General features: G+C 41.0%; 2 protein-coding genes across 2 annotated transcripts; both read left to right on the forward strand.

The window, feature by feature from the left end:
• Nucleotides 1–2,061: 2,061 nt before the first annotated feature.
• On the forward strand, nucleotides 2,062–7,755 carry rom1b (retinal outer segment membrane protein 1b; the record flags this gene model as incomplete). The annotated part of the gene is made up of 5 exons (XM_080036053.1): nucleotides 2,062–2,211; nucleotides 3,469–3,711; nucleotides 4,192–4,379; nucleotides 5,602–5,848; nucleotides 7,522–7,755. 5 exons carry the CDS (start codon nucleotides 2,062–2,064, stop codon nucleotides 7,753–7,755), a joined length of 1,062 nt encoding a protein of 353 aa, XP_079892179.1.
• Nucleotides 7,756–11,542: 3,787 nt separating this feature from the next.
• Nucleotides 11,543–55,301, forward strand: ccdc88b (coiled-coil domain containing 88B). The gene is made up of 27 exons (XM_080034966.1): nucleotides 11,543–11,655; nucleotides 12,842–12,950; nucleotides 20,640–20,709; nucleotides 20,916–20,974; nucleotides 22,799–22,882; nucleotides 23,836–23,976; nucleotides 25,432–25,577; nucleotides 26,029–26,110; nucleotides 27,142–27,300; nucleotides 29,081–29,227; nucleotides 29,454–29,604; nucleotides 29,848–29,966; nucleotides 30,447–30,515; nucleotides 31,464–32,171; nucleotides 32,912–33,094; nucleotides 35,269–35,609; nucleotides 35,821–35,980; nucleotides 36,898–37,296; nucleotides 39,741–39,902; nucleotides 40,260–40,537; nucleotides 41,554–41,697; nucleotides 43,339–43,525; nucleotides 46,177–46,322; nucleotides 49,998–50,105; nucleotides 51,833–51,984; nucleotides 54,428–54,778; nucleotides 55,180–55,301. The coding sequence occupies exons 1-27, from the start codon at nucleotides 11,567–11,569 to the stop codon at nucleotides 55,218–55,220; spliced, it is 4,785 nt and encodes a 1,594-aa protein (XP_079891092.1). The 5' UTR covers nucleotides 11,543–11,566; the 3' UTR covers nucleotides 55,221–55,301.
• Nucleotides 55,302–72,089: the final 16,788 nt, after the last annotated feature.

Here is a 72,089-nt window from a genome sequence, read left to right on the forward strand (position 1 = left end):
CAATACTGTTATAACATTGAGTTGCAACCTATTTTGGTTAAAAATAAATTAATTTTTTTTTTTAAATTTAAAATATTTGTTATACATTTGATGATAAATCATTAAACCAAAAAATAAACATTATTTTGATGGTAGTTTTTTATGCTTTTCACACTTGATGCTATGTATGTGATATTCACATGACAGCTGTGTTTGTTGTTTTGGTGGAATGAATCATTACATTACAAAATACCCTGGAGTTATTCGCTGAGGACCCTGAATATCAATTTATTTGGAATTGTTAAGGTATCTTACCTGAATGTTGGATGAACCAAGATTGCCTTCTCTACCACTAGAGGGCTAAATAAGTTTACTCAGAGCTTCAATTAAAGCAAATCTCTCAAATTATGCACTGTGTAAAGAAATAAGTGGAATTGTGATTTATGCGGATGTGGTCGAGGAACATGAACATGAGGTTAGCTTTTGTAGCAGCTGCTAACGCAAGACTGGCTTCAACGTAGTTGTAGCTCTGACTCAAGCTGCCATAAATACTTATAATAGCACTTTAATCCTATTGATCCAGACCTACCAACCTCCCTCCCTATTGCACTGTATTTATAATCCAATATTACCATTACTCTCCTCTCCACTGTCCCACTTTCACCTTACATGAACTAGCCTCCAGCTAACCCCCATCCATAAAATCCATGAAATATCATTTTAGGGACATTAACCTAATTTCTGTACATGAACATGGTGGCCTTGAACAAAGCAATAATGATGTTTAAACTTCTCAGACTGTCATTCAATATATGTTCAAGGCATTAAGAGACAAAATTATCACACAAAACTAACAACGAAAGTTAAAAATAAATCGATGAAGGCCTAGATTTTGTTTTTCCTTTTGCCTGTCCCATTACTATCACAATCCTTCCGATTTATTTGGTTAAGCTCTGGAGGGGCCCGTCCCCCTAGGTTGTAAACAACTGCACTAAACTGTAAATAAAGTAGCTAAAACTATAGCTCCACCAGTTAAAGGCTGCTTTGTTTAATGCATTAGTATTTACAATCAAACCAAGGGGGAATTTTTGCTGCAGAAAACATTTTGATTTTCATTGCAGGACTTTTTTTACCGTGCATATTTTGACACTGTGGTATTGGTAATTTCATACTTCTTTTATCACGTAACATTTTCCAGTGTATGAAGTTCCTCTATGACCTTTTTCTGTTCATCCCTCTCACATCTTACCTTGTCATTGCTTCTTTACCGTACAAACTACAGTTCTGCTCACTTTCAGCAAGTTTAGCTTGCTCTGTGATATCTGTTGTGTCTCACAGGCATCCATAGTGCCCAGCCTGTGCTGATGGTGTCAGGTAAGTCCACCTGTCATAACAGTCCAATAGTCCCTCCCATAGTCTATCAGAACAAGTTTGCTGATCAGACACTGGCCTGCTTTCCAATTGGCCCCTGGGCTTTAATAGGATCCCAGGGACTCTGTCGGGTGGATTACAATTCCAAACTCTCCACTTTGGCCAGTGTCCTCTAACTATGGGTTCAGCGGTTTAGGGGGGCGCTGCTGCTGACACAGACCCAAAGGGAAACCATCAAAGGACAACATCACGTGGAGGGGAAGAAATCGTGGGTTTCACCTTGAAAGGGGGGACTACGACGGTGGGAATAATAAACTTGAGGAGAAAATCTGTTAAAAGAAATACGTATTTTCTTCCAAACTTCAATATAGGATTTTCTCTATTGTTTTGCTGGAGTGATTTGGATTATACTTGATCATTTTGGGACAATATCAGCATCCAAGTGAAAGCCTTTGGATTATCTTCTGAGGTCGACAGTGCCCTTTACCATTGAAGGGATCTACCTGCTTATCCCCTCTACCTGGAACAACTTAGATGAGCTCAACCTGTTAAAAACTAACCAAACAACAAGTGTGAGGCCTGGACAAGTGTGAGGACTGGATCGGCTTTGTCTCTTTACATGCAGCTGGCCTCCTCTGGATTGAGAAACTTTCGACCAGATTTAACTGAACTCCTTCCTCTTCTCTCCTGCTTGGTGCACGGTAGTGAGCCATGGTGCTGTTGAAGATGAAGTTCACCCAGCAGAGGCGGGTGCACCTGGCCCAGGGCCTGTGGCTGATGTCCTGGCTGGCGGTGATGTGTGGGACAGTCGTCTTTTTTCTTGGGGTTTTCCTTAAGACAGAGCTGCTCCGTAGGGCCGAGGTAGGGAGATAGGGAAATATATACACAACCACACACACTCACACACTCACACCCGCCCGCCCGCACGCACGCACACACACACACACAACCACAAATAAGTGCAAAGTCAACAACTACACCAGAGGGACAAGTCCAAACATGCCCAACTGCCTTCATATATTTCAGTGTTTGCCTTTGGTCGAGGATGTTTACAGAGTTGTGGACTGACTTTTATTAAAACTCAGCCCTACAGTTTAATATGCAAATACAAACAGGCAACCACATAATACTAATGTAAAAAAACACACAGTGATGCTCAGGTACATCATGCATGTTAAGTCATGTGGATGTAGTGTGCTAAAATCTATTAAATCGTCAGTTATCTGGGTTCAGTGTGTGTATTGAACTTAGGGGACGTGAGCAACAGGTGAAGGTCACAACCTTTGTTTACTGTAAACCAACTGCTCATTGGCCTACATTGATCACTGATTGATTTTGATAGGTTGGATCCATTGGTCCTCACAGGAAACCTGCGGGCCATGAACACATGCCTCCAGATATTTATTGATCTCCTATGAGAGAAACAGATTCCATAACCTCTCTAGTTGTGTAGCAAAGAGTCATTGCATTGGGGTGCAGATGGCCTGGATGAGATGAAATATAGAAACACTTGTGGCCAACATTATAGTGTCAGGAAACTTGAGGATCTTTCAGTATCATTTGTAAGAACTGAAACCTTTTTTTAATGCACTTGTTAGAACAACATGTTATTCAGGCAGTATGTGTTGCACTTAAATTTTTACACATCATTGATCAAACTAATTATTCCACACGTTATGAAATACTGCTATTCCAAATGAGCATCTAGAGGCCACGATTATTATTAAACCACAGCGTGCTGGGTGATAATGCTCAGAGTTTTTTTTTATGGTAACTTAAAAACAACAATGGGGCAAAGGTGCTTTTATGGCTGACAGACTTTTTAAAATTCAGGCAATAATAAACTCAGTCCATAATTACCCTTTGCTAAAACCAGGGCAACTCATTTGTCATCATATTGCCTGGGTAGCTTTTGCATCCAGTATATCAGCAGCTAATTGAATCACTTGGCTGCTTAGGTCATTTTTAGATTAGATAAAGCTAATTGAATGTGGGGTTATTAACTGCTTAAGTGGGTACAGGAAATGTCAAAGAGGCCTGCAGTTGGCTGTAGCAATACACTCTAGGCTTCCCTTGCGGCTGCTATTACTAATGTGACTGTTCTCTTCCATTCTTGAGGTGATGGACAACACAGAGATCCACGTGGTGCCCAACATCCTGATCATAGTGGGCCTGGCCTCCATCGGCACCAACTGGGTGGCCAGTCGTGTGTGTCAGGACTCCCTGGACGCAGGCCGCTTCCCGCGTTGGAAAGTTCTCCTGCTGGCTTGGTTTGCTGCAGCCGCGCTCATCTGTTTTCTGCTCATCGCTGTTGTGGTTCTCAGCTACGCCCTGCAGGGACAGTTGGAAGAATCCCTGAAGGTAGGTGGTCAATATGCTGACTCATGATTGGGAGGGGGAAAATGGTCAAGGTATAGAGTCGGTAAGGCTTTGCTGTAAAAGCTATAGTGCGTGACTTTTTCATTTAAATGAATGTCAGTTACATTCAAGCCATCGCCCAAACGAGTTGACAGAAAGTTGATTGAGCCTATCAGGTGCACAAAACTCTGTATTTCTCGGTAGGGCGGCGTTAACAAACTGGTGTCACCCCTTGAAACTGGCGCAAGAGCTCAGAAAAATCCCAAGAAGCGGTAGCCTATAGTGAAGATTTAGAGCTTTCACCTTGTTTAAAAAAGAGATTTTGTCAATGATTTCATTTAAAATGCAGAAGAATTCAACTGACAAAATAGACATAATTAATAATTAATAGAAAATAAGTTTCAATGTCATTTGTGACATGTGATGCGGAGCAATATAAAAGGCCCTTTCCCGTCTCGTTCACTTGTCTGTCTCTGCTGTCAGGTGGGCCTGAGGAACGGCATTCGCTACTACAAGGACACAGACGTGCCTGGCCGCTGTTTTCAGAAAGAGACCATCGATCGTCTGCAGATGGAGTTTCGCTGTTGTGGAAACAACAACTTCAAGGATTGGTTTGAAATCCAGTGGGTGAGCAGCAGATACCTGGACATGACCTCCAAGGACGTCAAGGAGTGAGTGAATCACAATATACACAGATGTGAAAAAAAGAGAAGTGAAATGGAAGTTAAATTATGAACAATGCCGAAAATTGGACTGGAGTGATGAAGGGGTATACAGGGAAAAGAAGAGAAGGAACTCGGAAGCCTTCAGGAATGACATATAAGCAGACTTCAAATCCGAAAAGGTCGACCATATGTCATATAGGGAGATAAAGAATGTAGTGAAGGTGGAGGAAGAGTGTATTAAAAATAGATATGGCCTTTACTTTTGAGGTAAATGATAGAAAATGGATGGAAAAGGTTAGTCATAAAACAAGCAGAGAAGGGTCGGTCAAAGATGAAGTAAGTGAAAAGGAGTGAGTAAACAAAAAGGTCATACCATGATGACACCTGATGACACACGCTGCTCATTTCTCACTCAGGTCAAGTATTTGTTCAGCTAAAAGTCAGACCTTTAACTGTCTGAATCTCACTTTTGCTGTGCTTCACCTTGCTTTTGAATGCACCTTCTCTTTCCCTCATTTCTTTTTATGTCTTTCTACTCTTCCACCATTTCTCTTTTTTTTCTTTGTTTTTTTATTGAAGGTTCTGGCAATAATCACATAAGGTTCTTAATATATTTTCACTTGCTTTAACAAAACCCTAACAAAAACAGCAGGGGACATGTTATACAAAATCAAGATACAAGACAAACAAAATAATGAGAATAAAAAGCAACGAAAAACAAACAAAAAACACATCGACACCATATGGACATGTACATTAAAGGAGAAGTAAGCGATATGGTGCTTGGTGACTGGCGGACCTGTATTATGAACTTCGCATACTGTTTAAGTGATTGGTGTATGAATATACGTACACTGATTTGGCACTTATATTAACAAACAAATATCACTTACTTCACCTTAACATTGCATTAATCTCCAATATGACAGGGCAAAGCTCAAACCAGAGGGTTCCACAACACAAGACAGGCTGCCATATGTCAATAAATCCCTCTACATTTTTATGAAGGGTGTACGTGCATTTTTCCAGATGGAGTAGATCTACTCTCAATACCTCTTTATACCAATCGACGAGTCCAGGCGCGTCTTTGAAATCCAGAATTTGAGAATAGTATTTCTTGCTATGTATGGTAGTTTTCCAATCATTTTAGCGTTTTTTCCTTGCATTGTATTTCTCTTAAAAAAATATATCTATTTCAATAATTTCTTTCCTTCCCCCACCCCCCCAGTCGTATCCGTAGTAATGTGGACGGCCGTTACCTGTTGGATGGAGTTCCTTTCAGTTGTTGCAACCCGGCCTCCCCTCGCCCCTGCCTGCGGTACCAACTGACAGATAACAGAGCCCACCACAGCTACGACTACCAAGCAGAGGAACTCAACCTGTACAACCGCGGCTGCAGGCAGGCTCTGGTCGACTACTACATGGGCTTGATGAATTCAACTGGCCCTGGGGTGCTGTCAATCATCTTAATACAGGTAAGAAATGCATCATAGCATAGGCGACAACACTTCAGCAATACTTTAACTGTTGTAAAGAAAGAGGAAATTATTCAAGGCACAGAATGGCCAGTGATGTGATATTGTGTTCAATTGAATATTTAAAAAAATGTCTGTGATGCTTAATTTCTCCCAAACTTACAGACAAAACCCTGAGAACTTTAATTCATTGTTGTCTACTGGTGCACAGACTGCCATTCCAACCACCAGAAAGGAAACCTGCTGTCACCCATTGATTCCTGTCAAACATCATGCACTTTAAATCGTTTGTCGAATGACAGTATTGATGGCAAATTCTCTTCAAATTACAAACAAGGCCTCGAGCTGGAACAGGCCGTTCGTACACGTGTTTAACAGTGCGTCATTAAGCAATGCCTGCAGCCGTTCGAACAATCTATACTTAAACGCAGCAGCTTTTTTTCTGGTCCACCGTTGTGGCGATAAATAGATAGGCCTACTGCAGATACATAGGGTTAATAAGGCCTTGAGCAGAGCTGCAGATAACATCTGATTTTCAAGCGAAATCCAAAGCTGCTTTGAATCACGTAGCCTGAGATTATTTTTTGGATCTCAAAGTCTGGACATTTGTCCAAGTGACTGTATGAAAATTATTGGGGGTGGGGTAAAGAAGAGTAATTAATTATATGTGAATCCTTTATAGCTTTGATTTAATAATAAGAAAAACATTCATTTTTTGAATATAATGTTGCCACTGGCCAAAAGTGACCACAAGAAAAAATTCAGTGTTAATAAATCTATGATATACAGTCATATGAAAAAGTTTGGGAACCCCTCTCAGCCGGCATTATAATTGACTCTGCTTTCACAAAAAAGATATAAAAGTGGTATGTCTTTAATTTACCAGGAACAGCTAAGTACTGGGATGTTTTCCAAACAAAGATTTTTTGAAAAGCAGTATTTGGTTGTATGAAATAAAATAAAATGTGAAAAACTGGCTGTGCAAAAATATGGGTACCCTTGTGGTTTTGTTGATTTTAATGCCTGTAACAGCATGTAAAACTGAGGACTTTAAACACAAAATTGGTTGGATTATGTTGTTAAGCCTTGAACCTCATAGAAATGTCTGTTTAATCATGATAAAAGGTATTTTAGGTGCCTAAATGCAAGTTGCACTTCTCTTTGACTCTCTGCTGAAGTGAGACAGAATGGGATCATCAAAACTGCTCCCAAAAGATCTTAAAAACAAAGATTATTCATTGTCATGGTTTAGGGGAAGGCTACAAGAAGCTTTCCCAAAGGTTTCAATTGTCAATTTCTACTGTAAGGAACGTTGTCAGGGAATGGAAGGACACAGGCACAGTTGCAGTTAAACCCAGGTCTAGCAGACCAAGAAAAGTACAAGAGCGGCATATGCGGCGGATTGTGAGAATGGTTGCACACAACCCAAAGATCACCTCCAAAGACCTGCAAGAACATCTGGCTGCAGATTGTGTATCTGTACATGGTTCAACAATTCAGTGCAATGTTGCCGGCTGAGAGGGGTTCCCAAACTTTTTCATATGACTGTAAAAAGGACTAGTTTTGTGTGCCAATAAAGTTATATTTGGCCATATCACTTGGTGACACTTGGTGACACAGATTCTGAGATGCAGTTTTATAGCATATTCTTTATTGCTTCTTCTCTGTTCCAGATGTCTGTGCTTTTGAGTCTGCGCTTCCTGCAGACGGCCGTGGAAGGGGCCATGGCTCTGGAGGACCCGCAGGGCGACAGTGAGGGTTATATTCTGGAGAAGGGTGTGAAGGAAACCTTTGAGGAGCTCAAGGCATATGCTCTTGTTGTTCTGAAGTCCGGGCAGGTTAACCCCACCGCCGACGCCACCGAAGAGACCCCTGAGGCTGCAGACGTCGAGAAGGCCGCCGAATAAACAGCGGAGAAGGCTGCTCGCCCTTCTCCTGACAGCTAAAAATGATTTAAATATGAGCTGAGGAGGAGGAAGGGATGCAGGAAGGGAGGCTGGGAGAGGCTGTGTGTGTATCTGAGGTTTCTCGGTCATGTGAGTTGGCTGGTGGCGGGTAGAACAACTGTTGATGTTAGTCCTGATTTAAGCTCAACCAATGCAGCAGCCGCCGCCAAACCATGGCAACAAATAGGGGAATATTATCAGGCCCTGCACAGACACCAAAGCAAACATCTCCTCTGTGCAGGACCCCGAGAATGTGTCACTTTTTGTGTGATGTTCATGTGTAGTAATAGTTTGATTTTTCGTAGAAGAGAGAACATTCCGTTTTAAATCAGTGGCGTGCACAAGGGCAGGGGTGAAAAATTAAAAAAAGGGCAACAGCCCTCAAATATTGGGGTGAATATTAGTTTTGGACACACACACACACACACACACACACACACACACACACACACACACACACACACACACACACACACACACACACACACACACACACACACACACACACACACACACACACACACACACACACTGAAACACACCCTCAGATGTGACATTAGGGGCCAACAACGGGTGTGGAAGTGTCAAACCAAATATGCATATTTATAAGATTGCAGGTGTTATTGCCTCCCATGCACCCCCTGTGCACGCCCCTGGTTTAAATGTGTGTAGGGTTCACACACACACACACACACACACACACACACACACACACACACACACACACACACACACACACACACACACACACACACACACACACACACACACACACACACACACACAATGAGTTCATTACCATGCGAACTGTATTATTTATTCTCCAAGCTGTAGAGCTGTAGAAAACTGCAATGAAATGTTTTAGGAACCTGTTAAAATGGCAGCGCACATGAATTATATATTAAAGGTAGATGTTTTTAACTGCTTTGTAGTGTCTGCTTCCTTTTGTGCATGTGACATAATAGAGGTGCGAATTCCCTGAGTATGGTTTTATCTGAGTTGAGCAAGGAGAGTTGGATTAAGTGTGTGTGTGTGTGTGTGTGTGTGTGTGTGTGTGTGTGTGTGTGTGTGTGTGTGTGTGTGTGTGTGTGTGTGTATGTGTGGTGTCCTATACGAAACTGTCACCTCGTCCATTCTGGTAGCTCTGAAACAATCTGATAATCCTGGTGGAATTAATCCTGGAACTGCTGCAGCAGTAGCAGCAGTGGCATCATCTCACACTGACAACACACTCACTCACACAGAGACAGAAGCAGCACATGCACTGATACAACTTGCTGGAAGTACATTTTGTAAAGCAAAACAGTTTTTTAATGCTTTTTTTATTTGCTAAGAATATATATATCCCAGCAACACTACAGTGAGTGTCATCTGTGTGCTTGTTCTTGTTTTTTAAAACTATATCACAAATTGGTTTCAAGCTTAGTCACTTCCTAAAAAAACATTACCTATAATAATTATAGAATTAATATTACAGCAATGTGAGGTAGAAAGTTAGCTACAAACCCATATTAAAACTAGAAACTGTCCCTACAAAACAACAAACATTGTGCAACTGATATATAGATCATTTCTTAAAATAGTGTTCCCTGAACAGGAAGTGTCGCACCAAAATAAAAGTAGGGCTGCTTGGTTACACTTCCCATTGTTATGGTAATAATGTTATTCTTTATATATAAAAATAGGAACTTTGATTTGAAACCACCAGAGGTCACTATTGCACAGTGCTTGAACATCTTTTAACGAGCAACACTACAGCTCTGATAACCTGGTGGCAGCAACAGTCAAAAGATTTGTCATTTGCACAGGAAAACCTATTAGTTATTTAATAACTTTTTGTTGAAGACTGGAAGCAATCTGTTCCGTTAAAAAAGAAAATAAATAGGCCTAGTAAGGCATGCAGCAACATGTTTTTATATTTTTGTCGTAAAACAAATACATACATTTCAGAGCAGCCATTTGTATAGGCCCTGTAGCATATACATGGCATTAATAAAATAAAATAAAAATAGGCCCGTTTTGATATTGTAAACAGACAATGAGGCCCATATTGAGTCATGTAGCGTATGTTAAGCTTCCTGTGTGGGCTGGCCAATGAATGGAGGGCGTCTGAAGATGTCAGCGTTAAAAAAAAATCATGTGCGTTTAGAAAATTCCGGTGTGGTTTTGCAATGAAACTAACTGACAGTCAGAGAGGAAGAGCCAGAGAGGTGGGGGGGAGGAGGCGAGCGGGCCGCAGAAAATGTCAAACTACTTCACTTGACGCTTGATGGATTCTCCCGCTTTGATTCATTACATACACAGCCTTGATAATATTTTTTAATTTGCCGTCTTCTACAAAAGTGTTTCACAGCTCTCGTGACACAACCATGGACTCCAGCATAATGGAGATAATAGAGGAATTCATGGGAAGCGCGTTGGCGCAATGGGTACGTCATTTATCATTTATCACTTTCTCTTAAAGGAAAGGTCATCACTTTTCTAAAGAGGCAAAGAGAGAGGAGAGTTAAACAGGCGGGCTGGGGAGATGGGCCTACTAGGTACAAATCCGCTTTACAGGGACTTGTTGTTCCACTGTAAACAGTGACAGTGACAGGCTGTAAACCCTACATTATTACCAGTCACAAATAGGCCTACATAGGTATCTTTTAGAGCAGTCTGCTTTCCAGTTCTATTCACCCAATTAAATGTAAAAGTAGGATAGCAATGAATAAAAAATAGCCTAGATACTGCTTTCGTACTATTGTGTACAGCAAAACAAACACCCTACTTCTCCTTTTGGCAGCTTCCCTTGCCTCTTAATGACCAGGGTTTTTTTCTTCTTCTTCTCCTTGCCTTGAAACTTCCGTGTCCCTGGGCTGTTTCTCATTTGAAGATAATACAATGTTATCTACTACTGTGTATTCAAGATAATATAGTATGACTAAAAAGCTGTTGAGGATTTGTTGCGTTTGCAACAGACTGAATTTCCAGCTGGGTTTTCCACATGGGAAACCAATCAACCCGAGGGGATTTATTTCCCCTTCTGGTCAATGAACAGTATTTACGATATAATGCGTTCACTGTCCTCCTAAGCCTTGAAGGGATATTCTGTTTATGGTTGCCCTCATCCAAAGCGGGGGTCAGAGGTCAGGTTCAGCAGGATGCCCGCAGCCAGAGCAGGTATAGTGTTTGTTCAAGGGCACTTCAGCATGGCATATTCACTGACATGAGAGCTCTACACTGTGCTTCACACACGCTGAAGGACACCCACTGTTTCCATTCTGGCACCTTACTTAGCATGACGCACAGGGTCTCGAGATGCCCTGCCTCACCTTATCAGCTGAACCAACTCCTGCTTGTTAGTCTGTTTACAGACAGAGCAGTTTTGAGAAGGTGCAGGTGGGAATAAACCTCGTTATATTGTAGTTTGCTTTGGCACAACTCATCCTAGCATAGAGTGAGGAGTTGGCTGCGGTCCTGCTTGGCTGCCTGTCACTATGAGGTGCTTCCCAGTGTGAGAGCACAGATCCCACCTGTCCAGACAGGTGCACACACTCAAGTGGCTTTCTACACTGTGAAAATGTTTTCACCTCTCCATCTCCCTCCCTCGTCTCTATCTCTTTTCTCTACCTAATTTGGGCTCCTGTCTTCGTCCTTCTTATTGTTTACTTCCAGCTCCTGGTACTAACTCATGATTGCTTTCTCGGTACACACAACATAATCCCTCCAGGTTCAGCTGTTTGAGAAGATGGTGGAGAGGGAGGACGGCATCTCGCTCTACAGCCAGTACATGGAAGTAAACTCCACTTCCCAAAGCACCCGGGAGCGCTACCTGAGATTGACCAATGGGATTTTCCTCAATGAGGTCATGAGGATCATGTAAGATTGATTGAGCTTTGACTTGCATTTCCGTGCCACTAGTGACCACTCGACAAAGGTGAATAATGGGAATTAATAACTAATTTTATGAACATTTCCCAGTCAATCTGTAATGTAAAAATAAAGTAATCATTGGCAGATTCACTTCACACATTAATGCAAAAATTGTCCTTGGCTTTTATTGTTAAGTAAAAAAAAATGTAGGCCCTCAATAAAACTAAAATGCCCATTTTTGATTGACAAAGCATATATACGCACTAAATTGGAAAGAATGGCTTTCTTTTCAGTCATGCTAGTAGGATGCATCTGTCAGTCTGACGAACAGTTTTGTTTGCTTTGGTCAAGATTGATATTTCTCAACAACTATTAGATGATTTTCCATGAAGCTTTGTACAGATATTCATAGTTCCGACAGTGTACCCTGCTGACTTTGGTGATCTCCTGACTTTTAATCTAGCGCTATCATCAGGTCAGCTTTTCTATTGTTTTATGACCAAATACCTCTGAAACTAATAACATTACTTTGTGTTTATTGTGAAAAAGCACATTAGCACGCTTACACGGCTACTTTTAGATGGAAAACATGATAAATATACTTTCTTAGCATCAGCATGCTAGCAGTGTCACTTGACTCTCAGCACTGCTGTACCACATTACCACCTCACAGAACATCTAGCATGGAAGTAGATGCTTTAGTTTTGTCCTTTACTTGCATACGACTGGATGTAACATTCATCACATGTTGTGTCCTCACATTGCTGCAACCTGTGTGAAAGCATGGCATATATGTATGACCCATTCATATTTATAATTTATTTTCCAATGAATCATAAAATGGGCTTACTGCATGTATGCCAGCCGGTTAGTCGTCTCTGCTGAATTCCTGGTCTTCATGTTTGAATTTCAGCATAACAAAACCTCTTTTCTGTTTTAACGGACAAGACAAGCTATCTCTCACTGTTTGCCGAACAGCTGATTAATTTGGCCTCACCTAAACCACATTATTTCAACAAATAATTGCATGTGGATTCCCCCTGCCTGCTTCTCAGGCTCATTATAATTGTATTCACTCCCTGCTTAAATGCACCGTGGCATAAGGATGTTTCATGTGGAGAGACGTGGTGCTGCGATGTTTGATCATGCGGCAGTAAATTCACCGCTGTGTTTTTTTTTGTGTCTGTCCCAGAGACCCGAACCCCAAGGTGGAGCGGCTGTACGACAGCGAGAGAGACGACCACATGCTGAGAGTCCAGAACTTTTCCATTTTAAACCGACACCTCAGAGCCTTCTACCAGGTAGGGGAGGGTCACAGGGGCGAGGGGGGGTTGGGGGGGTTGGAGGTTTTAGATCAGATCATCAGGAGGGAAATCAGCAGTGGTGGTCTGAAAGTCAACAGAGCATGAACAGCTTTTCTCAAGGCATTGCCACTTTCAAATGGATGAGACCAATTGAATGTATAATGAACTTCAAGTCCATTTATTAAAAAAAAAAAATTTATTCGGAAGATGGAATTTGTAAGTCTGACCCCCAATGGAAATGACTACAGATTTTTTGATTTAAACAAATTATTAGTTTAAACTTAAGTAGGCCTAAATTCTTTACATGAAATCACAGCTAGTACAGATGACACTTTTTTTATGCAAAAATGTTTTTACAAAGTAGCCAAATTTTAAGCAAGTCAGAGCTAACTCCACATCCTGCATCTTGTAGTAAATAAAAAGTGGACATTGAACGGAGAGTTCTTTTTAAACAATTTCTGCGGTCAAAAATAATCTTTCCCACCCAACGACGTAGTAGGTATGAAAGCAAATCAAACATTTGCAGTTTCCCTCAGTCCTTTGGTGTTTTTATGTGTTTTTTTCTATTTTGGATTTATCGCCTGCAGCTGTACTGTTTTGGTTCACTCTCTAGGCTCTCATCAACCCATTTCTTGATGTAGCGGGCAACTTTTCAACAGACAATCTTTTGTTAAACCCACTGTTATGTTTGCTACTTACTTTCCCATCACCAAATAGTTTGCATATTGGACTTACCAAAATGCTAATGTTGCTCTTTATCTGCTAGAATGATGTTTTAGCATTTGCTAACACATTCACCTGTCTGTGTTGTTGGTTCTGCTGCCCACAAGAGGCAAATGAAAAAATCAATTAATGACACTTTAAGGAGCCTACATACGTATTGTACTTCTAAAAAAAGTTGACTTATTTTTTAGGCATCTGTATCTCATCAAAAAGTAGCGAAATATCAAGCCATATTTAGCTCAGTGTGCATTAAAGAAATAAGACACTGGCTATAAACTTTGCTCATTATTTTTTGACTGGTATCTTGTTTCTCTAAGAACTTGTATGTACAAGTGAGATTAAGATGAGAAGTTCAAAAGTCTGTCCGCTTACCAGATACAACGCTACAGCCAGCAACTGGCTAGCTAAGCGTAGCTTATTTTAAACTAGGCACAAAGACTGGAAACAGGGAAACACGTTAACCTGACTCTCACACAGTCCATCTACCAGCTCCTTACATGCTCTGTAATTAACAATTTATGTAGTTTCTTTGGAAATAAAAGGTGTAAAAGCAATTTCCTGGAGACTCTGAAGTCTGAGTGCAAGAAATAGCACCCTGTTAAGACACAACTTGTCATGTTTACACCTACGTTTCTACAGGGATAAAGAAAAAGAGATATAACTTGTTAATTAGTGTGCTTAAAGGCCAGGACACACCAGTCCGACTACCCGAAAATGGAGACTGCCGATTCAGGGAGCTCCAGTCTTCCCGTCGCGGCCGAAAAAGTGCAAAGAACATACCAAACCGACTGCTGACTTTCCGTACGCTCTGCGCTTGCGTGGGATGTAATGTCTCCATAACATCAGGCGGCGCCAATCTGTATTGTGGCCCGAAAAAATACGGAATCCGGAAATGATGGGACGGCTCTCTAGACCATAAACATAGATAGAAATACGTATTTATATTTATGGACCATAAAGAGCACCATTTTTAGCAGAGAGTGTCGAGCATGGTGTCGAGCAGTCAACAAGGGTTGATGCATGTGAGTACTCGCTGAACGAAACAAACAAACACGTTAAAACGATGGCTAACTGTTGTTAGCTGTTTGTGCTACCCGCCTCACTTCCGGGCTTCACTGATTCGCTAGCCCTCCACAAATCAAATTGCTCCAACTGAAAGACTGCCCGCTCAAAAGAAGCCCGACGACATCTACGACGACCGATTTCACGGCACACACCAAACAGATTCGTGTCCCCGCCCCCTCCCGACTCTACGACGGCGATTATTGGGCCGGTGTGTCCTGGCCTTTAAATGTGCTGATTTTTTAAACCTGTTTTACTTTTGGACAAAGCCGGACAGAGCTGGACTGGCTAAGTATTTCTGCTATACGACTCTTGGCAAGAAAGGGACTACAGAAAAGTGAACTATTCCTTTGAATCGTTTTGATGGTAGTTTTCTCTCCGTATGAGTAATACCTCCAGAAATGTCATATTTTGCTATTCCAAACTCTGGCAGTAATATTTTAGCAGCAAGGCAGGTCATTACATACATGTGACACAGTGATTCGGGACTGCATAATCATTTGGAAATGGTCTGACTCTGGCTCAAGCTCCATTTGATGTGTTGAATAAAAAATTCTTGAATAGCCCTGTTCATTTTCTCTGGAAATTACAGCCCCCCAAAAAAAGAAAACTGAAAACACACCAATGTAATGCCTTTTTTTGTGGATGGACTGAAATGACTCATCGCAGCTCATTATGAATAGAAATTTCATGTAAAAAACATTGAAATATCCTTCTTAAAACATTTACTCAGGGCCAAATGGCTAGAAGGGAGAGGGGGTTGATGGAGGAGGGCTGGAGAAGCAGTTGTCTAGCTGTGATGTAGTAAAAACCGAGGACACGACGAAGCTCAACCATCAGTCACACAACGTACCAATATTTCGCCAGAGGATATTGTAGGAAGTTGGAAGTGTATGTAGAGGGTGATGGAGCATTTGCACGAAAAAAAAGAAGATTAAACGAAAAAATGTCCAACCTTACACAAGACATGTCGCTGCTTATTATTAACAGGCAAATGGGGTGAGAAATAGTGGAGGAGTGGCGACCTGAATTTTTTCTCAGCTGCAGTCGTGGTTAGGCTTAATAAGAATCTATCAACACAGCGGCACCAGGCATTTCATGAATGCGTTGTGTAGGTGCCTGTGGCATTAGAGGAAATGACACAATGCCCCCCCCCCCCCCCCCGCAGGATGTTTCCGAGGCCTGATGTGTTCTCGGCAAAGAAAGCCTCTCCAAGCACAAGCCGGGCGGACTCAACATGCACCACTTAGTTTGTCACACTACACAGGAACAAGAACCTACAAGGTTTCACTTCCCAATTTTTTTGTGAATCACTAATGTCCCTTTAAAGCTCAGAGCAACAGAAAAATACTGGCGATAATTAGGAAGCTCATATCAGTCTGCTTTACACTGGAATTTCACCAGGTGCACTCAGAACAGGCTTTGACACTTAATATTGCATTAGTTACAGCGTTATTGTTTTGCTTTTGTCTTTGTTTGACACTGTGTTGCTGTGTGTGTGTGTGTGTGTGTAAATATGAGTGTGTGTGTGAGGGAAATAGCAAAACTATGGCAGTGTGTGTGGTGAGTGTAAGCCACAGCAGCACTCTGCAGCCTGAAAAGGCTAAATTTTCTACACTGTGACCTCAGCCACAGTGCTATTTGTGTGTGATATAGAGGGTGAGGGAGAGCGCATTACTAACTGTATACTGCAGGATATACTCATAGTGAAGTGGCATCTAAAGCAATGTGTGACACTTACGATTGCATTCTGCTCTGTTTGTTCTAATCTATTGTTTTAATTTTTGCTCTGTTCTATTAATATTGCTATCTTTTATTGTTGAATCCTGCTTGTTCTATTCTGCTTTTTCTACTCTAGCCTATTCAAATATTTCTTTTCATATTCACTATTTTGTTTTTTGCATTCTATTCTAATCTATTTGGTTATGTTCTATTTTGTGTGTTTAAATCTATTGTATTATATTCTTTTCCACATTATTATCGTATTGCTTTTCCCATTCTATTGTGTCTGTGCTATTCCTTTTATTCTGTCCTCTTCTTATCCCCCTTATTGTTTCCTGTTTGTTCTATCATGTTTTCTCAATGATCGTGTAGTCAGTTTTATTCTGTTTCTTCTATTATATTCTTTTTAATTGTGTTTTATTGTTTGCTCTATTCAATTTGATTCTATTCTTTTTCTATTGTATTATTTTCTATTCTGTTCTGTTCTATTCTATGCCACTCCGTTCTGTTCCATATAAAAGCCGTTAATGGCCTTGAATGGAGACACTTTTCCTTTAATGGGATTTTAAATGTTAATTTCTCCTGCCTACTAATTTATTGACCTTCTACATTTAAAGATCTCTGTCCTCAGTAAACCGTGATATTTTTAAGGCTGCTGAACATCCAGTTAATGATGTTTGAATTAACATAAAAATCTATGGATTAAATCTGCTCTGTGCATTTGCATAAAGGCAAAAAAAAAGGATTTATTGATAGAAATGTTAATGTTGCAGATGGATTTCAATTCTCTTCTTCACTGCAGCCAGATGCTTGATTTCATTTTTTTCTTCAGGATTACTGTACAAACAGTTTCATTTTTTCAGAGACAGATTCACTTACGGATAAAGGCTATTTTTTTTGCTACAATGTTCCTGGAAAAACTTGTACATAGGAATTGAGAGCAACTGCCCTGGAGGTCACAGCAAAGCACAGCTAATCAAACTATCTATTACTCACATCAAAATGATGATGTATGAAATACTGCATACCAGCAAGTATGTATTTGGGCAATAACAACAACAACAACAACAACATCAACCAGCTTTTATATCATTTCTAGTCAGGGTAATCTCTTGCAGTAGACGTTTGGCATCATGAGCCATGAGCTACTTGATAACCAGCAAAGAGCTGCAGTGCCTAATATCCTATACATCCCCTGAAGGAGCAGGAACTTCAGGTTGGCTGCACATGCCCCTGCTGCCAAACTCACTGGCGATGGAGTTGCGGAAGGGAGCGCCTGCCTCTTTTCATATATTCCCCCAGTAAGCAGTAGTGAGAGCTGTACTTGTGACTCGCGTCTGTACTCTGGTGGATTTGCATCGGTGGATTGCGGGAGGATGAGAACAGGCTTTCAGAGCAGTTGGGAAAGGAGTTAGCCAACGTCAGTGAGTGTGTCTCTTTGACAGAATTTTTTTTAATTAACAAGAAGATTGTTCTTGTCTTTTCTGAGTTCAAGACCGAGTAGACTGAGTAAAGTAATAGGTAAAAGATCAGGCGGATTCCTTTGCTGAGACTGAACAAAGTCATCTGCCTGCTATTCTGGTGTTGCACCGATATAGGAGGAGCAAGGTGCGGCAAGTTTTGGCAGTAAAGCCTAGCCAGGTTTCTGGAACTTGTCTGAAGCATCTGCCCAGCTAGCTTGATTCAGCGTCATTCAGAATCTGCCAAAAGATTTGTCCAAGTTTCAAAGCAGAATCTACAACTTGAACTGAAACGAGCTGAACCACAGTGTGTGTGGGCATTCTGCTAGTCTCATTTACTCTTTATTATAAATATTAATACTTTATAGTGCAGGTCACCACTAAAAAATTTCAAGATACAAGAGTTTTTTCGACCGGCTACCCCACAGCAAGGACATTGTTACATCAGGGTACACGTGCCTTCTCATTTCTGACCTTTAAATGAATGGCTTTAGAAAAGGTTTGAAGTCTATTTTCTTACGTTCTGTGTTTAAGTTTAGAAACAAGAATAGTTATTCCATATTTGATACAACCATTGTGTGTGATCATGCAGTGATTACATGATTTATACCCAACAAAAGATCATCAACAACAAGTAAAAAGCTGCATTCATGAAACAATCACACCAAGAGACAACTACAAGAATAGTTTTTGAATGACACCAGATCCTTATCAAATATTTTAATTTTCATCTAAATTCGACTCTAAATAGCATGAGGTGAAACTGCTCATGTGGAGACCAAGCCCCAACCACAGCGAGTTCTACCAGCATCCAATGTGGAAGTGACAAAACTTGCAGTTGCACCCGGTCGCAACTAGGGGCAGGTTTCAAAAGAGCAAGTTTTCATTGACTCCCATGTTAAATATGCCGTTTCACAGCATTATTAAACCTATTTAAGGGCTGGTACAAAAAGCCATTCTAGTCTGTATGTTTAGGTCATATCTCCATGACAACACTGAGGGGGGTGGATTTTTTTCTAGCAGGCTAGTTTTTATTCTATTGGAGGTTCAAATGTAGGAATAATTAGGGGCGCGGTCTCTTGAGTGACAGCTAGCCGCCCGTTCGCCCTCACTTCGCCTCGGAGGTATAGGCTACTTCAGCTAGATGGGTGTATCTCCCTCCCCCCGACGTCACATCAATTCCCTTTTTCAGTAAGAAAATGAGGCGGAGTACAACTCTGACAAGATGGTGACACGCATAGGCCAGGACGATTGGATGCCGTTGGAATAACTGAGGTCAGCCCAGATGCTACATCCATTTCATATACTATCTATGGTGGAGACAGAGTTGTGCCCAGTAAAGCTAGCTCTAATTCAGACCAGGTTTGGCAGTGACAGTGGTTGACCTGCAACAAAAGTGTAAGGCTTCCGGGGGGAGTTTGGGACACAGGTGCGAACCAAGGGGTTTCTAAAAGTTATCCCCGGAGGGATAACCACTAAATCGCAACGCGACACTGGGAGGGGGGAGAAAACAAAAAGCACAAAGTTGTGCAGGGCCACGCAGGCTACCTTTTTAATATTGAAAACTAAAACACGAACAAAACCACCACTGCCAAGCAGCTGAATGGACACACACACAAAACAGAAGACTTAGACCCTGTTTCCACCTGGCATTAATATGTGGTTTTTAGGATCCGATCGCGCTAACTACAGGTGGAAACACGCTCAATGCGCATTGAATGCGCATTGAAATTATCCACATTCGGAGGTGGTTTGAGACCACTTATCCACATACCCATTAACAGTGGAAACGCGTATGCGCATCTCATACACATTAGGCCCCGCCCACTCAACTGCGGTGTACGAGCTGATTTCCATACAGCGCGGAGAATTCGAATCCGGATCGCAAACGCGCATAGAAGACGCATTGTTAAGGCCAGGTGTGAACAAGCATATTACATTTACATATAACGAACGGATTCCTCAGAACCACATATTAATGCCAGGTGGAAACAGGGTCTTAGACACACAGGGAGCACACAGGGAGCACACAGGGAGCACTCAGAGACAACCTCTCACTACCTCTTAAGGTGAGATAATGAGCAGCACAAAGCACTGGGATCTCAGGGCATATATCATCTCCTCACACCTGGGTCCAATCAGCCAATCAGTGCCACACACCAGATTGCAGTGAGGGAATCAGTCACCATTCTCACGGAGAATCTTCCGTTTCCTCACAAAAAGTATATGGTTGGACTTGAACCATGTACATTGCATGCTGAGCATCTTAAACAACTGATACAGATACATTTGTAACAAGCTCAAATCAGCCAATAATTATGGCTGGGATAATGTGACTCTCCACAATGATGCCACATTACCCACATTATGCATATCCTCTAACCATAGGGGCAACAATAAAAACACTTGAGGGATTTTGTTAGAGGATTGTTATTCCATCCTTTTTTATCGTACTGTTACGTGTCGGGAATACTAAGAATAATATTCAAATGTATTGTATCTTATCCGTACAGAGCCTCCTCGATGTGGCAGAACTAAAGTTAAGTTATTGGATGTCTGCTCTTTGTTTACACCACAAACTGCAGGAGCCCGGTGGAAAGTTTCTTCTGCCGTTGTTTATCCAGGTTCTGCTCTATGGGCAGAGAGACAGGACGGGCCAGACATTTTTTTGTTTGTTTTTTGTTCACTTAACTCTTCACATTCTCGTTCTTTTCTTTAGGAAGACCTGCAGCAGTTGATACTGATGCCTCTTCCAAATGTTGCCATACTGGGTCAGGACCCCCTAACAGGTACTGAAAGATAACAACACGATCCTATCAGTGCCATGTCTCTCACAATCAAGAAAGTAATAAGACTTTATATTAAGAGGCCCACATCTCTGCTATCTGTGAAACACATTAAGGTGATAATGATATGGGTGAGGGTGGGGGTCGAGGTGGAGATTATGACGGAAAATGATGATGCCGATAATGAGAGTTATAATTTGTGTCCTCAGAGGCGGCGGTGGAAGAACTCAGGAGACTGTTGCTGCTCTTACTGGGATGTGCTGTGCAGGTGATCATACGCTCACATGACCATTACCTTTTTTCCATAGTTGATAATACCAACTGGTATTTTGTACCAATGTTCACTATTTAACATTTTTAGCGATACCAGTGGTACTTGTCATCTTTCAAATCCAACACTTTAGGCCATAGTAAAATAATTATTGGATATCGGATGGATTATGATCAAATGTGATACAGAAATCCTCAAGATACTAAATTATGAATCCTTTTTGACTCAAACGATCTCTAGACTTTTTATTTATTTAATTTTTTATATAAATCTAGGCCCATTTCTACCCATCCAACACTTCCGTTAATGGCTTCTTGTTATAGCCTCTTTCAGTTTATTCTAATAGCAAAACTATTTGCCTGGAGAAAGATTAGATAATCCCACTGAAAAGGAGTGCAGTGCCTACATAAAGTGTGCGCCCACATTGTTAATTTATTTATTTTCTATTTGGTGTGAAAACATCGAAAATAAGTTCAAAGTAGGTATTTGAAACTGAAAGCAAAAAGAGACCATTTCAGATAAACAAACAAACATGTATCCTACAGTAAGCCTATGTGAAACACTACCTTAAACAGGACACTCCAAAAACCATCTCTAGTGCAGCTGACTGGCCTTTTAATTCACATGATTAGTGAAATGAAAATAACCAGTGAGAAGTTAAGGGTTATCAATTGACAGCTGTATAAACGCACACACATGGTTCAGAAAGGTCCAACTTTTGGTGATTCAGTATCTTAACAAAACGAAGCAATAAAGCCACATTGAACCAACTGTGTTAAATGTTGTCAGAAAATAAAACTGGAAAAACTCTCCATAATAACTATACAATATTGGCAATGGGGGCAAATGTTGAATGTTTTAACATAGTGGCTTTAAACTCATGACCGAATTCCTGTCAGCCTCAGTTTAATGCTAACATGGCTCACATCTTGTGAGGGTATTTTGACCAAAAAGTAGGCCATGGACAGTATGAAGTAATATTAAACTTTTATGCATTAGAATGTCACTCAGGCATGCTCACTTGCTAAATGGTAGCATCCATCATTACCATGTTAACAGTGCGTGTGTTAATTTTTTATGTTTCTCCTATAATATGGTTGAATTACTCTGACTGTCCAGACTCTCCCTGACATTGGCTATAACACACTCTTCACCCAGCTATCATTTAAATCCATCACTGCTAAGCATTGCTGATATCACTGTTGAATGAAATCATCTTCCTGTTTCCTGGACTTTCTGCTTCTTCTTCTCTTTTTATTAAAGAGATACTTTTGTCCATCTGTCAGTTTACTTTAGCCATGATACTCACTTTGTCACTCAATTGTGATCAAATGCCTAATTATTTGAAATAGATAAATCACTTCTGAAAAAGCTGTCTCTTGACTAATCCATTTTAAATAACTTCTCCCTAATATCTAAACTTCCCTCATTGGTTATTGTGTTGTGAAACATATTCCGATTGTTCTTCTTATTGTTATTAACAGGATAAGGAAAGTTGAAATTGAGAAGCTTAGACTGAGATGTGCTAAACTATTCACTGTAAAGATCATTATCCCTGATTCAGTTATAACAATACAGACTTTCCTCTAGCACCATCTTCAGGACACATTTTACTTTGAAGTTGTCCTGAAGTTGTCTACATTTTTCAAGTAATCAAAAATGTTATATATCAAAAATATATTTTTTCTAAGAAGACTAAAAATGAGGCTATAGACTTCTTTTTCACTCCTATCTGGGTGAAAATATCTTGAACATTAAGGCCACACATGTAGAACAAATCAAACTTTTCATAAAAAACATTTCATCCCTCTGTGTCTGCAGTGCGAGAGGAAGGAAACGTTCATTCAGCAGATCCAGTCTCTGGACATTGAGACCCAGGCAGACATTGCCGGTTGTATCCAGCAGGTTCGTTCAATTTATAAAAAAAACATTCATCTATATACTGGCCATCATGAGGAGATATTATCCCACATTTCTATTTCCTTTTTTAAAAAAATTACTCACTGTCTAGCCTGTAGAGAGAGAGAGAGAGAGAGAGAGAGAGAGAGAGAGAGAGAGAGAGAGAGAGAGAGAGAGAGAGAGAGAGAGAGAGAGAGAGAGAGAGAGAGAGAGAGAGAGAGAGAGAGAGAGAGAGAGAGAGAGAGAGAGAGAGAGAGAGAGAGAGAGAGAGAGAGAGATGATATAAGTAGATAAGTAAGTAAGTGTGAAAATGAGCTATTTGTTATTCTGCTGGCAGCCTTCAAATGACCTCTGGGTGCCCCTTTCTGCCACTGTAGGATGGATCCTACACCCCTCTTGTACACGTCTCCACCTCTCCACCTCTGCCTCTGTCACATCATCCCCTCTCTCCTTCATCTTTTCTCTGTCATTCCCCACTTTCCTCTCCAATGAAGTCTAAATGCCAGATTGTACTCCTTTTAAAAAGATACCCGCTGTGAATAATTGCCAGCATTAAAAAAATAACATGTTGTAAAACCAGCGTGTCTGACCGACAGTAACCGCATGTTTCCCACCAGCCTGTTATGTTCCAGGTTCTTAAGCCTCATAAATCATAAAGGTGAGAGTTGCTCTTCCTGCATGCACCCCCTGCCTTGCTGTTCATATGCCTTCCACCCGAGGACATTTCAACTGTGTATACAAGATCATTAGTTTTTCTGCATTTTTTCGGGACTTCCACAACGGAACCATTTCCTTAAGAAATGTGAGTTTCCCCCCTATGTTACACAGATGCCTCTCTGCTCAGCGTTGATGCAGCCTTCCACTGCCTGGATTGTTTGTCCCCAGGTCTGCCATTTTGTCTGACGTTTCACAAACAATTGATATTATTATTAGACCTGAGAAAATTGTCCCTGCTGCAGGTGACTCAGGATCCACGCATGGTGCTGCCCCTGAGGTGGGAAGAGCTGGTGGAGGATGAAGGTGCAGACTTGCAGTTGGCCTTCGGCTCCATGGCCAAACGGATTCAAAGCCTCCTGTCACAGAGAGACACACACTTGGAGGTATTTATATTTCAAATAGTTTTTATTAAGTTTTCAATAGAATACTGCAAAGTAACACTCAATAATGGTGGTTAGCTTAGCTTAGCTTAGCTTTGAGAAGTGTAAACAGACTTAACCCTGCATTTCAATACCCATACTATCTACTATTTAGTATGGTAGAAAAAAGATTTAGGATGTCCTGATTCTTGTGGCCAGATTAAGGATGGTTAGAAAGAACCCGAATGTCTACTACATCCGGCCGAGATTTTTAGTGTTGACAGCATTCTATTTGGGCGATTCTGACCCATAATCCAGTGCGCACCTGAAGTGACGTCACATCAACGGAGCCTCCATATGAAAACAAACGGGTAGGCGACGGATATAAAAGCAAGAGGCAAGATCAAGGCGCAATGTTATGATGAAATAAATAAGTAAAAGTATGTCCCAATTGTATGCCTACTGCATCCTAACTATATTATTTTTATCGTCAGATGTAGTATATAGAATAGGAAAAAAGAAAGAGTATGCAATTCGGAACGCAGGGTAAATTTAAGGTTGTGGAGCAACCATTTACTGTCATAAAACATCATATAATGCGATAATAAGTGAGCTTTTGGGGTGGTTTTATTCTTCTAAATGTAGGCAAGAAAGCATATAAGTGTATTAAGCCAAATACTGAATGTTGAATTGCGTGATAATGTTGACACCAATGTGAGAAATACAGGAAACTGAATAACATATTGAATAATACATCAAAATCTACCATCTAAATCTTAGATGGGGTCAGAACCAGATGGTTGCCCAGTGGTTTAAGACCCGTGCCAGACACTATATTACTGCTGGGGATCTTTGATGCATAAGAATATGTTTGACATTTTTGTATGAGACCTGTATAATGTTTTCCATGACACCAGCATAATAATAAGAACATTCTGAAAAAAACAACAACGGCATGTCAGTGCCCACCTCAACTATGTGAATAAAAAAAGACAGTAAATGTATTTTGAAATATTCCATGAGGTCAAGGAGATTTTTTTTGTCTTTAAAACGGTTAAAACCTGAAGACCTAGACACAATGTTTGCCCCTTATACTGTATGGGTTTCACTGAGACCTGTTAATAGTTTTTTTGGGATTTAAAAAGGTGTAATAAAGGAATTATGTCTGAATTGAATTATGAACAATGTTCCAAACCTTTAGTTTAATATTAGATCAGAACAGAATAAGCTGTAACAATTTGATCAAATAAAATCAAATAAGCTCTAATGAAACAAGGGTTCACCCTGGTCTTTTATTTGAATTGAGTTTTATTTGAACCAAGGAGGTGGACTGTAACTGCAGTGCAAAATGGAAAGGCATTCTATATCAATCTGTTCAAGGGATTAGAGGATGTTCTTTACAATTCTTTCTTTTCCTCCATCTTCTTTAACCCCCCCTGCCCCTCCCACCACGTATTTCATCCCATCTCTCTCTCCCAGAGGATGGCAGAACTGTGTCGGGAGCGGGAGGTCCAGTCTGACTCAAACATGGGGCCCCTGGGTGGTCTCAGTCAGGAGCAACCGCAAGGTCTGGCACTCCAGCTGGCAGACAGCAAGGCCAAACTCCGCCGCCTTAAACAACAACTGTGAGTGTGTGGGGGTGTGAGTGTGTGTGTGTGTGTGTGTGTGTGTGTGAGGGTGATGAAAAACTCAAGGGAACCTTTAGAAAAGTTGCGATAAAGGTCAGCATGAAAAATGTGCAAATGATTTTGTCACACTTTGCAACACAAAACTGAGTTGTTGCTCAGCAACTAGACAGAGGGGCAAATCAGGTACTCACTGCTATAATAGGAGTTCACATAGTGTATTAAATATAAACTTTATCATAAAGGTCACTGTGGCCAATTATAATTAGATATAGTTTTTAAAATATACTTTTTTTTCATTATTCCTAGCAATCATAACATGGTCTAATTTAACTTATCAGCTAATCACAGACAGGGCTCAAATAAAGAAAACATCAGCAAAATACATTTGTAAAAATTGTGCAATTACATTTTCGGTGATGATGGATTTATGTTTGACTTATTTTTTTAGGGAAGATAAAGGTGATCAGATATTGGATTACACGCAGGAGATTCAAACCATGGAGGAACAACTCAAGAAACTTCAGAAAGAGGTACAGACAGCCTGATTGGCAAGATTGGATTCCGGGAGACCTGATGTTCTGTTTTCTTTATTCCTCTGTCAAAGAGAAAGAGACAGCCTTAGCTTTGCATACACAGAAAAACTTAATTACGCATACAACTAAACTAGTTTGGCAATGGCTATAATGGACTGTAGATTAAGTCTAAAAAGCAATTCAGCACAGCCGACAGCGCAAGGCACAGGTGGCTTTTAAAAGCCAATAAGTCGATTCCTTTTAGGTTTTCTGTATTTAAAATAAATTGGACTGCACACATTGCAGCCAGCTGCAGTACTGTCAAGATGAACATTACTGTTAACCTTCGCTGCCAGACTCAGACTCCAGAACAAAACTACAGGCCAATTACGGGTCATCTAAGGTCACAATGCTCCCACATTGAAAAGAAATTGACAAATAAACCCAGTGTGTGCGTAATCGCATCACACAAGGTTCCCATATATAATTGTATTATTCCCATAATATAGGGGATTGCGTACACTGTTTTGAACATCTTTATTTGAAATACTTTCATTTTTTGTCCACGGCTGTGTAACTCTCACCTTAAGCAAAACCATGTCCTGATATAGTAACGTCAACCCAAGATCTTGTAGAAGAGAATAAAATGAGGAATGTTGATTATTTCCCTTTTATTCCTTTGAGGACATTTCATTCTCACACACACACACACACACACACACACACACACACACACACACACACACACACACACACACACACACACACACACACACACACACACACACACACACACACACACACACACACACACACACACACACACACACACACACACACACACACACACACACACACACACACACACACACACACACACACACACACACATATTTTCCCTTCTTCCTGTATTAGACTTTGTCAACATTTGCTCTGCTGCGCATCCTAGATCTGTTCACAACCTTCTCTGACCTCATCCCCACTTGCATATGAATGTGTGTGTGTGTATGTGTGTGTGTGTGTGTGTGTGTGTGTGTGTGCGCCTGCAGAACCGTACTCTGCAGGGTGAGGTGAGGGGCATGCGAGCACTGCGGGATGAGCTGGACTGTGCCAGAGAGCGAGCTGCACGGGCTGAGCAGCTCCAAACTGAACTACAGAGCTGTAAACACAGACTGCGCAGCCTGGAGCTCACACGCACCCAGCTAAAGGTACACACACACACACACACACACACACACACACGCACACGCACACGCACACGCACACACACACACGCACACACAAACAAACACGCACACACATGAAATAAACGCACAACTCAACACACAGACTGTTGAATAAGTAATTCACACCCAACTAGAAACAAGCAGCACGGAGACATCCACTCCATGAAATACATTCTAATTGTTTTGGCAGTAAGTTTTCATTTTGGAATCTCCCACAAAGGGCATTTATACACACAAACACATATTTTGAATATGTGAGATTTTCATATTATGAACATTACCAGCTCAGGTCACATCAAAACAATCCCCGTTCTAACCCTCTATGAGAAGCTATTCTTTAAAAAAAAGAAAAAAAACAGTACTGTAGCACTTAATCTCAAAAGCCTTATATTCCCTCTCACCACCCCGGGGCATTTCAATCAAGAGAGAGTAAGAACAACTCTGCAGCTCAAAGCCAAAGAATAAGATTATACTGAGTGATGTCATCATGATTTACAGCATGGAGCTGCCTCATTGACGAAGGGCTGGAGTATTGCTTCAGTTATTGGAGCTTTTACACCCAAATGAGATTCATTCTGAGGTGGTTTAACTGTTCTGAGGCCGAAAAATGTGCTCATATCCTTGTAAATGGCCTCAGTGTCCTCACTGTCACTTTCTCAGTCTTATTTGATTTATTCTGCCTTCATGCTGCATGCATGTGACAGCACAAAGTAGATGGCTGGAGGAATTTACTTGGGCTTATAATCGATTGTCACAAATTCACATTGAAATCTTGCATGGTTGTTAAAACCCAGAGGAGCTATTAGAGGAGCTGTTGCATGTTAAAGGTGCAGTCAGCGATTCTGGAGAACGCTTGTTGTCAAAATCACTTTTTGTCAAAATCAGTGAATATCTCTTCACAATCGGCTACCTGGCCGTACTGTGAGTGCGCTGAAAAAAAGATCCAGTATTAATAACAGCCTTGGCTCTGTAAACCGGCATGTTTCTAGCTACGGTGAGACCCCTTTGTTAATATACCCTTTGTTAACATACCAGTCTACAGAGCCTAGCCTGTGTATTACAGTAAGATGTCTTGTTTTAGACTTGTTAGTGAACATATATACAGTATAAAGGGAAAGCTCAAAAATATATATATTTTTTGGAAATGGATCAATGAAGACATTTGTTGTTGGAGGGAGAAGAGTGGCAGTGAGATTGTCGATGTGTGGAGGAAGACATAGAGCTGTAATGTCTGATGAAAGACAGTAAGGGCACATTTTTTTTGCACATTGAGCTACAGTTATGCCCACTGTGGGTTAGCGATCGAAAAAAACTGTAACACTGGATTTTCTTTTTCAGCGCACACATTACGTACATGTATTGGATTCGTGGGGAGATATTCATTGAATATTTAGTTTGACATTCTCCAGAATTGCTGACTCCACCTTTAAAATGTAGTTCTCTTGTAAAGTAAAAATCCACCCAAAGACACTTAAAGAGTTATATCTTTGTATTAACATCTTGGCTGTTATTTGCATCATTCCTATTGGTGACATCAACATTGCACTTGCTGTTGATTGCAAAGATTTAAGAACTTGGGGATATCGCTATGAATAAGGCTGTGGGGGCATAAAAACACAATCAGTTAATCAGGTTATTAGCAGAGTTTTTAGGAGTGCTTCCTTTTGGTTTGATGTCTTAGTCAAGTGGTTTGGATTATAAACTTGACTTCATCTTATAGTTTCACGCTTTCCTCTCTGTCTGTGCATGGCGCCCCCTGCAGGAGCAGCAGCAGCTGTGTGCAGCACTGCAGGAGACCAAAGTTCTTCTGGAAGAACAGCTGGGCGATGCTCGGGCGCGCTGCTCCTCGCTAAGGGAGCTGGAGAGGGACAATATGTTGCTGCGTCAGAAAATCATGGACGCGGAAGCGGTGGGTGAAACGTTTACCTGGGTTTTGTCTCTGTCTCAATGTGTGTGCTATTTTTGTTCTGTTTGATTTAAAAAAATTATTTTCATGCACAGTTTTAAGAAAAATCCAATAATTTTAAGATTTTACAATGCTATAGAGAAAACACAACAAACAAATAGAAAATAATATGAAAACAGAGATATACTGTATAACAAAAAGATATGTGTTTGTGTGTGTGTGTGTGTAGGAGCGGGACACTGAGAGACAGCGGGTTGACGAGCTGCTGGAGATGAACATGAGCCTGGAGGCGGACCTGAGACACGGCGGTCCTGCTCCGGCTCACCGACGCTTCTTCCAATCAGAACTGGACTCTGACGAGGAGCTGAGCCAACTGATTGGTCAGAAAACCTTCCTCACTGTACCATGTCATTTAAGACATTTTAATTAACTGATAAGAGAGAAAATATCTCAAAAGCAATATAGGCCCCACAACCAACAATAGTCGAGTAGTGGATCACCTCATAAATCCATTTCTTCTTTTTCCTCATTTCTTTTCCCCACCTATCTAACATTGTCCATCCTCTTTTTTGTCACATTTTTTTCTTGCTTTATTGTTTATTTCTTACGTTTATGTGTCTCAGATCAGAAGCCGCTGAGCGTGGAGGTGGGCGAGGCCTCGACGCTGAGGCTTGTGGGAGCTGAGCAGGAGAACGCAGAGCTGAGGAGGCGACTGGAGGAGCTGCAGGCCCAGCGGCAGGAGGTCAGGTTTCAGAGGTTGGATCAGTGAGACAAGGGAGAAAAAATTATTAATAGCAATTTAGCTGTCACATGGTTAAAAATGTCAAAGCAGACTTTACAACTAATGAAACAGTATCGGAGGGATCAGAGAGAGAGAGAGAGAGAGAGCGAGCGAGAGAGAGAGAGAGAGAGAGAGAGAGCTAGAGAGTTAGATAGAGAGAGAGAGAGAGAAGACAGTTACATAAGAGATAACTTCCCTCGTCTGCACTTTTAGAAGCACATTTGCCACTCCATGATATGTAAAGTAAATAATACAGTTTCCACATGCCCCTTAGTGTGTTTTATTATTTATATGATCGTCATGTCTTGGTAGGAAAAAAGCATTTTCAGTTAAGAATTTTTAATGATGATAAACCGGGTAGACCAAGTCAAAACCGGCGTCACTTTAGTCAAATTGAGACAATAGTTTGAGGAGTTAAACATACATTTTCTCTCGCTGCAGGTTGATCCTCCAGATGCAAAGGACGAGCTGGCTTGTCTAGAGACGGAGCATCAGAGCACACTGAGAGAGGTGAGCTGAGAGGGAAAGAAAGGCGGCTACAATGGTCCTGCATTCAACAGATATGACTCTTTTTTTGGGGGAGACTGGCTTGCTTTTGTCAGAAGAAATAATAATGAAGAGTTGCAGCAGTTGAGTAGGCATCAGAACACTATTACTACGAATCTAAATAGTACAGCGCCAAAAGGTCTTTGTTTATGCCGATAATTCCTTTTTTTTCAATAATTTATTTATAGTTTAAGTCATTTAAAAGATAGAAAATATAATTAATTTTGGCTCTGATGCCCATGTGATATATACTAGTTTATATTTGGACATTTTCTAATGAAATGCTTCTACCATATGAAATATGAATAACCATTTCTTATATTAAAACGATTGCAGAGCCATAAATGTCACACAGATGACTCAGCGCCCCTTGTTTGAACAACCAGTTAATGCTGTACTTTCCATGAGAGAGTGAATATAGTGATTAAATATACCTTAAAGTCAAGAGCAGCAGTTGAAAATGAGGTTTCTCACCTGAAACATTTGAAAAAAACACTGATAACTTGTGCAATGGTGCACATAATTGTATTAATGATATTTTTTACAGTATGCACTACTTAAATGTGCTGTTTTTTGTGAATATGTAAAGAAGTGCATTTGTATACTTTTTTTAACCAACTCAAAAAGGTTTAATCAATCTCTAAATTCCACACCGTCTTTAATCCCATTTTCATTTTTCTTTCTTCTTTTTATTCTGCCTTGTATTGAACCTGAACGCATTTTGAGTATGAACAAAAGATGATTTTCACTCTTCATACTTAAAATGGATTCATGTTCAGTCATGTTCAATTACATGGAAGGACCAAAATGAAAGGAGACGCAGACAAAAAAGGAGCACAAATGGAAGAGATTCAAAGCTTTGAAAAACATTTGAAATTGCACTTTCATTATCTTTCCATTATACTTTTTCAGTTTCAAAACTTGAAGAATGAAAATGGCACTTTGAAGCAGCGGCTGGAACAGCTGGTGACCAAACTCCAAAGCCTCGAAGACGAGCGTAAGATGGAAGGAGTTGAGAATGCAGACAGAGAGGAGAAGGTAGAGAGAGGGGTCCAGGGCTCTGAGTCCTGCAGGGGAGAGGGGGAGGGCAGGGTGAGGATGATGGAGAAGAGGGAGAGAAGAGGACAAATCATTGGCACCCAGAGGGAGGCGGGCGTTGGGGAAGAGGTTCTCCATGTTCTAGGGGGAGAAGGAGAGCCATGTGATGACGAGGTTGAGTCCAAAATGAGAGGAGAGGCAGAGGGAGGGCAGAAAGACAGACAGAAAAAGGAAAAAGAAAGACAAATAAAGGAAGAACAGACTCTAGTACCGCCACAGGCAGGCAGAGACATCCAAGAGCATCCAAAAAGCATAGAGGATAATGCAGAGACCACAGCGGAAGACCAGGAAGTATGTTCCCTGTCTGGTCCTGATGGGGAGCTGCTTCTGACAAACCAGCTCCAGGAAGCCAAGGAGGAGGCAGACAGACAGGCGATGGCTGCCCAGGACCTGCGCACCAAGCTGGGGGAGCAGAGTAGGAAAACATGGGAGGCTGAGCAGAGGCTGGTGGTCCTTGAGGCCGAGACGCAGCATCTGAAGAAAGCCGCAGAGAGTCTGGGAGAAGCCCGCAGGCAGATAGAGGTATAGATGGATATATGGGTGGACGGATGGATGGATGGATGGGTGGGTGGATGGATGGATGTTTTGATGGATGGATGGATGGATGGATGGATGGATGGATGGATGGATAGATGAATGGATGGATGGATGGATAGATGAATGGACGGATGGATGGATGGATGGATGGATGGATGGATGGATGGATGGATGGATGGATGGGTGGATGGGTGGATGGGTGGATGGATGGAGGGATGGATGGTTTGGTGGATGGATGGAGTATGAAGGCTTCTAGGCTATCTACATATGATGAAGCATATTGCTATGAAAGCCTGAATTTTTTTATTTGACCAAGTATCCTGTATCATAATTAGATGTCTGCTATTTGTAACAAAATGAATAATCAGTGAGTCATGATGAAATACATCTCTGATAGACATATGCCTCCATTGACTAATGCAGTAAGTAGGCATGGCTTCCTCCATTGACGTTTTGACAATTGACAACACTGAATGCAGCATCTACGTTTTTACTGTGTATCTATGAGCTACATTGACCCTTCAAGGTACTTTCCTATGAACGTTATGTATGAGTTATATTCTAGGAAATTATAGGAAACTCTGACCCATATAATAAACTTCACCCATTAAGTGAGTATTCAAATGTTTGTTTGTTTCCTGTATAAGTGGATGCAATTACATTCAGATATGTATACAAATATATAGACAATATCACAGCTCAATATCCTATCGTCGTTCACTCAGGTTCTTCAGTCGGAGGGTCTGTCTATGGAGGAGGAGCTGTGTCGCCTGCGGAGCCAAGCAGAGCTTCACAGGATGCAGACCACGGTCATCGCCACCCTGGAGGGAGAGAGGGCCGCTCTGGAGAGAGACAGGGACACACTGCGCAGCACTGTGGAAGGTGCCCTGCGGACCGCCCAGCGCAAGGTTGAACAGTACACACACACACACGCACACACGCACACGCACACACCATGCAAATGTGACACCAACCATGCAGCTGTGACACCAAACATTTTTATGACCATGACAGATGTCATTTAACTTCAGGGAGGATGGACGAGGGAGTTGAAATGAAAAAGAGGTTTTTATGATGTGACAGGAACCCCCCAGCGACAGAAATTCATAAAGTGTATATTTGCTGATCTTTTTATTCTTTAATCATTTTAAATAATAATACTTGGTCACAATAAATGTATCACATTAGATAGGGTCTCCACTTGCTAAATAAATGTCTTTGTCTTGAATTTACATGGAGATTGATGTAATTCCGCTGCAGGAGCTGGATTTGACAGCATGAAGTGTAACGGATGATTAAAGCTTTGTGAGAGTAAAACAACATGTTTTTACACAGCCAGTATCAGGAGAGGTTTTGAACGCCAATATTCACACACTGGCAAGAAACTCATCCACAGCCAGAGAAGAGATCACAGGTTAAGGTTTTTGATACAAGACATTTAGAGCTTTCACCTACATTTATGAAAACAACAGCCTTTTTCACTCAACTGCATGATGTAGTAGGAATTCTTTGAGACGTTCTGGGGGGGGAATGCGATTCCAAATACTGTGTTAAATGTGCTATTTGCATTAAAATTGCAAGACATAAGAGAAACTGCAAGCCAAGGCAAAGAGCAGCGCTAAGTCAGCATTAAAGAAATACTATAAAAGGGATTCAAGAATACCCTCCATTCAGCAAGAGTCATACATAATCCCCCCTAGTATAATATTCAACTGTATTACCAGCTCTCTTTCTTCAGAAGGAGAAGATCCAGTCTTTACTGTAATGCGGCTGTTGTACCTGTACACTATCTCTCAAATACACTGGCTGGAAGAAAACTCATTGGTTTAAACATGAGTGATGCCAACCAGCTACAGTATATGATCCTATTAAATCTGCTTTAATACATTTAGTGAGCGTGGGTATGTGAATTTAAGAATGAAAAAGGGCTGCAACACCAACAATGAATAGTGGTTCCACTCATCTGTCAATGAGCAAGACAATATTATGCACTGCAGCACATCAAACAATATAAAGATAACATTGTAATAGAGTGGATTATTCGTTTAATTGCCCAACACTAGAACAACAATCCATTCTGACATCTTTACAACAGAGGAAGGTCCTGTGCCATCCTTTCAATTTATGAATATCATCAGTTAAGTTGCACATCAGCACAGTCAGCGTAACGTGTGCTTTTCACAATTGAGGATTTGCTTTATAAAACAGTTTCAGCGGATGTTTAAGTTACACTTTGTATTCTGATCACCAGAATGAGAAGCAAAGACAAATTTATGGAAATTATAACGGTGCATGTTAAATTAAACATGAAGTGCACTTCTTTCAGCTGAAGGAGTGAGTAAAAAAAAAGACAAATAGGAAATTACAACAGATCTACATTCTCTTTCTTCCCGTTACTTCCTTGTTGTCCTGTGAGTTTAATGACCTGCTCCTTATTGAAACCTATCCAAGAACGCTGAGCCCATTTGGTCAGTTCATGCATACAAATATATTTTGTATTTATTAAAAATATGTAACATTTTTTAATGTTCATTTCGTATTTATTGCCCGTTTTATTGTTCCCTTTTAAGGTGCATCACTTTTTGTTGGCCTCTCAATTATTAATCACATAATTTGTTTTTAGTGGCCACAGCCAGGGTCCTGAGCTACACTAATGTCCTCTTGTTTGTGTGTTAGTGTTAATACTGTGTCTTTCAGGTCCATTGTGACCCGTCTGACTTTTGTCTATCTATTATTTGCCATTGTGCATGCATCCTAAGCGACCCGTAAGTACAATTAATAGCTTTAATCATACAACATGTAATAAGGGAATTGTCCACATTAGCGATAATAGTCTTACCCCTGTACTTAATACTCTAGACTCTAGAGAATTAAGTATAGGGATTTGAAATTAGTTTGAATAAGAACTGGAAATATTTTACTTTGCAATCTCAACTGTTAGTGTGTTTGTTGTTGTTGTTGTTGTTTTTTTATGTGTCTTTATTTGTTGTCTCCAGCATGTCTTGTATCACTTTTTTTTCTCCTGAATTGTATAATAAAAAAATAAAAAATAAATCCTACAACGTTGTCTCTCTTTTGCCAGGGTGACCAGTTAGAGCTAACCGTCCAGACCCTGCGAGCGGAACTCGAGCGCCAGGGTCGGTCTGTGGAGACCTGTCGGCGTCGGGAGGAGGAGCTTGATGCAGAGCTCCGTGAGGCCACATTGGAGGCTCAGTCTCTGGCCCGGGCCCGCGACCAGGCCCTGCTGGAGGCCTCGCGGCTGGAGCAGGAGAAGGAGGCGTGTCAGGCGGAGCTGGACGGCCAACGGAAGGAAGGCAGGCAGAGAGAGAGGGAGGCGGCCAGGCTGAGGCAGCAGCTGGAGAGCACGACCTTGGCCCTGGAGCACAGCAACCAGAGAGCTCGGGCCCTGGACGCAGAACACAGGTACACGCTGTTTCCTGTTCCCACACAATTAACCTCTATGGCACACCGAGGTACGCAATTAACTCTACAAGGCATCTGAGAGAGCTCCTCATCCACTCTGTGCATTTATCTACTATGTCAACTCTTAAGTTCATTCGACCTGTGTCTGACCTGTTGCTGCTGCTGCGTCTGGTGTGTGTGTGTGTGTGTGTGTGTGTGTGTGTGTGTGCAGGTGTGTGCTTCAGCAGCTGTGTGAGTCCAAGGAGTTCTGCACTCGGCTGCAGGACCAGGAGAAAGAGCTCAGCATTAGATTAACCAGCATTGAGGAGGACGCACAGCAGCTCCGGGATCAGTACGCAGATGCTCAGGCCGAGATTAGCTCACTGTCCCAGGTGTGTGCGTGTGTGTGTGTAGGTGGGTGGGGGTGTGTGGGTCTTGGTAGTTTAGTCACTGCCAGTAGTCACTGCTTCAGGAATGTAGAGGATAGTTAATTCATTCAATCTCTCTCTTACCTTAGATTTGAAATAGATGAAGTGTCTATGTCTGTACTGCATGCTTATTCAGTGTGTTTCATACAAGACAAATTCAGCATACTCAAAGTATTCTGTTTTCTTGACAATGACTGTACCTTCTGGTGTGTTGTTGATGGACAATGCACTGGAAATGAAGACTCTAGGCGCAGGTGCTCAAAATTAAAACAGCGCGAGGGACACAATAACTGTGTCCAAAAGGACACCTTATTTTCTCTGCAATGCACAAATTCGTATTCTGAGTGAGAAATGTATCCAATATATAGTTTACTCAAAACTTCCCATGATGATACAAAAAAAACAAACAGATGCCAGATGATTTTATAGATGCCAAAAATACTGTTGTGCAACCCTGCATCTGTCAGTCATGATGAAAACAAACCATGATGATGATAATAATTAAGGGTCAAAGATCTCAATTTACTCAACAGAAGAGATACAAACAAACTCACCAAAAACATTTTTGAATTGGCTGCAGCCAAGAGCTTCCAATTTCCATTCATTACTTGTGTAATAGTCACTTACTACAAATTAATATACTGTGAACATTACTAGATTGTACTTAAGGCATAGAAACAGTATGCAGTATGGAATTGTGCCCTAACTACACTATTAAAGGGATCCTATGAAGATTGGTCCTTTTAAAGAAATATACAACGTTTCTCAGTGAAATTAATTCAGTTTAGATTTGTGCAAAGATCAGAGACTATATATGATTGTTTTATTTCCCACATTTTCTAATCTTTGCACCCTGCATTGCTTCTTATCTCTCCTATCAGGCCCTATACAATGAGCAGTCTCGTTCTCAGGAACTGTCCGCTGAAGTCGAACGTCTGAGCCCGAAACTTCAAAGAGCCGAGGCTGACTTAAAGAGGGCAACTGATTCTCTCAACCAATCACAGGAGAGAATCGAGTCTCTGTCCCATTGCCTGGAAAGAGGCGAATCTCTTCTTCAGCAGGAAAAGAGAGGCGGGAGTGCAGAGGTGGACGCTACGTTTAATTCAAATTCAGTCTCCTCAAACAAAACGCACATTTGTGAGTCACATGCCCATGAGGCGGCACATCTGGATCAATCCCCCGGAGCAGACAAAGGTCGAGACCTTTCCGTGACTCCTGACTGCGCCTCAGGAGAGACAGAGAGGCAGCTGAGCGAGAGGTTGAGAGGGCTGGAAAAAGAGGTGTGTATCCGTGTCTGAATCTATTTCTGGGAATGATGTGTGTTTGTATGTGTGGGCCTTTGAATCTCATTCGCAGGGATGTGTGTGTGTGGTTCAGTGCAACATCTGTATGTCAGAGACGATCTGTATTGTGGCGAAGTTCTTCCTCTAGGGATGCTTGACGACACTCAGCTCACAGCAGGCCTCCACTTCCCAGAGTGCAGCACTTTATTTCCAGAACCACTGCCTTATCTCCGCTAATCGGTTTTTATAATGTCACCTCGGCTACTGTTAATCTTCCTTATCTCTCCTTCTGCTCTCGTGCTGGGGCTTATACTTCTTTTCTCTCTCTCTCTCTCTCTCTCTCTCTCTCTCTCTCTCTCTCTCTCTCTCTCTCTCAAACACACACACACACACACACTAACATTAAGCTGTAAAAGGGCAGTTTCAGCACAGCCGAGGTCAGAAATGTCATTCAGTGCGTTGCTGGGTAGGTATGGTACTGCATTAATGCTGTCAGGTTTTAACTCCTGGTCCCACCCATAGGCTTTTTGAAGTGCTCAGATCTTTTAACCAAGTAGAAGTACCAGTATAATAAAGTAAGATATGAGGTAATATTAGCAAAATGTACTTCAAGTATCTAGAGTTTTTCATTCTGCTGATAATGAGCTTGTTATCCTGTAAGGAAGTGGATCTGTAGTTTAATACAGTGGTTCCCTATCTTCCCAAAGGCTTATCTTTGTTTTTGGTTGTTAACCATCTGATCATTTCACATCTTCAACCTCAAACAGACGTCATTTAAAATAGACCATCTGTGAAGTTCAGAGGTTTAATTTAGCTGCTAATAACTCATTTGAAATGTGACCATCAGACACAGCTTCTTCTTTTTTTCTTTTTACACAAGGTCGCATCAAGCCAAAAATCTTTGGAACTTCTGTTTTCATTTTTAACAATGTGTTTCCATTTCATAGGCTTATCATATGTTGATGGAATGTGAAATCGAAATAAAACTTATAATCAAAGCTTCCAAGTAAAGATAGGGGAGTAAGAAATACAATCTTTCCCTCTGTGGATTCAGAAGTAGAAAGCAGCATCAATGGAAAATGCTCAAAATTATACTTCAGTACAGCAATGGACAGTGGTGGAGGAAGTCTTGAGATCCTTTAAAGTACTAATCTTACACTATAAAAGTAAAAGTGCATTGAAATAATAGTATAAGAATGTAAGCATTATCAGAGAAATGTACTTAAATTATTAAAAATAAAAGTACTCGTGCAGAACATTTTCAAACTTACGTTAAAAACAACAACAAATTTAAACAATTAAAAGGAAAAGCAGCAAAGCCTCACATTTGAGAGGCTGGAACCGTGAAATGTTTTTGCTTGAAAACTAACGTGTTAAGTACTTTAATTAATAACAAAAAAATCATATTTTACAAGCTTCTGTATGCAAGAACATTATAATTTAGAGAGTAATCATTGACCATAGCTGTCAGAAAAATGCAGTGGAGTAAATAGGACAATATTAACCTCTGAAATGTGCTGTAGTAGAAGTAGAATGTGACGTGAAAAGAGAAGACTCCATTAAGTTCTTCAACTCAAATAAATTAAATGTTCTTTAAAGCTGGGGTGGAGGTTTTGGGGAGAAAATGACAGTTGGGATAGAGATTCGAATCCAAATACCTCAACCGCTACACCTCGCTCTGATTGGTCAAAGTGTCAGCTCATGTTAACTTTGACCAATCAGAAATCAGATACCCCAGCTTTAAAAGTGAAAAAGCAGGAAATCTAAAAGTGAACTAATATTCTCTCTGTAGCAGGGTAGTCGTAGGATTCAGGTTCTGCCAATGAAGGATATGTGACAGAATCCAAAATTTAAAAAAGAGCATCCCCAAATCAACACCGAGCTTCAGACTCCCTAGATGATTCACGCATAAAAAGTGTTGTCGCTGTGCCAGTACTTGCAAAAATGGGGAAAATAAAATCACATTTCTTCGTAGGTATACAGTAGGTCTGAGTTTTGGTGTGCTGCAAGATTTTATACCCTCGGTGGCAGTTTTGCAAGATGCAACATTCATCACAATGCCCAATCAACACACTCCTGAATGTATCAGAGCAGATTGCACATTCACAGATACGTGTGCGGGCCTACTGATTGCATTATAAATACCTATGGAAAGATTCCCACTTACTGAAATCTTGCAGTTCTAAAAAACAAAACAATTCGACTAGTAGTATGAATTTATTAAACCTTGAATTTCATCTCTGTATTCATACGTTTACAAAAATGTCATATAAATCAGCTACCTGACTGGGGGTTCTTTTAAAGGTCAGCTGCAGTTTCAAATAAAATGGATATTTTAGGAAAGCGTGTGTAATGCCACTGGCAGCACAGGCAATGGGGGCAGCTGCTGCTACTATACGTGGCTGTGGACGCTCCCTCATTGTGACTTTTCTCCCCGTCAGAAAGCGGTGGCGGTTGCAGAACAGGAGGCTTTAAAGTCGTGGCTGTCCCAGTCCAAAAAGGCGTGTGAGCACCTTCAGGAGCAGTTGGAGGCACTGCGCCGCCACTCCCTCAGTCTGCAGGACTCCTGCACCAGACTACAGACCCTTAACACACAGCTACAGGTGAACAGGGACACAGATGTTGGTCAATTGGTTGGTTGGTCCTTGAATCTGGCCCAGACATTAATAGTAACCTTGGGATGAATTGTTATAACTTTGATTATCCTTAACCTTTTATCTTGCACCACCATCATCAATTCAAATTTTTATTTGTCCATCACTTTAGTTTTTGAACAAATACCTGCAAAACCTGAAATATTCCCATCAGCCTCAGTCCCTTTGACTTTCACACAATATACATACAGCAATGACTGTGAACACGTGCACAGTATACCTGTAAGGTATATGTTTGCGTTGTTGGCTTTCTGTTAGGCACAGACTTGATCTCTGTTTTATACCACGTACACACATACTACACAGGTGGAGCAGGCATCCCTGAGCTCCCAGCATGCAACGGTGCTGGCGCGCTGCAGTGAGAGCGAGGCCCGGTGTGCGGCCCTGGAGGCGGAGTCCAAAGTGTGGGCGCGGGAGCGGGAGGAGTCTGTGGCCCGGACGGAGGCTCTGAGGAGGGACCAGGAGCGCATGGCCGCGCTGCAGCAACGGCAGGAGCTGGAGCTGGAGGAGCTGCTGGACAAACGCTCCCAGCTCAAGAGCAGCAACCGCAGCTTGGAGGCCCAGCACAGGGAGCTAGAGGCCAGGTACACACACACACGCACATGCACGCACGCACGCACGCACGCACACACACACACACACACACACACACACATGAAACATGAAATTCTGACTGGAGGGAGTACTTCTCTACATATTCTTGTAAGATTGCATCCTTTAAAGCTCCCTGTAAACCCAAATCCACAAAATCCTTCTAACTATGAAATTTGGGGAGTTAGTTCCATGATATAAGCATTTAATGGTGCGTTCCTTTGTACTCGGAACTCGGAAATTTCAGACTTCCGACATAGAAAAGTGCAATAAAATGGTTGTTCAACTCGGAGTTCCAAGTCGGAACTCGGGCAACGTCTGCCTCTCCCGACTTCACTGAGATGACGCAGATTACGTCACAACAACAATCTGAACCGTTAAACTGGCTAAAAAAAGTGATTTTGAAGTCGCGGCTGAATTATAGTCTAACCTGGCAACGGTTACTTGTTGTAGCCTAACATTTAGTTATTTGGATGAGAAAGGAGGTCCATACTTTCCCGAGCAGATGCACTGGAACACAGACAGGTCCGAACTCGGAACTACCAAGTCGGAAATTTCCGACTTCAGAGTACAAAGGAACGCAGCATAAGCATCTGAAAAGAGTTAGGCATTACTAATCAATCCAAATGAAAGATATTGTCATTTGAGTTTGATAAACTTAACATAAATTCAGTTGAGATGAAGTGGACTATGCTCTGGTTCTTATTACACAATAAGTATTTTGCACCAATCATGGCAGTTCAATAAAATCAATGACTGTTGCCATGGAGACCTTTGGATACGCCCACACAGTCCTATCAAATGGTCTAGACTAGAAGAACTTATTTATGAACATTTATTTTTCAATTAGATTTTTGTAAAAGCTTATTAAGTCACCCAACTTTGGTATCAATTATTGATTAAAAAAAAAAAAAAATTCAGAGGCTTTAAAGACACATTTTTCAGTTTACATTTTTACTTTATTTATTTGTTTTTTCGTTGGGGTGAATGTTGTGTTTGCAATCTCAAGGTACAAGGATCTCCTTGATGGTAAAAGCCAGCTGGAGGAGAGAGAGCAGGAGATGAAGAGGGAGAGAGAGGAGATGGAAGCAGAGGCCCAGAGGAGACTGGAGAGAGAGCGAGAGCTTGAGAGGCTGAAAGAAGACAACGAGAGGTATCAAATACGCTATCCAGTCAACTCCCTCAGCATCATGTTTAATGAGATCTGATCAGCGTTTCACCACACGTGCACGCATGTTGACTGGAATATGGGGGGAGCAGCAGCATTAATGATCTATCCTATATGAAGCACGGGGAGCAACAGAGGAAGGCTTTTGGGCACCAAACAGCAGCACAGAAATATAAGGCACAAGACAAGAGAGATGCCAGAAATATGGGTTTGTTTGGATACTTTACAAGCTCAGTTCCAAAAAAATCAAAAGCAGAAAATGGAAGACATTGGCATAAATTCATCTTAAAATCTCTTCAGTTTTTCTTCATCACATGTGTGTGTTTCCAAGCCTCAGACCAGTATTTTTAAGATCTAAGGTTGAAAACAGATAAGAGGACCTGATTACATAAAATCTGGGGAGAAGAGGGTATATAATGATGATAATTGTCATGATAAGATACTTGTGTACCATAATTAGTTAATCAACTAGGTTTTCCTCATTACATTGATGCAACTGATTACTGACTGGCTCAAATTATGGGTTGTCAAGCTTGAAACAGAAAATCCTCCTGGTTGTCAGACGGCACAAACATTAAATCACTTCTATGCATTTACAAATGCCCCTTTGACCATCGATTAGTCACAGTCATAAAAAAGAAAAAGAAATTGGAAAAAATGTGATGGCTGATGAATTGTTTGAGTATTTTCTTTAAAAGCAGCTTTAATTGATGCTACTTGCACAACACAAAGTCACCAGTTAGTCACTAGCTGGGGAACATAGAAGAGCGTTTTGCAGCTAAAGAGTCAGATATTTCCCTCAGAAGTTGGCGTAGAATAAAAACAGAGCTAACAGAGATGGAATATTGGAATCAGATTTTATCAGCTGATCAAAAAAAGGGACTCCGAAAGAGTGTTCGCAACTTGACAACAAGTGCTCAAGTGAGTTAATTATTGCAGGTTTAAAGCAAAACTGGTGAAAAATCACTAGTTCCAGCTTTCTAATTGTCAATTTGTTTTTTTCTTCTTCTTCAATTATCTTATTTTCCCATTTCTGACTATTGGTGTGACAAAACAAGGCATGTGAGGCTTTGGAAAGTGGTCATTTATTACCATTTTCTGACATTTTACAAGTATAACAAATTATCAAATGCCTAATCAACGACAACGAGTTAATAACTATGATTAATCAGTATTGATATTAGTTGTAGAGATGTTGGTTAAATCTTTAAAAGGAGTGAGCCATGCAGCACTTTAATTTTAACATACATAAAAAGTTCCAAAATACTCAGAATCCACATAGGGAAAATAAAATGTCCGATGCTTATTACTGAATATTACCAAGTCTCCCCCCTGGCGATCGTTACGAGTTTCCTCTCATCCCATTACATTTCTCATTTCAAAATTAAACAAAGACGTTGGCTTACCTCTGAAATGCTACTATTTTGTAAGCAATTGCCTAAAAACCCAACCACATAATGATATCTGTTTGTTGTTATCTGGCTATGAGGGCTCATCATCTTGTGTAATTATATAATAATGGGCTTCAGGTAGAGAGCACTTACCAAACAACGATGCATGGCACTTAACTGGACACATAGCAGTGACAGAGTTGAGTTAAAGCCCATGTGTGCGTCTGTGCTGCAGGCTGCAGGCACAGCAGAAGGAGTGGTTGACGTCGCAGGCGGAGCTGCTGGCTCAGGGCTCCATGCTGCGCGGGGAGCTGAGCGCCTCCCAGCTGGAGCGCACCAGACTGGAGGGACAACTCAGCGTTCTGAGGGAAACCAACCAGAGCCTGGACCTCAGCAGTGGCCGCCTCACCAGCCAGTACCAGGTATTAACCACACACACACGCACGCATGCACGCACGCACGCACACACGCACGCACACACGCGCACACGCGCACACGCACGCACACACACGCACGCACGCACGCACACACACACACACACACACACACACACACACACACACACACACACACACACACACACACACACACCTGCAGATACACACAGGTGTTTTGTATTCAAGCTGCCTGCAATTGACATGCAAAACAGGGATTTCGTTCCACAAAAAGGAAATGTATTCAAAGCATTATTGGGCAATTAAATGCAACTTATTTGGAATGTATTGCGAGTTTTGGAGGCTTTTGCATATTTGTGGTCAGGGAGGAACAGCTATCGTATCATAAGTGGGGAGCAGTGAGTGGCATATTTCTAATTCTTGATTTGAATGAGTAGATGAGTAGCAGCAACATCTTTGCCTTCAAGAACAGCTTCAGTCTCCTGTGTCAAACAAACGCTGAATATTGAAATTCTTAATCAGACACTTGTTCTGCTGAAGAAACTGTTGAAAATAGGCCTACAGTACAGAGGTAAAGAAAGTCAACAGGTGTTACTCTCGGCAGTGACTGTAGAAATGCTGTACAAGAAAAAAGTAGACACACAAATTCCCTGCGGTATTCCAGCCATAGGTAGACCAGCTTGTTTTCCGGATCATTGTTAGCTTGTCCAATGCAAAGGAGTCATTTAAAGAAACAGTTGGACATTTGGGGAAAAACATTTAGAACAGGTGATTGGTATGACCCTCATGTCTGCATGGTCAATATGTAGTTTGAGCTAAGTTAGCATAGTTTAGCCCAGATATTTAAAACAGCTAGACTGACTCTGTACAAAGGTAAAAAAAAAAACACCTACCAACACCCCATAAAGCTTACTAATGACACTTCTCACAGGGGGATTATGTGCTGAAACTGTTTTTTGGGCTTTGAGCAGTTGCCAGGCAACCAGCAGAGACTGCAGGAAGTTACTGAACATGGCCAAGAAAGAGTTCAGCACATTCATTTCTATTTAAAGACAAATTTACGCTATTGATTTTACTCGGATTAAGCAAAGTAGATACAACAGAGTAATTAGTGAGCTTTACGGTTGCTAATGGGGGAATTTGGTTGGTAACCTTAAGACTGAGACAGAGGCCGGCTAGCTGTTTCCCTCTGCTGCCAGTCTTTGTGCTAAGCTAATATAATTGGCTGATTGCTGTAGTCTCCTATTTACCGTACACATGTGATGGGAGCTATCAATGTTCTCGTGGCAAGAAAGGAAAATAACTTACATCTCAAAACTACAGTAGAACTATTCCTTGATTATCTAGTAAAAGGTTAATGCCAATAGAAATTAAACATGCAGAGCTGGCATAGACACTGAGTTTGATGAGGGTAATTTGTCACAGATTACACTGTTTCTAGGTCGCTGCTTAAATTATTTAGGTTTTGTTGTATTTCCCATGTGTCTGGATCCTTAGTCAGCCCCCATCAATGCTGTACTGAAGGTCATGAGGTTTAAATATTGGGAATCACACACCCATACAGACAATTAGCCTGTAGCAGCAGCGCGCTCACTGATGGGGTTAGGCTGGACAAGACCATTGCTATGAAGGGGGAATTAATTGGAAAATAATTCACAAATAGTGACTTAGGAAAGATGTTCAGTATAGGTGTGACCGTCCATTGTTGTATAATCTTGCATAATAGTTGTGGGGTATTTCAGAATTTAGAAAAAGGTTTGACATTTGAAGTAATTTTTTGAGAGTTTTGTAAGTTTACACATCTATTCTGATGTAGTAAAGGGCTTAAAGACGAGTACTTTTTAATTATTTCACTGTTAAGTAGGTAGTAGGTGACATGGTTTTTGTGTTTTTAGCCTTGGATGTTATCTCTGCCTTAAATACCATCCTAATAAAACTCTCAATGCCCAGATTTTGTTCTGGCACCTTCACAGAGCAATTGAATGAATTCTTCTCTCATTTGTTTTTTAGTTCGCAGTTATGTGCCCTATAGTCATTCTTGCTTCTTGGTTTTGTCAGGTAACAAGTTTGCAATTATTGCGACTAGTGACGCAACTATTCAGTCAGCAAACGTTGTTTTTTGTTCCTTTTGCAGAGCCTTTGACATCTTTGCTATTTCATTTTTTATTTTTTAATATTACACATTTAAGATAGCTAACTTATTTTCAACTGAATCTGGTTCAATCTGCATAGAAGTACTTTTCATTTCATTTCATTTAACTTTTACTTATCCTCGAGAGACCAATTGAGGGGTGACCCTCATTTACAATGATGTCGAGTTCAAAGCAAATGCAGATCCATGGTGACGTGCTTTGTCAGTTTCCTGTGAATGGATCTGTGCATACACACGCTGTCTTGGGAATATATTCATAGAAGGACTCATAACATCAAACTTGCTCATAGAGGATAATTAGGATATGAGGTGTGCAAATGGATGCAAACCAAAACTAGATATTCTGATACACAGATTTATTTTCATTGACATTTACGGACGTGTGCGCGCGCGTGCGTGCGCGCGTGCGTGCGTGCGTGCGTGCGTGCGTGCGTGCGTGCGTGCGTGCGTGTGTGTGTGTGTGTGTGTGTGTGTGTGTGTGTGTGTGTGTGTGTGTGTGTGTGTGTGTGTGTGTGTGTTTGTGTAGCTGTTGACCCAGCTGAAGGGGAACATGGAGGAGGAGAACCGTCAGCTGGCAGAGCAGAACCAGAGTCTTCTGAAGGAGAACCGGGCCTTACTAGAGCAGAGCCTTGAGCGTCGCGACCAGCACTACTCACAGCAGAGGGAGTACCAGTCAGTACACACTCACATGCAAAGCTTTTTCTTTCTTTTTTTGCTGGGAATTTATTTAAAATTAAAGGAGAAGTACATTAAAGAAGAAATATTGTCTCCATGCAACAAAGCTTTGCTAACGCTATTTTTGACATTATAGGAAAAGGCAGGAAGGTGTGTCTAACTTTTTTTTGAGCAATGCAATTTGTTAAGATTGCTAACTGTGTAGGGGGTAACGCAGTATGTATTCATATCCAGTACATAGAGACAACAATTTCACAGTTCAACAGCGCTCAGCAGTCCTCCTTTTAAATTACTAATAGACTAGAAACACATTAATCCAGAACTAATAGTGAGCATGCAGAGCTGGTTTCAGCCTTTAATTCTTATGAGCCAAAATTCATTTTGTAGCTTAATTTTGAGGCTTTCATTCTTGAAACGATAATTTTTATCTGAACTGGCTTTTTTTAACTGAAATTTCTGAGAACACTGTAAGCAATTTCACACTTCTAAGCGTTTCAGCGAAACATTTCAGTTCAACAGCCTGCCGTCTACAGCAGGTCTCCATTACAAATTCAGGTTAAACATCCATGCATTGTTCACAGCTACAGAAATCTGCCTTACATCGCCAAATACATGCTGTGATAATAGGATGAACAGGATGGTATAGGATACATGACACTAAGGATGGATCTCATATTCAAGCCTACGGTTTTCTCATATTCAGGCCTACGGTTTCACTCTATTCCATTGATCTGCAGTAGTTGGCAGTAATGCACCAGTAGGCAAGAAGAAAACTGCAAGATAGTTAAAAATATGGTAAAAAATTTAAAAATCTCCAAACCATTAAAGAATAATTAGCTTTAGCTAAATTTGTTGAGTAAGGAAGTGTGTTAAACTCTTTTGTTTGGCCTTTTGGATATACAGTAGGCAATGTATTTTGCTGAAAATCAGTTACTTTGTTTATGAGAAAACTTCAGAGGGTACCCTTGACTTATTATGAATGCTGATGTGTTCATGTGTCTGCTGTGTACATGCCATGCAAATGTAAGGAATTACACACCATTGTAATTTTTTTTATTATTAGATAAAGATCAGTCCCTTGGGTAAAGCGTATGCACGTACTGGTGAGAGACATTGAAATTGAATTAGGTAGATGGATACAATCGGTCAGGCGTCACTTATATCAATCACTTTGCTGTATACGGCACTCCCTTGAGATGTTGTTGCAGCACTCTGGCTCTGACCTTAAGGGTGTAAGAGAGACCGGTGTGCCAAGTTTGTATATAAACCATTTTACTTGAGTCCATATTAAACTTCACTGTTTGTGATGTGTTAATAAAAAATATATATATAATAATAATACAAAAATGAACCAAATACCTTGTGGTCAGTGTGGTTCAGATTTTAAGAAATGTAGTTGCAAGTGCACCTTTAAGATAAACTGCCATATAAACCTAACACTTTAAGTAAAAGACTCCATAGACTTTGGACAACCAGGCTCCCTGCCTCTCAGCAGTCTATTGTATCCATCTCCTTTTTACTTAAGACGTGTCTTTCAATATATATTAAAGACCTAAAAAAGTGTGAAAGACAGTTAAGACTGATTTACAAAATCCTTTTTATTGTGAGGGACTAATGCTGCAGAAAATGTTGTGAATTCAGTAGGCAATTGTGAGGAGGCCTCATGAGCTTTTATTAAATTAATCAAAGTGGCCTTCAAGAGTGCTTGATCAAAATCTAAACCTATGTAACACATTTGATAGTGGTCTGCTGCAAGGCTGATCCTTTGTTTGGTATTCGATACACCATCAACGCGGAAGATGTTGCAGTAGTTAAGGATGCCACCTGGAGACGTGGGATGTAATCCCGGCGATGGAAACCTTAGTTTTCCCTGGTGGAGACGAGACGGTGTGGATCCTCTGGCAGCATCTGAAGTCTTCCTGCATCCACACTATTCGCACTTTACTTTGTATTACCATGTAATCACCTGGTCAATGATCAAATTCCTTCGTGATTTTCTCTACTTATGACATCTATTGCAGTATGTCCGTCCTGGGAGAGGGATCCCTTACTCTGTCGACTCTCCCTGAGATTTCTTCAATTTTTTTTATTCCCGGTAAAGGGTTTTTACTGGGAGTTTTTTCTCAGCCGAGCTAAGGGTGTAAGGGCAGGGTGTCATATTGTATCATATATCATATTGTATGAAATGTAAAGCCCACTGAGACAAATGTATTTGTGATTTTGGGCTATACAAATAAAACTGATTTGATACACACACTGAAGTAAGGGTATTTTGAAGAGGTAATACAGAACAGATCTGAAGGACACAAAAAAAACAAGAGCCGATGACCACATTATTAAATTGGGAAAACATCCAACAAGCTCGAAATAAAACAAGACGTAGAGCCTACAGCAATGCTAGCAGCTCTGTGAGGCTGTACTGTACACAGGCACAGTGGTGCTAAATTCAGCATGCAAATGCCAAGCAGGTAAACAGTTTATAATGTTCACCAACTTTGTTTAGTATGGCATCGTGTTGATTCTACTTGGACAATTTAAAATACATATCAGTATCTTGTTATTTCCTGATATGTTTCATGTTAAAATGTGATACTATTACGTTATAATGAGATATCGATTTTTCTAGTTATAACAACATAGGCTACATATCTGGTTATACCGAGATAATGGCTATCCACATTATAACGAGTTAAACGCTTACCATGTTATAATGTGATCAAAGCTTATCACATTATAACTTAACGTGATATCTTATATTCTTTTAAAGTTGTTTTTAATTTCCCTAGTGGCATCAATACGCTGCCGTAGTTTAGCGTCTTAGCATGTAAGCATTTGCTAAACACTAAAAAATTCATGGGGGGAACATGAATATCCGTTCAAAATCTCATAGCAATACTCCTACAAGTTGTTGAGATATTTTACCATCGCCATTAATATAAGATGTTTCTGTGGATGAATACATTACTAAAGTGATACAGCGCTATAACATGCTGTTTGTGTGTTAGTGCGCTTAAAAACATGTGGACTTTATAAAAATGTAATGGCAAAATAATCCTCTTATGTATTCCATGTCTTCTACTTAACAGTAAAGCACAGCTCTGTCTGAATCAGTGTTAAATTGTGCTACAGTGTAACTCACAAGTGGAACAGTTTTTCTTTATTTTCAACAGCATTCAATCAAAAAGATATTTCAGTCCAGATATTTTCTTCCCACAGCTGTGTGTCAGCAACCAATGTTCAGCTTATATACTGTAACTTTGTGTTCATTATTTTTTATTCTGAACTTCTTTTCAATCAGGGGCAGCTTGCTGACCATGCAGGCTATTTCTCAACACGGCCCTGCTTTATGTTTGTTCAGAAAAGCTCAGACCTGAACCCTGAGCCGTTTGCTCGACAGCAGCACATGCACATGAACATCCACACGCAATCTGTTCTCTGATCTGATGGTTAAAAAGAATCCAGTTCAGACAGCAGAAGCAGGCTCTATCTCTCAGTAATGTGTCGACGGGTATGGGCCAATTCATACACAGTCAGCCACTTTTACATGCACACCATCTACTTGCACTGATGATGTATTCATGGAATGAATCAAACAGACCTTCCTACTCAGTCTTTTCTCCTTCATCCTCCTCTCAGCTGCTTTGTTCTGATACTGCATATGTTTTCCCTCAGGGAGAAGCTGAGCGAGCTCCGTCGGGAGAAGCAGAAGTTGGTGGAGAAGATTATGGATCAGTATAGAGTCCTTGAGCCCAACATGCCATCTCCAGCCAGCAAGGCCAAGTACTGTATAGAAATACACATACACATACGTATAGACCAATCTGTTTTTTAGTTAATTAACTGTTCACTATTGAATACGAATTGTACACCCATTACAGTATGCCCTGCAGACTGTTTGAAATGTTTCCACAGGGAAAATACAAGAGAAGTTACAAAAGTGTATATAAGTTAGTTTAGGAAGGAGGAGCGATAATGATACAATGATATGATTAAGTTCAGTCAAACACAGATACACCTGCATGTTTAAGTCAAAGTTTAAGCCATTGAAAGTATCAATACATTCTAAATGCTTATAATGTTCAGTTGTGACATCAGAGAGGAGTTCAATCAACTCTGTGCTTTTGAATTTTATTGCATGATATTAAATTATTATTTTGTCCACTCCCTTATGGATGAAAAAGGTTGAATCAGTAAGCCTCATGACAATAGCTAAATGATATAAACTTCACACATATGTGTTTTTTAAAATTGTGGTCTATAATGCTGTCACGAAGTAGCCTGGAAATCCAGACCACTTTCTAGAACGATATAGGGTCTGGCCACGATCAATAGACCTTTCCAACTCATGGGGCGGCACCAACGCGTTCATTCCAAATACCACTGTATGCAATTGGATAGCACTATGACCAATCAGAGCAATGAACAAGGTGACGTATTAAGCCCCGTTTGTTTAGCGAACAACTGGGTTAACTGGTAAATTAAACTTTTGCCGTGGTCGATCCGCAAAACAGAACATTCCTCTTACTTGCTAATGAAAGAATTGATAGTCGTCTTCCAAATCGTTAAGTGTTGAGGCCAAAGCCATCTCCAACTCAAGCAACATATCCGCAGCCATCTCTGTTGTTTACTATCACAGCTTCGACAGCGCATGCACAGCACTGTCGTCATCCAGTTACGTTACATCCGCCCCAGAGCACTATACTCAGGGCTCTGGCCTGCCCATATCAGATAGAACCAATTGAAACGTAGCTCAGAATTTTTTGACATATTTAATGAGCTTCAATGGATCGTGCCCAGACCAACACGCTGAGCAAATTTAAATTGGCCAGCGGCAGGTCTGGATTTCCAGGCTAGTCACGAAGGCTTGTGTCTGAAAATATGGACTTGAATTAGAAAATATAATAACATATGTATATTTGGACTGATATTTTGAAGGGCAGCTTTGAAGGGCAGCTGTTTCAATTGCTAATTAGCTGTTGTCACTTGAGCAGAACACCCCAATTCACCATTAAAGAGTGTACTTGTCTTGCATTGGACAACTGGCCCGATAATTAATTTCAAATGATTAGTATTGTTGTGCAGTAACTGTTCAACTGTCACAAAGGTGAATTTCATCCCTCATACTGCAAATTAATATGGTAATGACATTTTAATTATACCCAAAACTCTGATTTTCTTGATGTCATGTTACAAAGTGTTTTATTTTTAGCACACTAAATGACAGTAGGCACCTTAAGGAACATTTTCTTCTCATATTGAACACAATGCATTTTTGTGAACAAGATGCAGCCTTTGTGACACTTGGCATTCTTCTAGTGTTTCCTGGAAAATCAAGACTTTGTGAGGTGCACCACACACACACACACACACACACACACACACACACACACACACACACACACACACACACACACACACACACACACACACACACACACACACACACACACTAGCTCTTCCAGCTCATCCCTCTTTGTAAATGGTCTCTGCCCTCTGTGTCCTCGCAGGAAATCTAACTGGATTGCAGACAGGATGAAGAAGCTAATCAAACCCCGGGGAGGAGTAAGAGAGGGACGAGCCCTCTTCACCGCCGCGGGCAGCGTGGAAAACCTGGCCGACAGCCCTGAATTTACATCGGACACACACACACCTAAGCCTGGTGAGACCACACACACACACACGCACACACACAGGCACACACACACACACACACACACACACACACACACACACACACACACACACACACACACACACACAATCGACGGCCGACTGGTTTTCAAAAAGATATGCTCACATGTTCACCCCATCAAGCAAAGCTACAGGCATGCATACAAATCATCTCATGACTACCAAGTGTGGTCAGCATTGATACTTCTCTCTTCTCCTTGGATCTCTCCCTGCAGAGTGCCAAGACTTACTGAAGCTGGCTTTCTTTGTGAACCACATGTTGAAAGGAAAAAAGATTTGCGAGGCTTCAATTCTCCCTTTTATGCACCTTGACTGTTGAATGCAATTACTGACTGAGAGAGGAAGAAAAAAAGAACTCCCCGCAAGACATTTTCAAAGCCAATATTTAAGCCCCAACCTGCATTCACCATTTTTTTCTATTTCTTTTTAACATGCTATTATTGTCCCTGTTTAATTTATTTTCCCCGGCTTTGTGTTTTCTATTATCCCCTCTAAAACCCAGCTTTCTTAACCTGTGTGTCTCTTCTTGGGCTGGGAGGCCCCGGCTCTTTCTGCTGGTGGTTTTCACTGAGCCTGTAACCCAGAGAGAGACTCGATAACTCAGCCACACAGCAAGTGGAAGAAGCAGCAAATCTTTCCAAAAGTTGATGCATGTAGCAAACACCGTATATAACTGTACAAATCTTTCAACTTGAATTGCTTAATAAAATAGATGGTAGGTGACTTTTGTCTTGTAACAGAGACATTGTGGAGCCAGCCAATACATTTCTCACAAACGCCACACTTCCTATCTTCTGTGTTTGAGGTGACATTCTCCCATAACACCTACATTTAACCCCTGAAAAGACCCACTTTATTGCAGGTTAACTTGACCTTAACAACAGGTCTCAGGTCAGTCTCTAGGCTACAGTCTGTGTTACAGCTCTGAACAGAATGCAACACACACAGCAAGTTCTGCATCAGCATGTTTTCTCATTAAAGAAAGGCTACATTATTTATGCATTTGAATAAACGTATAAATACAATTCAAACAACACCATAAATGCCACACCAATGTTGTTTAGAGAATAGTGCACACTGTCAGTGTTGAAGTGAATTTAAAAAAATAAAAAAAGAAGCCTCGATCAGCCTGCAGCCTGAATATAAAGATGAGTCATTTCGTGAGTTGCTTTTCAATAATGTTAGTGCTGGTAGTGTGCGGCATTTCTTCACTTTGCACGGCACCTGTTGATCGGTTTTATTTATCTTAAATTCCATGAAGGCCAAAGTTAAACTAAATTACTTCATGAAAATGAATCAATACATCTAAAATATACACGCATATGCCATTACATTTACATCATTAATAACTATTTATGCGCATTTATCAATGCAGAGAAATTACAGTTTACAAATGCATGTCTGAACTACTCAATATACTGTAAGTGCATTGCATAACTCTATAAATGTTGCAAAGCATGCATATTTCAATTTTTATTTACTGTCCATGATTGCTAAATAGGTAGTAATAAAGTAATAAGTAGGTAAAATAAAGCATTAAGCACTTAGCACACACAGCGCTTCACAATGCCTCCCGTCTGCCTGGCCATCAGGAGACATTTACAGGTTTTCATTGTTGGCTGAAGTACACTTCAACAGGTGTCATGGAGACAGGATGAGCCAGGAAACATGCCACTCACCAGCTCTACCAACTGAGCCACAGTTATACAATTCCTTTATATATTTATTATAGCTGCCTTTTATGAGAGTACCTGAATCTACATTTGCACTAGGAAGAAAAGTTTGTACACACCTTCCTTGATTGTGCTGTAAAGCCACTGGGCAGATTTGTCCCCCCCCCCCCCCCCCCCCCCCGCCCCCCCCCCCCCCCCCGGTAGCACACAGTGAGAGATTTAGCATAGTCTAGATTTAGTTTATGTCTAGAATGAATGAGCCAAAGATACTCTATCTGTAAAGGTTCACCTGTCACCTATAAATTGCTTCATTCTTCGTGTAAACATGTGATTTAATTAAAGCTGCACTATGCAGTTTCAGGGGAAGGGGATTTGTTTACAGTGACAGGGTTGTTTACAATTTACAAAACATATTTACTTTACATGTAATTCATCATAAATCAATGCAAAATTATTTTAAGGCTAGACTAGACTAGGTTATGTCTGTAAACAAAACTGTGGGACCTGCTGCTGTAAACAACAACAGCAACAACAGTGAAACGGTAACTTTTCAGGTATAGCTTTATATTTATATATAACCAAACAGTTTTCCTGTGATCCAATTTTCCCCAAGAGGAAAGTTTGGTTATTCAGTTATGAGAATATCCCTTACAAAATGTTCACTGTTGACACATCCAAATAACACAGTGAACTTTTAATTAACCGTTTTCACAACCTTCATGTGTCATACTGTTTCAGACCCGCGCAGTGCTCCGGTCTCTCCATCTCCCATGAGGAGAGCCCTGTCCCAGGGAGATCCAGAAATCTCGGTTCCGGGGACTCCAGCCTTGCGCACCGGCTCGGGGGGAACCCGTCGTAAACTGGGCTCCCGTCACGGCTGGGGGCTGGGGCTGGCCAGAGGAGGCAGCTCTGGAGTTTCCCAGTCGTTCAGTCCCGGCGACCACAAATCACCGCCATCCCTACGGCTGCGCTCCAACCAGAACAGCTCCTCTGTCCTCTGGGAGGGAGAGAAAGGCCAGAGGAACGCACCCAGGGCAGCAGAGTCACCATCCACCAGTCACGAGAGCGTGGAGGAGGACGAAAGCAGAGGTGGGGAGGAGAAAGTAGATGTATGTGTCCATGTCTGTGCACTTTCTGAAGAGTCCAATCTAACAAGTTATGTAGTCTGATTAGTCTGAAGAAGCAAAACAGCAAAGGAAGTAGGATAATAATAGGATTTTGAAATAATTTCCCTTTAAAAAATGTAAAGTGTTTGTGGGTGAGCTACTGTATGTGCAGAACATTGTGAATGGTTTAAGCCTTCGACAATGTTCTTCACCTCGCCCTTATGTAAGTTCAAATGTCAAGCAGAATACAAATTGTGCTATAAAACAAAAACTGTGCCCATAGAGTGGCCATAACATCCTCAATCACAGAAAGTAAAAGGTAATGTTATTTTTTCAATAAAACATGTTTGTGCCTATAACACTGTTATCCTCTATGCTCCCCAGAAAATCAACACTCCAGTGACGACACCACAGCACAGACATAAGCACAGTCGACAGTCAAATTAAAAAACTATGCATACAAATGTTTATATTATGTACTCCTGGCAAAGCGTTTTGATGCAGATTTTGGAATGTCTATCTATTTGAATGTGAGATATTTGTAGTATTTTTTGAGAATATTAATGAATAAAAATAAAATAATTAAATAGAATTTGCTGGTATGTTTTCCGGAAACAATATTTGCATTAACTTTTCCTTTCCTACCGAAAGTTAAAATAATTTTACTGTAGCCACGTGAAAAAAGGTGCCTAGTGAAGACATCAGGAATACCAAAGAGGAATTCATTAGGAGCATCATAGTGGAGACAGTATAGTACATGCATAAATGGTAGAATTTAAAGCCCTCATATGCAAATTTCACTAAAGTATTAAAGTTCAGAGGCAGAAGTGCTTCATCTTGTAAACCCTTGAAGGATTAACAGAAACATTTTCGGTGTTGCCACTGTTCCTTCCGATTACTTAGTCTTTGAGTTGGCCCGCTCAAAGTAAAAAAAGTAGCACTTTTAAGAGCTGATCATATATTTTGCTGCAAGTTAAAAGAACTAGATCGATATTAGATGTCAGATACTAATAAAATGTTGAATATAGGCACTTAACCAGGTGAATCGAAAGCATAAAAATCTTTCGAATTGACATATCTAAGAAAGGCCCCACAAAGATTTGAGTCAAGAACCAGTGCATGTACAGACAAATGGGGGGAAAAAAGAGTAAAAAAGCCACTTCCTCCATTAGAATAAACGTGGGACCCAATTGGGGTGGGGAGGCCCATGAGTGCATGCTGATATCCCCCTGATATTGGGGTGAAAATTAGCTGAATTAGGTGACACACACACGCTCTCTGATGTGATCTTAAAATCAGAGCATGGAAGTGTCCCATTTGGGTGCCCCTTCAGATGAAAAACATGAGGGACTCGTGCCAATATGGTGCCTGTATGGTAGAAAAAAAGCTTGTTTTAATTTTTACCCTAACGTCCCAGAGGGCACATGAGCCGCTTAAATGTTGTTTGTATGATCTTAATGCAAGTGGAGAAGTCCCATTAGCGGACAGGTTAAATACACTGGTTTTAAATATAATATAGGTACTCTGAACAAGAAGGCCAGGGGCGGCTGACACCTCTGCACCCCCCCCGAGCACTGTAAAGAACTAATAGAAAAAAAATCATCAAGATCCAAATAGAGCCGTCGCTCTTAGGGTCTGATTTATTATGAAGCAAGCAAAATACACACACTAATCCAGCAATAAACCTTGTTGAAAACCCAAGATCTTAACTTTGCACAAAAAGAAGAGAATCCCGCCATCTGGCTCACACATAGTTGAAAATCCCATTTAATTTTAGGTTTCATGTGTACATCCAGTCATTGAGCTAATGTCAAATGATCTGCATTAGTACTGTAATGAGAATATCCTTCTCCTCAACTCCTTTCACGATGGAACCAAATGGTGTCAGTGTAGAGCAGGCCAGGCTGCTGCCAACAGACAGACAGACGAACGGGTAAAGAGGAGGGTATTAGCATGCAGATTTCCAAATGAGCAGACCTGAGAGTTCATCATGATGCTAAAAGGTCCTTCTATTAAAACAGGCAGCATCCAAAGAGCTTCCGCCTCCCAGATTAGGACCAGGAATACGTCAGCATTTCCGTTGGGGATGATTTTTGAATGTGTTTGTATTTGGATGTGTGTGTGTGTGTCTCTGCCACAGACGACACTAAGGATAATGCCAGCCCTCCCCAAACACACATGCTGAATTATGATTTGCAAATGACAAATGGATCGCTAATACAATTCATGAATTATGTAGTTGTCATGGTGACATTAATCAAAAAGCAGGCCCCTTCTCAGTGGCTCCGAACATTGTGTTTGTGGAATTGAGATGCATGACGGGGGCTGCGGGCCGAGCCGCCTGAGTGAGCGCAGGGCAAAGCGATAGCAAGATATTGGTTCTGCCAGTTACTCAGAGGCTTATTATGAGTGCGATGCAACAATCACACGCCCTCAGGCACACAGACAGACAGCAACCAGCAGACAAAAAGGGAAGGGGTTTGAATTCCCAACGACGGAGCCTTGTGTAAATGCACACAGTGAGATAATTCATAGGTTACTTTTTTAATCCATTTATGAAAAGTAGAACAAATACAAAATAGAAATGTGACATGTTTGCAGTTTGACCCTTGTTTTTTCAGCAGGTTCTCTCAGTGAAATACACTAGTGCTATATCCTTCAAAGAATAGCAAGCAGCAGCAGGACAGCATCTGTGAGAAAGAGCCTTGGGGAAATAAAACAAAATATTGGGAGAATATAGGCACACAATGAGTGATTAAGTGCCATCTCAGCATCTGATTCCTAAAGCGATGGATGATGGATGGTTGCCTTGGTTTGACATCACAGTTGGATCTTAAGAGTCTGCTCAGCTGCTTAATTATTGAACACCCAAGGGGTGCAACACTATCAGCGAAAATCTCTTTTTAAAAAACCTCCTCTTTAAATGTATTTGGCCTTCCTTCTCTAGTACAGGTCTCTCACTTTTATTTCTTCTTTCTCAATGAAAGCCTCTTTTTCTTTTTTCGTACCAAGAAGCCTCCCTCTGCCGCCCACGTATATATTTTCCCTCATCACCCCTCTCTTACCCATTTACCTCTAGCCCTTATCTGAGCCATCAAATTTTAATGACTGTGTCTTACCAAAGAGCCTCCAGTGGCCGAAACTTTGCTTGAACCACTTAGTCCACTTGCTGAACAGGCTGAGCAAACCGAAATACCAAGTGGTGCATCAGATTTTAGTTTAGTCTTGGCACTGGCTATAGAACCTGTGCAACTACTGTATATAGCCTGAATCTAAATCAAACTATGTTTCCTCGTTTCTGCAGTCTGGCTGATATAGAATTCATTCAGTTTGGGATAATAAAAGGTTGCAAGTCATAGATTGTTGTTAGGCACTTCCTCCCAGCAGTGGCCTCCCCCCAGGTTGGGTAGGCACAGAGGCAAGAGAGCAGTGAGGTGATCTTTGATCGAGAAGTGTTGGTGTAATTCAATTAATTATATTTTGCTAGAGGCAACAGGAGTCGGGGAGGGGATAATTGAGACAGACCACAATACAGCTAGGTAGAAAAATAACAAGCAAGTGGAGTGTATGCGCGCACACCAGCTGACCCTGAAACCTTTGCATCCTCACAAAACTGTCAAAATCTCGGTGCTTTCAGCGGGCTTTTACTCAATGAGGTTATCCCAAAGGTGAGTCTGTTCATCTATAACTTCCCTCCCTCTGTCTCCATCCATCCCACGCTTTTCCTCTTTACCAACCCCCCTCCCTCCCCCTTTATCTTCTATTTCATCATCATCCTGTCTCTCTGGGACTGTTTCTCCACTCCCAACAGTTGTGTCCCTGCTGCCTCCCTCCCTCCTCCTCCCCCTCCTCCTCACTCATGCACTCCCTTTCTCTCCCCTAGTGTATTAAGGGGCTTTGACGCTCTCAGTAAAAGCTGATTTATTCTCTTGTGGTATCGATCGGTTTCTGCATTAAAGATTATAATTCATTACCCTGGCCCCTTTTAATACATTAAACACTCAAAATAAAAATAAAATAACCCCCCGCCCATCCACCCACCCAGACTCTCTATGTCCCGAGGGTGCGGGAAAAACACTCTTGTCGAGACGTGCGGCCTGACTAGCTCCACCTGTGTGTGTGTGTGTGTGTGTGTGTGTGTGTGTGTGTGTGTGTGTGTGTGTGTCTCAATGACTCAGACATGCAAAAAAAATACTTACAGGAACACTCTCCTCCCGTCACACACTCCGGCAGTTTTATGCAGTTTAGACCAATCACAGAAAAACAAAAACACATTGTCAGAAACAAACAAAAACGACAAACCACTTACTGACTTTAACTTCCACAAGACTGATCTATAGGTTGGACTGTTTTGAGAGTTGCCGTCATCATTTCATTGATTTATAAAGACCAAAATCCCAAACATTTTCTAGTTCCAGTTTCTCAAATATGAGTATTTGCCTCTATTCTGTGTCATGTCATTGTATAACATTGTACTGAGTAGCTGGTTGGATAGAGCCACATACTATATCTAAAGATGTCAACCTGAGCTTTGGGAAATTCTGAAGAGCATGCCGTTTCACAAATTGTAGCCATGCAGATGTCAAGGCGCTACAGATGGCAAAGTCGGCCTGCCGGTAGGCCATTTCCTAGACTGAAAGGGAGAATATTCAGTGAAATATCTCAACATCTGTTTAATGGACTGGCTCAATATGTGTGCAGACATTCATGGTTCTTAGATGAATAGTCTTAATGTCTTCAATAATACCCCGACTGACACTACCACTGCCCTAGCCTCCAGCAGGTTTACATTTCTGGTTTTGAGAGAAATCCTCAGATGTACTTTGTTTTTATTTCCAATTAGCAAATGATACCCCCTACCCGTAAATTTTGCCATCCTCACTGTGAAACCAGGATAATGACCCTAAAAATACAGCCAGATCTACAATTTAGACCAAAGCATATTCATGTGTTAGAATGGCCCAGTCAAAGTCCAGACCTTAATTCAATTGAGAATTTCTGGAAAAACTTGAAAATTGGTGTTGACAGACACTCTCCATCCAATCTGACTGAGCTTGAGCTATTTTGCAAAGAAGAATGGGCAGAAATGTCAATCAAGATGTGCAAAGGTGGTAGAGACATACCCCAAAAGACTTGCAGCTGTAATTGCAGCGAAAGGTGGTTCTATAAAGTATTGAATCAGGGGGGCTAAATACTTTTGCCAGCCACACTTTTCAGTTTTTTATTTATAAAAAAAAATTAAAACCATGTATCACTTTCATATCACTTCACAATTATGTTGGTCTATCACATAAAATCCCAATAAAATACATTAACGTTTGTGATTGTAACGTGACAAAAGTGGAAAAGTTCAAGGGGTATGAATACTTTTGCAAGCCACTGTATATATAAAAACGCATCAGTGACAGTGAAGGGAGTGAAGTTTGTCGGTTCTGTATACTGTAGAAACATGGAGGTGCAACATGGCAGTGACGAGCGTGTGCATCTATTGCCTTATATATCCATTGCATATATAAAACACAAAGTCGTAATTTCCTGAGTAGGGGAGAACGGGGTAATGTGAGACACTTTTTACATTTGCTCCCCTCTAAGGGACCTAAAATGATTTATCAGTCAAATGTACACATTTCCCATTAATTCAGGATGTTTCCTAGAAAAGGGCATTAGCAGAATTTATTCATGAGAAAGGGCAGTGCAAACATGATTGTTTCAAAAAAAGTTGTCTTGAGCTGCTGGGGTAAACTGAGACAGACCAGAGAGATCAAGGGGGTAAACTGATCCACTTACTTTTTCCCCTCTGAATCTACCATAACAGTAGCCTGGCATTCCCAGACCTGCCACTAGGCGCTGGCAAATTAAATTTGCTGCGCCTGTTGGTCTGGAAACTCTCCGTAGAAACTTTTTCAAAGAGACCAGAAATCTGGGCTCACGTTTCAATTGGTTCTATCTAATTTGGGCGAGCCAGAGCCCTTTGTATGGTACTCTGGGGAGGACGTAACCGGATGACGACAGTGACGTGCATGCGACGTCGAAGCCGTGATAGTAAACATCAAAGATGGCTGCGGATATGTTGTGCGAGTTTGAAACTGTTTTGGCCTCGACCCTTTACGATTTGGAAGATGGCACTCAAATATTTCATTAGCAAGTAAGTGGAATGTTCTGTTTTGCCGACCGATCACGGCAAACATTTAATTTAACAGTTTAACAGCTGTTCGCTAAACGAACGGGGCTTACGTCACCTTGTGCATCGCTCTGATTGGTTGTAGTGCTATCCAACTGCGTGCAGTGGCAATTACTATTGATCGTGGCCAGACCCTCTATCGTTCAAGATATCAGGGTCTGGATTTCCAGGCTACCATAACAGCACATGTTGTAACAGAATCCTGACAGCTAGATTGAAAACCAAATATTCCAAAACTAATGTCGGACTAGTAACAGAATCATGGGGTTTGGTCAATTGAGAAAAACATTTTCTAAATACTTGAAAGAAACTCTGATCAAATACACCATATAATTCATATTCAATAATTAACATTCAAATGACAGATAGAACCAACCAGTTAGATTAAAACACAGTCTGGGGGTCAGAACACAGGACCCTTAGAGCCAGCTAGTGTCTGGGAGTCAGAGCAAAGAACAAGCAGAACCAGCTAGAACAGCCTGGGACTCAGAACACAGGACTAGACCCAGCTGTCATTTTCCATCTTTGATTAATATTTTTCTACATTTGTTTTATTGGGATCATTCATTGAATAAAGACATATTACTTAGAGTCTATTGGTGTTAAAGGTCACTCTCCTGTCCCCCACATACATACGTGCCATACCATGCCCTTGCTGACACCCCTTCAACCATCAACCCCCACCTCCAGCCCACATTGTCTTTTGTCTTATTCAAACTAGTCTCCTTGCTATCTCAAATATAATGGATTCATTAAAATAGGGCACAGACACTGTCTCACTTTACCCCACAGCATTTGTCTCATTTTACCCCACTGCCACAATTTGAGAAAAAACTACCTCTCTCAGCAAATCAGGTTAATCTTCAGTTATCATCATCACATGGTTTCATATGATGGTAGTTCATCAACATGTATGATAGAAGTTTTTCTACCTGAATCAATTTGCTTTGGCACAACAATCGATCAAGTTGACAGCAAGAAAATGTACTTTTACATGCAAAAAATACATTTTTGTGAAAAAAACATGCTTACAACATCTCCATGAGGTCCTCTATTTCATGGCCAAGGGGAAATGAGAGGGGCTTGAAAACATATATCTCACATGACCAAAAATATGTTCCATTGCTTAGATACAGGGGGTGTCTCACATTACCCGATGGCTCACATTCCCCCGTTCTCCCCTACATGGCAGAAAGCTCCACCTCCGTCTGACACCACTGATTCTTTGGTCACAAACAGAATTCGGATTCCTTCCAGACAGGTTAAGTTAAAGATTTGTGTACTGCCAGTGTACCCTCCAATGTTTTTTGATGCGGCTGGCCTCTGTTGGATAGCAAGGGTTTTAGAAGTGCCATGAGTCCCCTATTGATTTTACCCCCAAATGGCTGCACCAATTCCCTGCACAAAATAAGAATGGCCTTCCTCTTTCCCCATCGCCTTGACGGATTGATTTTGCATCTGGGTCGCGAGGACTTGAGGAGCAATCCCTCTGATTCTGCCTCCTCGGACTGTCACTCTGATGAACAATTTCCCTCTCCATCCTTACCTCTACCTGTCTCTGCCTCTTTCTCCTTCCATTAAAGGACTCTTCTACCTCCAAACTCTAACCGCTTTCTGTCCGGCCTCTCCCCTCCTCCGACCCCCCCTCTGCCTCTCTTTCCCTCTGACAGGCTTTCAGACAGTAAATCAGAGACATTGATCCAGTGCAGCGCCCAAGTGTCCTGGATTCTGCTAAAGAGCCATTTTCATTTCACAAGCAGTTTACTGGCCTCGCTACCCCCCACCAGTAAACATCGCCCTCCTCCCTCTTCTCTCGCTCTCTCCATCACAGCCTCATCCATACACATCACCCATCTCACCTAACTGCCCGGATCCTCATCCGCCCTGAGTGCTACCGCCGCTGCTGTTTTCCATCCCACTTTCACCAAATCACAATTTCCCTAGATGAGAAATACATTGAAAGGCCTGAAACATTTCACTAATACTATACTGATTGCACAATGCACACACACACACACACAAACACATTTGTATTCTGTGTCATTCCACAACCAAGGTTCAGTGCTCTGCAGGGTTCCACGATTTGTTCCCCGAGAGATCTGACTACAGCAACATCAGGACTAATTTAACTTCCCATAATTTGTTTGACATCAGCACAATGAAGATATGTGTATAAGACTACTGCGTTAGCAGGTATCCCTGTCCCTAACATGATTTCTTTATGTCTAGATATTTAATTCCAAGATAACTCTACATATCTGACATTAATCTCTGGAGGGATAGCTATACTTTAAGTTTTAATGTAACTTGCCTTTGGTGGCAAGTTTATCTAACTACAGTTGTGTAAGTGAACTTTCTTTCCACATTCAAGCATATACAGTGCAGTTCAAGCATATGCAGTGTGTGGACATTGACACATTTTAATTTTTTTTTGTCTTTATATGATCACATTTCATGTTAAAAAGTGACTGACAGTGTTCACATCCATACTAGTAAAACAGTGGAATCAAGCCTGTGCAGCAGGCGTAAGTAAAGAGCTCACACAAAGACCTCCAAAAAGCTCCAACTTTTAGAGAGTGCAACAAGATTTACAGTGGTACAGTACATTCACTGTTCACTCAGTGTGGGTTCTGAAACCTCTTACATTAAAGTTGAAAGTCAGGACTTAAACTTCACAATCATTGTTTCATTTCAGATCCAATGTACTGGAGTACAAAGCCAACAAAAGATGAGTCACCATTCAAATACCTGCTGACAGATTTGCTAGCTGATTCTGGGTCTGGCTGAAGTAACAGTAGTATGTGTACTAGTGGAAAGGTAATGTCTATTTTGAACTTAAAAAAAAACTTTGTACAGAGATTTTTTTCTCAACTGCTACTTCCAAGTTCAACAATGAATTCATATCATTGGCCTTACACACTCACCGGCCACTTTATTAGGTACACCTGTTCAATGGCTTATAAAAACAAAAAGCTAATCAGCCAATCACATGGCAGCAATTTAATGCATTTAGGCATTTAGACGTGGTCAAGACAGTGTACTGAAGTCAAACCGAGCATCAGAATGGGGAAGAAAGGGGGTTTAGGTGACTTTGAACGTGGCATGGTTGATGGTGCATGGCAGGATGGATCCATACTTTCATGTTGTTTACGCCAAATTCTGAACCTGCCATCTGAATGTTGCAACTGAAATCGAGACTCACCAGACCAGTCATGATTTTTCAATCTTCTATTGTCCAATATTGGTGATCCTGTGAGAATTGTAGCCTAATTTTCCTGTTTTTAGCTGACAGGAGTGGCACCCGGTGGGGTCTTCTGTTGATGTAGCCCATATGAAACTGGAAATGTCTGAAACATGACGCACTAAAGGAATAGAGAGGGACTGGTATATTTTCTTGTTTATATGTAAAGTATGCATACACACAGTATATGTATGCAATAAAGGTTGACAGTTCGGCCATGATATGTCGTTTCGTGGATATATATTGGAAAAATATATTGGATGACTGACTTCACCGTGGACTATGCTGCATTCAAAATATGTATGCAGAATAGGAAGAATGGGAAAACCTCCCTTTATTCCTACGTAGGAGTGGGTACCCTCCCCTGTAGCCCCATGGTTACATCATTTAAATGACCTAAATTAGCTGCTCTTGCCCTGTTAAGTATTTGACGTGGTTTGTTATCAAGTAAAATGTGCCGCAAACACACAGTAGGTTTGTTTAAATTTGTTAAATTAATTCTTAAGTGTTAATATCGGAATTTATTAAGGGTGTATTCAGATCTGGGACAACCAAACTCACAAACACACGCACGCGCGCACACACACACACACACACACACACACACACACACACACACACACACACACACACACACACACACACACACACACACACACACACACACACACACACACACACACACACACACACACACACACACACACACACACACACACACACACACACACACACACACACACACACACACACACACACACACACACACACACACACACACACACACACACACACACACACACACTATTTTCTAGTTGTTTATCATGTGCAAATGTGAGATTCATTAGTCAGCTAAAATATGAAAATATGACCTATAATTAACTTAATGAAATGTATTACAAAATGCAATGGCACCACATCATCAGGAAAAGAAGGTGGAAGGAGGAAGAGGCTAAACCAGTGGGGTGAGACTAGAATGAAGGGAGCTTTCTAAAAAATGTAGCTTACATAAAAGCAAGCATCAAGTCAGGTGATTTAGGATTTTTCTTAAAGACTCATACAAATGTCCCAGATTCAGGGAGATTTTTTTTCAAAGAGCACTAATAGGTGTATTATGTGTTGATCTAATGTGTAAAATACAAATCTGAATCTGAGTCTCAGGAGTCAGAATTGCAACAAAAAAAGGCCCAGATTATCCCAATTCATCCAAGTGCCAGCGATGGTGCTTTTGCAGTTATTCTGCTGCGGTAGTTCTCTCTTCTCTTTCATTATCTCCAAATCAGAGCTACAACTTGGACTCTAAAATGTTTGATCTGTTGGTGGTTAAGAGATGGTGGAGACAAACTGAATGTGTTATATTTCTGTTGACACGTTATCCTTAAAAGCTCTGCACAGCCACACAGGTGTTTTCAGTTGTGTCGGTAGAGATATCCACAGGAGCACTGCAGGACGTCCATGCGGTCACCCAACTCCATGTACTAATAAGGATGATAGATTTATTCTGGCCCGCCCTAAGTGGTGCAACAAAGCTAACAGTAAAGAGTCAATGAGATGTCAATCCAGCAGAGTACATACGCCCCCACACAGTCCTCAGAGGAGAGCTGCGTCTCTCTCCCTCAACCACTGCTCCTCATATAACAGACACTCATTAGTTTACTCTATACTGAGCATGAAATTCAGATTTCTGACATTTTCTATCGGAAACATAATCGTCTTGGAAGTAACGGCTCTAGTCACACACACATGCAACACATCACACTGTGGCATTGTTGGCAGAAAATAGTGTCATAAACAATACTTTTTTGATCACATGATGTGAGAATTTCTGATACTGTATAGAGAGCATACATTTCATTATTGGATCACTTAAAGGGAAGGTTCAGTATTTTTGAAGTGGGGTTTTATGGGATACTTAGGCATAGTAAGTGTGTTACCTTATGGAGCTGGTGTTCAGTGCAGTAATTTTAAGGAGTTTAGGGGAGACGTTGCTGGCATTATACTGTTGCAGTGGGGGCCAGAAGAAAAGCGTATTTTTTCTCCACATACAATCATATGAAAAAGTTTGGGAACCCCTCTCAGCCGGCATTATAATTGACTCTGCTTTCACAAAAAAAATATGAAAGTGGTATGTCTTTAATTTACCAGGAACAGCTAAGTACTGGGATGTTTTCCAAACAAAGATTTTTTGAAAAGCAGTATTTGGTTGTATGAAATAAAATAAAATGTGAAAAACTGGCTGTGCAAAAATATGGGTACCCTTGTGGTTTTGTTGATTTTAATGCCTGTAACAGCATGTAAAACTGATGAATTTAAACACAAAGTTGGTTGGATTATGTTGTTAAGCCTTGAACCTCATAGAAATGTCTGTTTAATCATGAGAAAATGTATTTTAGGTGCCTAAATGCAAGTTGCACTTCTCTTTGACTCTCTGCTGAAGTGAGACAGAATGGGATCATCAAAACTGCTCCCAAAAGATCTTAAAAACAAAGATTATTCATTATCATGGTTTAGGGGAAGGCTACAAGAAGCTTTCCCAAAGGTTTCAATTGTCAATTTCTACTGTAAGGAACGTTGTCAGGGAATGGAAGGACACAAGCACAGTTGCAGTTAAACCCAGGTCTAGCAGACCAAGAAAAGTACAAGAGCGGCATATGCGGCGGATTGTGAGAATGGTTGCACACAACCCAAAGATCACCTCCAAAGACCTGCAAGAACATCTGGCTGCAGATTGTGTATCTGTACATGGTTCAACAAATCAGTGCAATTTGCACCAAAATACAGTCATATGAAAAAGTTTGGGAACCCCTCTCAGCCGGCATTATAATTGACTCTGCTTTCACAAAAAAAAGATAAAAGTGGTATGTCTTTAATTTACCAGGAACAGCGAACTACTGGGATGTTTTCCAAACAAAGATTTTTTGAAAAGCAGTATTTGGTTGTGTGAAATAAAATAAAATGTGAAAAACTGGCTGTGCAAAAATATGGGTACCCTTGTGGTTTTGTTGATTTTAATGCCTGTAACCGCATGTAAAACTGATGACTTTAAACACAAAGTTGGTTGGATTATGTTGTTAAGCCTTGAACCTCATAGAAATGTCTGTTTAATCATGAGAAAATGTATTTTAGGTGCCTAAATGCAAGTTGCACTTCTCTTTGACTCTCTGCTGAAGTGAGACAGAATGGGACCATCAAAACTGCTCCCAAAATATCTTAAAAACAAAGATTATTCATTATCATGGTTTAGGGGAAGGCTACAAGAAGCTTTCCCAAAGGTTTCAATTGTCAATTTCTACTGTAAGGAACGTTGTCAGGGAATGGAAGGACACAGGCACAGTTGCAGTTAAACCCAGGTCTAGCAGACCAAGAAAAGTACAAGAGCGGCACATGCGGCGGATTGTGAGAATGGTTGCACACAACCCAAAGATCACCTCCAAAGACCTGCAAGAACATCTGGCTGCAGATTGTGTATCTGTACATGGTTCAACAAATCAGTGCAATGTTGCCGGCTGAGAGGGGTTCCCAAACTTTTTCATATGACTGTATCTGTATGGCCAGGTGATGAGAAGGAAGCCCTTTCTGCGCCCACGCCACAGATACAGTTGCATGGAGTATGCAAAAGCTCATTTAGACAAGCCAGATTCATATTGGAAGAAAATGCTTTGGACTGATGAGACAAAAATTAAGTTATTTGGTCTTTATAAAAAGCAGATGTTTTGGTGCAAATTGCGCTGAATTGTTGAACGATGTACAGATACACAATCTGCAGCCAGATGTTCTTGCAGGTCTTTGGAGGTGATCTGTGGGTTGTGTGCAACCATTCTCACAATCCTCCACCTATGCCGCTCCTGTTTTTTTCTTGGTCTGCCATGCCTGGGTTTAACTGCCACTGTGCCTGTGTCCTTCCATTTCCTGACAACGTTCCCTAGAGTCGAAATTGACAATTAAAACCTTTGGGAAAGCTTCTTGTAGCCTTCCCCTAAACCATGACAATGAACAATCTTTGTTTTTCAGATCTTTTGGGAGCTGTTTTGATGATCCCATTCTGTCTCACTTCAGCAGAGAGTCAAAGAGAAGTGCAACTTGCATTTAGGCACCTAAAATACATTTTCTCATGATTAAACAGACATTTCTATGAGGTTCAAGGCTTAACAACATAATCCAACCAACTTTGTGTTTAAATTCATCAGTTTTACATGCTGTTACAGGCATTAAAATCATCAAAACCACAAGGGTACCCATATTTTTGCACAGCCAGTTTTTCACATTTTATTTTATTTCATACAACCAAATACTGCTTTTCAAAAAATCTTTGTTTGGAAAACATCCCAGTACTTAGCTGTTCCTGGTAAATTAAAGACATACCACTTTTATATTTTTTTTGTGAAAGCAGAGTCAATTATAATGCCGGCTGAGAGGGGTTCCCAAACTTTTTCATATGACTGTATATAAATGCTGACTTAAAACCTAAATATACGTTAAATTTTACACTAAACTGAGATTTTTTTCCCAGAGCTTAAGTTTGCTGCCAGACAGCCGTTAATTTTTCTGAATCACACTGCCCAATCAGCTGCTCGACTCAGAGCTACTGCAGATTAGACACAAAAAAAACAAAAATAAACTGCTGTTTGGCGGCAAACTATGGAATGGTTTAGATCAAAGCATAGTCATGTGTTAGAATGGCCCAGTCAAAGTCCAGACCTAAATCCAATTCAGAATATGCGGAAACCCTTGAAAATTGCTGTTCACAGACGCTCTCCATCCAACCTGACGCTGAATCTGAAGCTTGAGCTACTTTGTAAAGAAGAATGGGCAAAAATGTCAGTCTGTAGATGTGCAAATGTGGTAGAGACATACCCCAATATACTTGCAGCTGTTATTGCAGCGAAAGTTGGTTCTACAAAGAGACTCAGGGGGGCTGAATACTTTTGCACTCCACACTTTTCAGTTTTTTATTTATAAAACTTTTTTTTGCAAGCTACTGTATATATTTGGAGAAAAACTCATTTTCTTCTGGCCCCCTATGCAACAGTTCAATGCTGACTTCTGCTACAGTGACATCTTCCGTAAACTCCTTAAAATTACTTCGCTGGCCGTCAGCTCCATAAGGTAACACACTTGCATAAGTACCCCATACAACCCCACTTCAAAAATACTGAACTATCTCTTTAAATAAATGGTACCACAAATAGATTAAAGCTACAGCCAAGGTCCAATCTGCACAAATAGTTCTAAATAAATCACCTTTGTGGGTTAACAATGGGTGTGTGATTTTGCGGGCCTTGGGTTAAGGTCAAGTCTTAATAGTGTCACTAGCAGTGGAAAATAGACAACTTTTCCACTGCTAGAGTCAGGTCGGACTCAATTTCTTCAAGACAAATACTTTTACTATGATTCACTTTGTAGCTTTTCTTGTGTACAAAAACTTAGAACAAAATATTCTGTAAAAACACATATTTAACTTACTTATTTGCAGCACACTCATTTACAAAGTTGAGTTTGTTACACTTGTTGTGACATGACATGTGAAATTTTTGTGCAACATGACTGTATATGGCAAAGCCTAGATGCAAGTATCTTATCAAACTGCAATTAACTGCTCTGCCTAAGCCTGCAAAAACAACACAATAATCTGCTGAGACACAGCATGGTTTAAAAACCACATTGGGAGGGCTTTCTGCAATAAAAAAAAGGCATTTAGCAAAATTGCAAAAGCACCAATTTTACTCATTCCATTTATAGGAGCCTTTTAGCCAAGCCCCAAGCAGCGTGACCGCTGAGAAATGCAAGTTCAGAAAGAGCGAGCCACTTAGAATAAAACGAAACAGTGCGAAAGCAATAAACAAAAAGACAGACTGACAATTAGAAGTTTATTCTCCGTCTCCCTGCTGGAAGAAACTCAAGCAGAGCAGCAGCGCCCCTGTGCCCTTACCCAACCATAACAACTAACCGTAGCCCTGTTCAGCACACAACTATGCTATGTTTACTGCAGCATATCTTTGGAAAGCTTACATTATTGTGATTCAATTCATGCAAATCATTCCAAGATAGCAGGTAAAAGCCATGCCCCTGCCTCTGTCTAACCCCAGGGTAATTTTACAGGAATGGTAAGAGGTGAAGTGCAGAAAACATGTTGACACGGCAGTAACCTGCTCTATTGCAAGGAACAAAGACAGAATCAGCAGTTACTGTACATAAGCTGCAAACAATTCTTCATCAAACACCTGCAAGTGCACAATCATCGGAGACTGTCAACCATACATGCACAAGACATTTTTCAACACAGGCACACATACTTCCACAGCACTGTAAAGTCTTCAACTATTAATGGCATTGAAGCTACACACACACACACACACACACACACACACACACACACACACACACACACACACACACACACACGCACGCACGCACACAAGTGTTGTTGAGGGCCGTGAGCAGACAGCAAATTCTAGGGCCAACAGGATTACCAGTGTATGTTCTGAAAGATGGCAGGGAATCACCCTTCAAGTTAACGAAACAGTTAACGTAATTGGTCTTCATCTGTCATCTCAAACAGAGCCGTGGACTGTTTGAATCCCGGGGAGAAAGGAAGAGAGAGAGAGAGAGAGAGAGAGAGAGAGAGATTACTGACGTTACAGTGATGAAAATTGGTCAGGGGATAATGAGTCTCGTTGTCTTTTCATCCTCTCATCCTCTCTCTCTCTCATTACTCAGAGTGACTGGTTGAAGAGTAGCTTCACAGTCTGCTGCTTATTACAAAAAAAAACAGAGCGCCTTTAGATGAGTTCATCAGGCTCTCCATCCCTCTTTTTTCTCTCCATCCTCTCGTCGGCTCTGCATCCCCTCATCCCCAAAATGTTTTCCCCTCCCCCGTCTCTCAGTTTGAACTCCTCGATCCTTCCTCGCTCCCTCTCTCTTTTTATCACTCCCTGTTCCATCTGTTTATTGTTTCCAAAAGACAATCCCCTTCATGACAGATGAAGCTTTTAGGGAAAAGGGGGCGGGCTCTACCCCAATTTCCTGTTGATATTCTTTATAGTTAATTTTCCCTCCCTCTACTACCACCACCCTCCTTTGTCCCCAGTTCTCTCCAGCCGTGGCAGATTGTTTAGAATCAATAAAGATGGCTGTTGGCAGATGAGAGTCGTGGGGCGGGACGATGGCTCGCTAAACACTCATTTGGCTTCACACAAATCACCGCCTGCGTCCCCGCCGACACGTCACAGCTACATCCTGCAACAGACAATTAAAAACTCACGCTGATGGGCTGTAGGGAGAGGCATGATAGCTCTTGTATTAATACACATATGGTGTGTTCCGACAGGCGGACAGGGTAGATGGGATTTGGACAGCACGGAGGGACAAAGGAAATAAAGGGGGGAGGGGGGGAAGGAAGATTGATGATTGCCGTTTAAAATGAACAGGTGCTGTGGTCGTCCAAAAAAGAGAAAATAACCAAGCTATATGAAAGTGGAAAAACTGTAAAAAAGGATACTTCTGGCAGTGGAAGTAAAGAAGGTATAAACCACTGCGATATGATAACTGTTGATGACAAGAAAAAGTCCTGCATCCACATTTTTACTTAAGTAGAGTACATAAGTATTATTATGATATGGCGGCTTTAATCAATATTTTTTTATGATACCAATGTGTCAAATGCCAGCATTAAAACAATGCGACAATAAAAGAGGTGTGCCTCGTGATGATGATGCAGAGAATTATCACCTGAATCTGATTTATAGTGACTTTCAGCTCAGTGTTTCACTGTCTGACAGCAAATTTACATTCAACCGCTCTCCTAGCATCAGTGAATAGGTTGAACAAAAAAAACACTGAACACTACCTGCTCATCAACAAGCAGCGGACAGA

The sequence above is a fragment of the Ammodytes marinus genome, assembly GCF_949987685.1.
Source record: "Ammodytes marinus genome assembly, chromosome: 10".
NCBI lineage: Eukaryota > Metazoa > Chordata > Actinopteri > Uranoscopiformes > Ammodytidae > Ammodytes > Ammodytes marinus.

Bases quoted from the DNA above. Each gene is read 5' to 3' on its own strand.
- ccdc88b (XM_080034966.1), top strand. From the start codon at position 11,567: ATGGAAGTAAACTCCACTTCCCAAAGCACCCGGGAGCGCTACCTGAGA. The intron at 22,883-23,835 runs GTTCGTTCAATT...TCCCTGCTGCAG, and splicing joins TTGCCGGTTGTATCCAGCAG to GTGACTCAGGATCCACGCAT. The intron at 50,106-51,832 runs GTACTGTATAGA...GTGTCCTCGCAG, and splicing joins TCTCCAGCCAGCAAGGCCAA to GAAATCTAACTGGATTGCAG.